This window comes from Bos mutus, chromosome 3, assembly GCF_027580195.1.
Source record: "Bos mutus isolate GX-2022 chromosome 3, NWIPB_WYAK_1.1, whole genome shotgun sequence".
Taxonomy (NCBI): Eukaryota; Metazoa; Chordata; class Mammalia; order Artiodactyla; family Bovidae; genus Bos; species Bos mutus.
Window position 1 is genome coordinate 2,877,857 of NC_091619.1, and position 67,488 is coordinate 2,945,344.

At 40.7% G+C, this 67,488-nt stretch overlaps 1 protein-coding gene and 1 pseudogene across 3 annotated transcripts; both read right to left on the reverse strand.

Moving 5' to 3' along the window:
- Positions 1 to 35,468: 35,468 nt before the first annotated feature.
- Positions 35,469 to 42,705, reverse strand: LOC102283430 (C-reactive protein-like; annotated as a pseudogene).
- A 13,434-nt stretch (positions 42,706 to 56,139) lies between these two features.
- On the reverse strand, positions 56,140 to 57,051 carry LOC102283150 (C-reactive protein). 3 transcript variants are annotated; one of them, XM_070362914.1, is made up of 3 exons: positions 56,988 to 57,051; positions 56,627 to 56,750; positions 56,140 to 56,227 (listed from the first exon to the last, which is right to left on the reverse strand). In XM_070362914.1, the coding sequence occupies exons 1-3, from the start codon at positions 57,049 to 57,051 to the stop codon at positions 56,140 to 56,142; spliced, it is 276 nt and encodes a 91-aa protein (XP_070219015.1). The 3 variants fall into 3 exon arrangements, with proteins under 3 accessions (XP_070219015.1, XP_070219008.1, XP_005906177.2); XM_070362907.1 differs by having other exon boundaries at positions 56,140 to 56,249; positions 56,616 to 56,750; XM_005906115.2 differs by having other exon boundaries at positions 56,140 to 56,750.
- Between the last annotated feature and the right edge of the window lie 10,437 nt (positions 57,052 to 67,488).

The window sequence follows — 67,488 nt, forward strand, 5'->3', positions numbered from 1 at the left end:
GTGGTCACGATGACCTCCCCCAACATGAGTGTTATGGAAAAGGCGTAATCAGAGAACCCAAAACAAAACACCTAGAAATAAATATATATAATTGCCAAATTGAAAAGTATTAACAAAAAATTACAATATAAACTCTCTCTGAAAATAGAATCTAAACACAAGGAGACAGAAAATAAATTCATAAAAACATCAACCCAGAAGTTCCACAATCAAACCATTGCAAATTCTTGAAAGAGAAAACACAGAATGGGTAACTATTAAAGAACTAATGTAAGAAATTCCCAGAGTTAGGTAAACAACTTTCCAGAGTAAGATGGCACACTAAATGTGTAATACAATAAATGAAGAGAAAAATACCCACATCCAGTCCCACATTCTTCAGAACCCCATGTGTCAAGCTGCTGCTGCTGCTAAGTCACTTCAGTCATGTCTGACTCTGTGTGACCCCACAGACGGCAGCCCACCAGGCTCCCCGTCCCTGGGATTCTCCAGGCAAGAACACTGGAGTGGGCTGCCATTTCCTTCTCCAATGCATGAAAGTGAAAAGTGAAAGTGAAGTCGCTCAGTCAGGTCCAACTCTTCACGACCCTATGGACTGCAGCCTACCAGGCTCCTCCATCCATGGGATTTTCCAGGCAAGAGTACTGGAGTGGGGTGCCATTGCCTTCTCCACTGTGTGTCAAGAGACTAGCCTAAAATTTCCTGAAGGGAAAAAACAGTTCACTCAATAATGAGAAACAAATTGACATCCGACTTGGCAAATCAACATGTGTTTTAAAAGATAAACCTTCCAAAGTAACAAAGCAAAAAGTATTTTCAATTTAGAATCTGACAGTCAATCTATCAATTCAATATGAGAAAACAGTAATAACTTTTTTTTTCCAGACATGTAAAGACCCAAATCATTTATCTCCCTCATATCATACCCTTTCTTGGGAAACTACCTTTAAACATACTCCAACAATTTAAAAGGTAAACCAAAAAAATATACATATGCAATAAAAAAACTGGGACTCCAACCTAGGAGGGTAACAAGAGAGTAAGACTCCAAGTGACATCTTTTCAACGAACCCAGAGTAATCAGCTCAGATTAGAGAAAAAAAAAAAAAAAGATAGTTGGCTCCAAAAGAGAGGTATCAATAGACCAGGGTGGTAAGGATAAAAAGATATCTTTGGTTCAACAGTATCATTATGCTACAAAGACAGTCACAATATAAGAAAAAAATCAAATAGAAATTCAAAAAAATAAATCTAGAAGGGAAATATACTCATACCATATAATTTGGCTCTGAAGTGAACAACAGTCACAAAATCATAATCATATACGTACTCTTGAGTTTCAGCTTTAAGAATCTATAGACAAGGCTCATAATCTTTATTATGTTAATATACTTTAATTATTATTAAAATTTAGTGACCTAAAAGTATAGATGATGAAAGTGAAAAGAGGGAAGAAGTAAAAGGAATGTAAGGATATTAATTTTTTTCATCCTGTAAAATATAAAGTAAGGAGTAAAGAAATAATGATGTATAATATCTCTGCTGACTAGAATTTCTAAGTAAATATTACAAAGTAAATATTACTGTTGGCTAACAGTCTACCTAAAATGGTGATGTACCTTCATTTGGGGGAAGTGGTGAATATGTGCAGTCTTGACTCTAAGGGAATCTATAAATAATGTTTAAAATTGATAAAATAAGAAATAATAATGCAAGACTTTTATAGACAAACAGAGGCTACCTCCATAAAAACTTAAATAGTCTGAAAAGTTCAAAATGATTGCCTTTGTGGAGTGGAGCTGGATATAGAATGGTGAGGCAAAAGACCATTGCTTTTCTTTAAAACTCTTCTACACTCTTTTATCTTTTAATTACAAGCATATATTAGTTGGATAAAATGTAAATATATCCAGTAATTTTAAAGGAAGTGTTACTTCACATATTTGTGAGGTTTGAGGCATCAGGGTTTCATATAGATGTGAAAAATGTGAACAGGACTAGTAAATATGTTATGAGATCATTTAAACTGAATTAATAATCTTTCAAACAATCATTTTCTTCAAGGATCGCAATAAGAAGAATGGATCATTTGATAACTGTATTGAATTTCCTAGCAACTCCCAAATAAAATTGTTCTTTCAATTCCCAAAATGTTAGCGGGTTAAGATAGTGGGAAAAAAAAAAGAAACACCGAATAAGGTATGAAACCAGGATTTAGGCCCCACATCTGAATCTGACCATACGACTTTTAGAAAAGCCATTCTCCTTCCTGAGTTTGGTAAGCTCCTCTGCAAAGTGAGAAGGTCACTCTAGATTAGTGGATCTCAAAGGAGGTGATATACCATGGGTAAGTGGATAAAAGAGTAAAGGGTTTCCTGCAAAATTCAAAATGCATTCCAGTTTTCATTGCTCTCATTCTTAGCATTTCCTCATAGGCACATCATATCCTTCTACTCATCTGTAACTTACAATGTCTTCTTTGTATCGCGTGTGCGGCCACATTTACAGCGGGGATTCCTACGACAGTAATCTCCTGTAGGCAGCTGCTTATCTCCTCTGCACTACAGATGTCAGAGAAAGCAACCCCTTGTCAGTATCCCCTCACGTCTTGTCGTGATGCCTCTAGAAACTGCTTCCTTTTTCTCACCATCCTTTGAGTGCCCCTGTGTTTTTCACGGTGGATGGAGCTGAAATGGAATGAGGCATCTTCCACACTAATATTTTGTGTGGAAGAAAAGCATTTTGCCTTTCTTGTTCCTTTTCGTCATTTTCTTTTCTTTCACTCTTCAGTTGCTTCCTACAGCTTGACCTTAGTTCCGCTCTCTCTGGGTCTACTGACAGAAGGTCATCCTGCCCTCGACACCAAGTGTGTATAATTCTATACTCCCTCCTGCAAAAACTAGGAGAATGGCTGTTCCCAGTGTTTTTCTATCTCCTATAAAGCCCCTCTTTTGCAGAGTCATCCTGAGTTCCCTTCCTCAGTCCTGGAAACTCCCCCAGATGTTGATCTCTCCCATTCTCTCAAGAGAGGCCACAGAACACACTCTTTACCTCTCAGGAAAAGCCATATTTAACTTTCTGGCAGAGAAACTGCAGGCTTATTGTTGATGAACACCCTAGACCTGAATCTTAATCCCAAACATTCTTCCAGTGCTGTATTTTCTCTTTTTTCAAGCAAAAGGCCTCTATACCATCCTGGGCACAATTTTGAACTTACAATTTTGAGCTAACAATACAAAAAATGCCACTATAAGCTAATGCTCCTGGGGTGCCTTTAGCCCACTTAACATCTCAAGAGAAAGAATACTACTGAAGCCTTACCTCTGATACACAGGATCAGAATCAAAAGATGTTCTAAATAGCAAGCATGAATAAACTCACCTCTATGAAAGAAAAAGAGAAAAAGGTAAAGGAGAAAATAAGTTCTAAGAAAAATACTGAACACAAAAGGCGGAATAAAAGCAAAAAACACATACTTCTAAAGATTTGCACCCAGAATACATTAAACTATTTGATAATAGCCTATTTACCCTCTGATAGAAACAAGAGAAAATTAGGTCCCTAGCTTGATGGACGGAGAAGGCAATGGCACCCCACTCCAGTACTCTTGCCTGGAAAATCCCATGGATGGAGGAGCCTGGTAGGCTGCAGTCCATGGGGTCGAGAAGAGTCCAACATGACTAAGCGACTTCACTTTCACTTTTCACTTTCATGCATTGGAGAAGGAAATGGCAGCCCACTCCAGTGTTCTTGCCTGGAGAATCCCAGGGATGAGGCAGCCTGGTGGGCTGCTGTCTATGGGGTCACACAGAGTCGGACATGACTGAAGCGACTTAGCAGCAGCAGCAGCAGCTTGATGGAAGGCAATCTTTAAACCTTCCCAAGTTTTCTTCACTTTATTCAAGTTTAGACCTCTACTTCCTTTTTTCTCCTAATTATAAACTTTTGTGATTATACCCTATCCTATACTCTACACTTATTTCCCTTTATCTCAGGGAAAGAATCTAGATCAGTGCTATCCAATAAGAGTAGCCACATATGACTATTCAAATTAATTAAAATTAAATAAAATGTAAAATGCAATTCCTCAGTCACACTAAGCCACATTTCAGGGGCTCAGTAACCATATATGTTGAGTGGCTGCCATACTGGACAGTGCAGATTAAAACTTTTCTATCATTGCAGGGCTTCCCTGGTAGCTCAGTTGGTAAAGAATCTGTCTGCAGTACTGGAGACCCAGATTTGATCCCTGGGTGGGGAAGATCCTCTGGAGAAGGAAATGGCAACTTACTCCAGTATTCTTGCCTGGAAAGTCCCACAGACAGAGAAGACTGGCAAGCTACAGTCCATGGGTTTGCAGGGTTGGATACCCCTTAGTGATTAAACCACCACCATAATTGCGGAAAGTTCTACTGGACAGTGCTGGTTTAGAGGAGTTTTCATTTAAGTCAAGCCTGACTAAAGCCCCTTTGTAATAATGGTATAGAAAGGTAACATTGCCACAGAGGATTTGAAAACCTTGGAGCCAACATGCCTTGCCCTTTCAGATGAGGCAAGTACCAAAAATTTAAAAAATTTTTCGTGCTATAAAACAAGATGCAAGCAGTCCACGTATAAAAGGAGCACTAACTTGGATGCACACACTTATGGAGACTGTGAGATGGAACAGGAAAACAGTCATTGAAATATTGATAAATAAATCTGGCATAGACGAGCTGAATGGAAGAAGGTATTTGTGTTCCGGACCAGAGTTCTTGGCCTCCTTAATCAAAAGAAATTGATGAGACCAGACAGGGAATTCAGGCAAGGCTTCATTAGAACTCAAACTGCAGCAAAAATAAGTAATAGGTTCCCTTGCTCACTATCCAAGATGGGAGTATCCTGCTTTTGCTCCCAGCTCCTCAAAAGTGGCAGTTGGGTTTTTGGTCTTTTTGTATCTGATTGGTTATAATTTGCCCCAGTGACACGTGCACAGTGATCTTCAGTCCCTATATAGTTTTGTATTCAATACTTTGTTGCTCATACCGATGTTTGTCCAGGTTTGACACTGCAGAAAGGGTCTCAGGTCCCTGGTCTCATCCTGTCTCACTCTGACACAGGGTTGAAAGGCAGCATGGACTGAATACTGCAGGACTATAGTACACTGTACACTATAGGGAACTGTACACTAGACACCCATGTGCTCTCCGCTGCACATGCCTGTCTAGCTGAAGGACCGAGTGTGGGCTGTCATCCCCCCACATTCCACTCACCATGCTGTGCACCCAGCACAGCGTTAACCCCCCATTCCACAAAAATATAGGGACTAGCCACAGCCCAGACAAGCCCTGTGAATTATCTTTTTTAATTCCTCTCCTTTAGAGTCTGTTATATCTTCTGTAAAATGAATGTGATAGGCTGAATAGCCTGTCTATGTTCTATGAAACCTGTGAATATATTACTTTTGCAGATAAGCTAAGGATGTTGAAATGGAGAGATTATGCTGGTGTCCAGGAGGCTTGATATAACGACAGGGAGGAATGAGGTTGGAGAGAAGGGAAAAATGCTATTTCATTGCCTCTGAAAATGGAAGAAGGAGCCACAAGCCAAGGAATGTAGGTGCTCTCTAGCTGCTAGAGAAGGCAAAGAAACAGATTCACCCCTAGAACCTCTAAAAAGAACACAGCCCTGTGGGCCTACCCACTTTCAATTTCTGACCTCCAGAACTGTAAGATAATAAATATGTGGGCTTCCCTGGTGGCTCAGTGGTAAAAAGAATCCACCTGCCAATGCAGGAGACCAGTTTGACCCCTGATCCAGGAAGATCCTGCATGCTGCAGAGCAACTAAGCCCTTCCACCACAACTATTGATCCTGTGCTCTAGAGCCCGGGAGCTGCAGCTACTGAAGCCCGCATGCTCTAGAGACCATGCTCCAAAACAAGAGCATCAATGTAAGAAGTCTGAGCACTGCAACAGAGTATCCTCTGCTCACTATAACTAGAGAAAAGCCCTTGCAGCAGCAAAGACACAGCACAGCCAAAAATAGGTAAATAAATAATTTAAAAAAATAAATAAATTTGTGTTAAACCACTAGATTTGTAATAATTTGTTACAGCAGCAATAGAAAACCAATACAATAAGGATGCTAGATTATGTCTAAAGTCCTTCCCAATGTAAAAAATAAATTCCATAATTTTGATTCCTTCTGGAAAAAAAAAACAACATATAGACTACCTTTCACTAAAGAATAAATGTGCATTTGTGATGTTAATGAAGAGCAGAGAAAAGAAGTCCAGTGTTCACAGTGACTCCAGGTATAAAGCAAAAATTCTTCAGTCTAAGACAGGACGCTGCTGAGGTGTCAGCTCCAGTAGGTACACTCAGGACTGCTGCTGTCAGACAGGGTCACAGCCCCAGGACTGCAGCTGGGGTTGAAGAACATTCCACTATGAACCCCATATATTGGCAGTGCCCAGCCCAAGACATCAAGACTGAAGTTCCACGATGATTGACGTTTCTTCTGATGACAGCACAAAGTCCCACATGTTCACATCTCCAGTGTCTCCTACCAAAGACTATTGTTATTGTTCAGTCACTAAGTCATGTCTGACTCTTTGTGACCCCATGGACTGCAGTACACCAGGCTTCCCTGTCCTTCACTATCCCCTGGAGTTTGCTCAAACTCATGTCCATTGTGTCGATGATGTCATTCAACCATCTCATCCTGTGTCCCCCTTTTCCTCCTGCCTTCAATCTTTCCCAGCATCAGGGTCTTTTCCAATGAGTCAGCTCTTCACATCAGGAGACCAAAGTACTGGAGCTTCAGCTTCAGCATCAGTCCTCCCAATGAATATTCAGCTTGATTTCCTTCAGGACTAGTTCTTATCAAAGATCACCCCTCCCCAAAAAAAGTGATCTGCTTCTGCTACAGAATGACTCTCGCCTCTATCCCCATAAATTGTCTCTTCTCCACACTCCTCCTCACCATGGACCTCCCATCCTCCCAGAACTCTGTAATTCTCAAAGGGACCCTCAATTTCCAGCTGTGCAGAAAAGCAAGAATGGCCTAGAGACTTGGAAGAGGGCTGCCACCCCACTCAGTGAGTGCTATAGACATCAGTCTTTTCCCTTATGAGGAAGTCTTTTTAGCCTGGGCCCAGGTGTCACAAAAAGGCTACACCCCTAGGCAGGCAGGATAGACCTGAACTGAATGATGAAGACCATTGGTTTCTTTTTTTTTTTTTAATTTTAATTGGAGGCTAATTACTTTACAATATTGTGGTGGGTTTTGCCATACATTCACATGAATCAGCCATGGGTGTACATGTGTTCCCCATCCTGAACCCCCCTACCACCTCCCTCCCCATCCCATCCCTCAGGGTCATCCCAGTGCTCCAGCCCTGAGCACCCTGTCTCATGCATCAAACCTGGACTGGCGATCTATTTCACATATGCTAATATATATGTTTCAATGAAACTCTTTCAAATCATCCCCCCCCCTCGCCTTTTCCCACGGAGTCCAAAAGTCTGTTCTTTACATCTGTGTCTCTTTTTGCTGTCTCGCATATAGGGTCATCATTACCATCTTTCTAAATTCCATATATATGCGTTAATATACTATACTGGTGTTTTTCTTTCTGACTTACTTCACTCTGTATAATAGGCTCCAGTTTCATCCACCTCATTAGAACTGATTCTAAAGTATTCTTTTTAATAGTTGAGTAATAGTCCATTATATATATGTACCACAGCTTTCTTATCCATTCGTCTGCTGATGGGCATCTAGGTTGCTTCCATGTCCTGGCTATTGTAAACAATACTGCGATGAACATTAGGGTACAATTGTCTCTTGCAATTCCAGTTTCCTCATGTATGCTGAGTGGGATTGCTGGGTTGTATGGCAGTTCTATTTCCAGTTTTTTAAGGAATCTCCACACTGATCTCCATAGTGGCTGTACTAGTTTGCATTCCCACCAACAGTGTAAGAGTGTTCCCTTTTCTCCACACCCTCTCCAGCATTTATTGTTTGTAGACTTTTTGATAGCAGCCTTCCTGACCAGCATGAGATGGTATCTCATTGTTCTTTTGATTTGCATTTCTCTGATAATGAGTGATGTTGAGCATCTTTTCATGTGTTTGTTAGCTATCTGTATGTCTTCTTTGAAAAAATGTCTGTTTAGTTGTTTGGGCCATTTTTTGATTGGGTCATTTATTTTTCTGGAATTGAGCTGCAGGAGTTGCTTGTACATTTTTTAGATTAATTCATTGTCAGTTGCTTCATTTGCTATTATTTTCTCCCATTCTGAAGGCTGTCTTTTCACCTTGCTTAGAGTTTCCTTCATTGTGCAAAAGCTTTTAAGTTTAATTAGGTCCCATTTGTTTATTTTTGCTTTTATTTCCATTACTCTGGGAGGTGGGTCATAGAGGATCTTGCTGTGATTTATGTCAGAGAGTGTTTTGCCTATGTTTTCCTCTAGGACTTTTATAGTTTCTGGTCTTACATTTAGATCTTTAATCCATTTTGAGTTTATTTTTGTGTATGGTGTTAGAAAGTGTTCTAGTTTCATTCTTTTACAAATGGTTGACCAGTTTTCCCAGCACCACTTGTTAAAGAGATTGTCTTTTCTCCTTTGTATATTCTTGCCTCCTTTGTCAAAGATAAGGGTGTCCATAGGTGCATGGATTTATCTCTGGGCTTTCTATTTTGTTCCATTGATCTATATTTCTGTCTTTGTGCCAGTACCATACTGTCTTGATGACTGTACCTTTGTAGTATAGTCTGAAGTCAGGCAGATTGATTCCTCCAGTTCTATTCTTTCTCAAGATTGCTTTGGCTATTCAAGGTTTTTTGTATTTCCGTACAATTTGTGAAATTATTTGTTCTAGTTGAAACAATGAAAAATACCATTGGTAGCTTGATAGGGATTGCATTGAATCTATTGATTGCTTTGAGTAGTACACTCATTTTCACTATACTGATTCTTCTGAGCCAAGAACATGGTATATTTCTCCATCTATTTCTGTCATCTTTGATTTCTTTCATTATTGTTTTATAGTTTTATTTATAGAGAGAAGACCATTTGTTTCTTTATCTGTGCTTATCCAGTTACATACGATTTCTCCCTCCCTCTCTCTCTCTCTCTCTCTCTGAAAAAAAGAGAGAGAGGGTGAGTCTCTCAGTCATGTCCAACTCTTTGTGATCCCACGACCTGTAGCCCATCATACTCCTCTGTCCATGGGATTCTCCAGGCTAGAATACTGGAGTGGGTTGTCATTTCCTTCTCTAGGGGTTCTTCCGACCCCAGGAATTGAACCCAGGTCTCTTGTATTACAGACAGATTCTTTACCATCTGAACCACCGAGAAAGCTCTATCTTTCCCTGGAAAATAGAAAAGCCTTTTGTGCCTATGTCTGTGGAAGTAAAAAAAGGAAGAAATAGGAAATTGAATGACCTGAAATTATCACAACATTGTTAATTGGCTACACCCCAATACAGAATAAAAATTTCAAAAGAGAAAAAAAAGAAGAAATTGAATTATAAAAATAAAAAGTAGAAATTGAATCATCTATTATATGTATTAAGGAAAATAATGTAAACTAGAAATTTAGTCCACCTCTTCACCTCACAATCCTGTGGATGCTCAGCTCCATTCACTCTCTCCTGTGCCCACATAAAGTTTATTGAAGTCATAGCCTGGTGGACCAGAGCTCAGGCATGGGCTGGGTTGCAGACAGACTGCTGGTCAGAGGCCCAGGGCATGGATGAGGACTAGGAAACAGTGAGAGCTTTGCCAGTTTCACTCTTCCTGTTGTTCTGGACAGTGAGGATGTTCGTGGCTGAGTTCTCAGAACTTAAATGCCTTAGATAACCTCAACTCCAGGTATTGGCTAATGTGTGAAACACTTTCCAAACCTACCTCTGAAGGCTTTGTTTTGGTGGCAAAGGGAACAGGATCATTCCCGAGTCAGGAAAATGACAAGTTTTCTATTAGAGATTTCAGGCATTTCTGGAGCTTCAAATCTCTATAGTCATGCTTGAAAATGCAGGAAAAATTCATTCTATCTGCCAGTTTAAATGAATCATTCAAAATACAAAAAAGATTTTTAACACATGTATTATTTAGAGAAATAGGCACTTAGACCAAATATTTATGCTGCCCACTGATTGAAGCCACAAATCTGTCAATTGCTCTGTAATCTAACCACCAGTTACCATTCCCCCTTAAGGCCTACTCAGATCTACCTGGGTCTCTCCAACATGAATGTCTTAGACATACACCAGCTACTATCACTTCCCACCTAGATTTCTAACAACACTCTTATTGTTCTCAAAGCTACTCATCCCCCTTGAAAGCAGCTTTCACAAAGGAGCTGGAATAATCATTCTAAAACAAAAACATCAATTCTCACAATTAAAACATACTATTAGCTCCCTGTATTTTAACTTTCCAGTCATACTAGAAAAATAAGACAAGAAAAAACAAGCTTGGGATGGGCGTTATGTGAGCCAACTCCCTTAACTCTAAGGACCTTAGCATCCATTGCAAGCTCCTCACCTACTGGAGCTGTGTTTAATCCTCTAACTTCATTTCTGTCCACACCTCACCCTGAACCCTAGCATCCAAGGCTGGTTGATCTTTCAATTCTTAAAACATGCTGGTTTCTCTCTTAACCCCAATGTCTGCACATGTTGTTCATCCTTTTCATTTTCCACGTTATTGATTCTGACTCACATCCTCTTTTGACCAGCTAACACTCGCTCTTTTTCCATTTTCAACTTAAATGAAACATCCTCCAAGAATGATTTCTGCACCTCCCAACTCTAAATAAGATGACTCTCCCAAATTTATCAACTGTGTTGTCATTGGCTGTTGACTTGTATGTATTGTTCACTATGACAACGTCCTTGAAAACTGTAGTAAGTCTCTGTCATGTATGCTATTGTCTCAGTGCCTAGTCCAGAGTCTGTAGATAACTGCTGAATAGTTATGTGTCATTCACTGCTGAATAAATAATACAGGGATACCCCTGAGGTATTAATTTGCCATTGCTGATGCTGAATGTGTTCTATTTTAAGTAAGTAGCATAAAGCTTCTTGTGTCCGATGAAGGTTCATAACAGTGAGCAACCAACGCTGTTGGAGATGATCTCCTATGGAACACGTGTTCACCAAAACCCTGGGCTCTTGCATTGCTTATACTGGGAGCTGAGGGAGGCAGACACGTGACACATGGAGGCATCCAAGGAGAATGAAGGGAACCTGAGGTTAGAAGGTTAGAGACTGGCAGGCCCAGTGTATACCAAGGACCCTGGCTCTGCTATCTGCCAGCTCTCTGCAGAGGGAACAGAGTCTCTGAGTGGATGTATAATAAATGTACATTTAGATCCCTGGGACTCCCACCCTAGACCAAATGCCTGTGATCCATTTGGCAGAAGTAGCAGAGTTGCAGACTTCAAGGAGAGCTTGAACAATGGGCATCTCTGCAGTACTCAGTGGACCTTCCTGACATTTGAGTGTTAATGTAAGACTCTCAGAACCTTTACCTGACCTTGGGTCATTGGAAAGGGAACACCAATAATGACTAAGTTAGAGTGTTCAATAACTCTATGGGACATAAGCCCAGGGACTTACTTAACTTGATTTAAAGCAAATAGAGGTGTGACATTCTTGCTCACCTGAGTTTATTGAATAAGATTTATATTCACAACAAAAATGAATGGCTTGATGATTTATACTACCTACATATGATGGATGAAATAAGTAATCATTCAAACTAACAGTGTCATACCCAAAGAGAAATAAGCCTCACAATGACAAAGCTCTATCAAAGGTGCTTACTACCTGGTTTTATTCTCTCTGAACACCATTATTTTAACCTAAAAAAATCTGGATCCATTCTGTCATGCTTTCTCAGTACAAGAATTCCTAAAAGATCTTCAAAAATCTTCAGAAAAATAGCAAATGGATCCACTGAGGCTGACTGAACTCACATTCTGTGATGAGAACAATATGTTTATTGGTTATAACTACTTGGCCTTTCAGGTTAGACCACGTGTAATGATTTTTCTCTTTTGTTTCACCTTCTTACTGGAGAATAAGAGAACACTTAATCCATGAAAGATAATCAACTATCATCTGTCCTGGTCACATCTAAATGCTCTTTCATGAGTCCCCTGATATTCCAAAACCCCCTACAATTTGATCTACTTTATTTTGATGACTTGATTATCAAGTCTCAGTACGTGCTTATGCACCTGCTCAAAAGAAAGCCTGGGAAGGCTCATTCTCTATTGATTTATCTGAAACATCTGGCCTTTCCCAGACCTCATCAATCTGGGAAAGAGAATTGAATCTCATTAACTGAAAGCCTTTTGCAACCCTTTCCCTAACCCCAGAGCTGCTGCTGCTGCTGCTGCTGCTGCTGCTGCTGCTAAGTCACTTCAGTCGTGTCCAACTCTGTGTGACCCCATAAACGGCAGCCCACCAGGCTCCCCCATCCCTGGGATTCTCCAGGCAAGAACACTGGAGTGGGGTGTCATTGCCTTCTCCAAACCCCAGAGCTACACTCAGCTATTTCTGAGGGTCCTAGCGGTGCTTGTAGGAGTTTAGTTCCTTCTTGGACTTCTATGATCATTCATTTTTCTGAAGCTCACCAAACCTCTCTCTCTTGAGTTTTGCTCTCACTGAAAACACTGTCCTCTTTGAGAAGACCAATATTTATTCCAAGGATGCCAGGGCTTCCAAAGCTGCCCTCACCAGGTGCCAAAGCTGGGTGCTCTCTCTTCTGTCCTCAAGACAGCAAAGTTTTGCTATCTTTCCCCATGAAGTAGGGGAAATTGATATCTCCCTAGCTCAACAGAGAACCAAATATGCTTTGATTGTCCCCCATAAGGTTGGACAAAACTATAGCTTATTTGGTTTCTACCTATCACCCCAAATCTCCAAATTGTTCAAGAATGGATCAATGGACCCAACGAGAAAAATAATCTGACATATACACCCATCTCCAGTTATTCTACCATCTCCAGTTGTTCCCCAAATGTCCCAAGCAAATACTGTCTCTTCTCCGTAGGACCAAAAGTCCTGAGGCAAATTAACTCCTCCTGGTTCTGTTTCTGTTTTATTAGACACTTTCTAATGCCATTTTACAGTCTCTGCTATATAAGAAAGCTATAACTTGCTCTAATTTTATAGTAGACCATTTGTTTTTATTTCCCTAGTCCCAACCATCTATCCTTGTCTATTTCTAAACTATAGACACAGAAGCAAGAGTCTTCTCTGACAACCAGAATCCCCTAAGATTTACCAAAACTTTACTTGATATTTGCAGAGTATGTGTGGTTTCTATCGTCTAGCCTTTCTGTGGAAAATTCTAAAGCTGTCGAATGAGTCTTTCTCTTGTAGGCCCTTTATACAAAATTGGACAAAGTGAAGTGATCTAAAAATTACATATCAGTGGGACTTCCTTGGCTGTCCAGTGGTTAAGCCGCCATGCTTCCACGGCAAGGGGCAAGGGTTTGATCCATGGTTGAAAACAGTTCCTGCGAGCCACACTGCCAAAAAAAAAAACAAATAAATAAATTACATCTCAGAACCTCAAGAGTTTCTCTGTAAACTGATCACAAAATATTGACTCATTTATTTTAAGAAGGCATGTCCTGCTCATTATAACTTTTTCTCAAATATTCCTCACAAGGAAAAAAATGTGTTTGTCCTCAAGTTCTATTCAAAATCTCACCACCCTTGAATACCTTCTTGACCCACATACCATCTACAACTTTTCCCTCCCTCGTTTCAAAAGAAAAATAAATCACTCTGTTAGTTCTTATCTCCTATAGTTCATTATTTACTAATATATTACACTTCTCTTTAGAATATAACTGTTCACGTGTGTTTTCCTCATCTGTAAGCCACAAAGACAGAGGCTACATCATCTTCATCCATTCATTTATTCAGTCATTAATTTATTCAGTCATTCACTTATTCATTTATATCTGGTTTCACTATGTGCCAGTCACTGTATCAGGCCTCTATCTCACTAAGAGACATTAAATGACTAGCTTTTGCCTGAGTAAAGAGGAAGAAATGGTCAATTAAGAAATACATAAGGACTTTCTTGGCCGTATGGTGAATAAGAATCTGCCTGCCAATGCAGAAGATGCAGGTTTGATCCCTGGTCAGGAAAGATGCCACACGTCTTAGAGCAACCAAGCCCGTGGGCCACAGCTACTGAGCTGACATGCTGCAACTACTGGAGCCCATCTGCCTAGAGCCTGTGCTCTGCAACAAGAGAAGCCACTGCAGTGAGAAGCCTGCGCACCACAACAAAGAGGAGCCCCTGCTTGCTGCAAGCAGAGAAAGTCCTCGCACAGCAAGGAAGAATAAATAAATAAATAATAATAAATTAATTATTACTTCTTTTTAAAAGAAATAACTTCCCAAAACCTCCAAAAAATGATTTTCCATTCTTGGGTTGCTTCTTCCTAGTGCTTCTGCTGTGACACTTTCAGTTGTTCTACCAGTGGATGACATTTCTCATCTCTTCAAATCACTTAAAGACTACAAAAAATTTTTTTAAAGTTATATGTAAGGACACTGGATTTGGTAACTCTAACTCTGGTTCCCTGAAATTCACATTCCTGAGAGTCTACTTATCATCACCGCCTAATGTTCTCAAATTTCCCTCTCTTCACCTTTTGACTGACCCCTCACAATGGACATAAATCCTTCCCTCAATCTTCCATAACAGAACTAAGCCCATATTGTTATATTTAGAAAAACATTACTAAATCCTCAAAGGTAATGCAAAATTACTCAAAGTTCTTAGATCTAGTACCTGGATATGAACATTCTCAGAGCCTACAGGTTTGGTTTATGCTCCTCAGATGGTCTTAGTCTACTTTTCTCCTGTGATACTGTAATTTATAATAAGAAATATATATTTGGTTTTGTCTCATTTCCTTGGCATTTCTTGAAGAGAGGAATAAAGATGCCTTTGTTATGTTAATGAGGTGACTTTTGCACCCCACCTAAGGATAGGGGCAGGTTGCCACTGGAGCCAAGGGGATGATTGGAGGGTTGGAACTTCCAGTCCCACACCATGACCTTAGGGGAAGGGAAAGGGGCTTGGGGTTGAGTTCAATCACCAATGGCCAATGATTTAATCAATTATGCCTATATAATGAAGCCTCCAAAGGGAAAAAAAAAAAGCAGAAGGACTGGGTTCAGAGAGCCTCTGGGTTGGTGAGCATTTAGAGGTTAGGGAGAGGAGCCCCTGGAGCTCCAGGCTCCTTCCACATACCTTTCCCTATGCATCTCTAACAATGACATCTGAGTTATGTCTTTTCATAATAAACCAGTGAACTAGTAATGAAAATGTTTCTTTAAGTTCTGTCAACCACTGTAGAAAATTAATTGAATTCAAGGTACAGGTCATGGGAACCTCTGATTTATAGCCAATTGGTCAGAAGCACAGGTAACAGCCTGAGTTTGTGATTGCCTTCTAAAGGGAGGGAGAGGAAGTCTTATAGAACTGTCTCCCCTAACCTGGAGGATCAGTTGCTTCCTCCAGGTAGGTGAAATTCAGACCTGAGCAGAACTTTTTTGAATTGTGGGACACCCAGCTGGAGTCCTGAGCTTTGCTTGTTGGTATGGGGAAACACACACACACACACACACACACACACACACACAGAAATTTGGTCCAGAAACCCAAAAAGATCTCTCAACTCAAAGGATGCCCCCAGGCAAGAGCCAAGGAATACCCTGACACATTTCTATCTTCTTCCACTCAAGTCTAGGCCCAATGGGCGATGGCCTAACATAAGAATGAGTTCCCTCTCCTTCCTGCTAAGCTCCATCTTCATCTTCCTTTGAATTACCATCATGCCATAATAATCAACACTGGAAATCTCTAGACATTCTGTGGGAGAATCAAGATCCTACTTTTGTCTGGGCCTTATCTATGAACCAAACTCCCAATATAAAAATAACCCAAGCTTGGGACAAGAAATAAGCACACATTAAGCTATGAAATTAGAAGATGCTTACTCCTTGGAAGGAAAGTTATGACCAACCTAGACAACATATTAAAAAGCAGAGACATTACTTTGTCCACAAAGGTCCATCTAGTCAAGGCTATGGTTTTTCCAGTGGTCATGTATGCATGTGAGAGCTGGACTATAAAGAAGCTGAGTGCAGAAGAATTGATGCTTTTGAACTGTGGTGTTGGAGAAGACTCTTGAGAGTCCCTTGGACTGCAAGATCCAACCAGTCCACCCTAAAGGAGATCAGTCCTGGGTGTTCATTGGAAGGACTGATGTTGAAGCTGAAACTCTAATACTTTGGCCACCTGATGCAAACAGCTGACTCATTTGAAAAGACCCTGATGCTGGGAACGATTGAGGGCAGGAGGAGAAGGGGATGACAGAGGATGAGATGGTTGGATGGCATCACCGACTCAATGGACATGGGTTTGAGTAGACTCTGGCAGTTGGTGATGGACAGGGAGACCTGGTGTGCTGCGGTTCATGGGGTCACAAAGAGTCGGACACAACTGAGCGACTGAACTGAACTGGGGCTTCCCAGGTGGCTCAGTGGAAAATAATCTGCCTGTCAATACAGAAGACAGGAGTTTGATCCCTGGGTTGGGAAGATCTCCTGGAGAAGGGAACGGCAACCCACTCTAATATTCTCACCTGGAGAATCCCATGGACAGAGGAGATTGATGGGCGACAGTCCATGGGGTCAAAAAAGAGTTGGGCATGACTTAGCGACTAGACAACAAAGGATGAGGGAGGATATTTTTCTAACACTGTCACCTCCTGAAGGCTGCTTCTCCTTCCCAGTGTGTTATTCTATTTTTCTTCTCTTGTCCATTAATCTTACTTCTTATGTATACCTTGCCCCTTGACTGTGGACTTGCCTCAGACTAGTTTTCTCAGCTTCAACTTCAGAACACCCAACCCAGAGAACTTGGCTTGTACATGCAACACATGCATATGTGCCCAAACCTTTAAATAGGCAAGAATAAACACATATCCCTCAGGAGCCCCTGGAGTGCATCATAAGACAAGCCTGCTGCAAACATGAAATATACTAGTTTTGTGCTTTATCCTAAAATGAGTACATATTTTGTACTCTAATTTCTGTTATATTGATCTTTTTTCATATTCATTTTAGATTTAAAATTACTCAAAATCACATTAAACAACCCAACCGTGTTCCACCTGTCTTACTGCCCTGCAGGTAAGAAGTTGATGTACTAAGCATGTCACTTTTAATATCTGGACTGAATTGAATTGAACTGGCAGTTAATAAATCAAATTCAGCAACCAGGCAATTGCTCTTGCCTGTCTGGTTATCATAATATTTCAAGAGTCTAGGATCACTCATGTAGATACAAATAGAATCAGCTTTTGGTGGTGGGGGTTATATGAGGAGAGAGGCTCTTTGTTTTAATGTTTGATAATCATGTCTGAGTGATCACACAGATGACATATCAGGAAACTGTCAATAACCCACCAACATGTACAGCTTGTAATTGGTAAAAATTATGATCAACATATTTTCTCACTGAGAAATTAAGTAGCTTTTGTCATTTGTTCAGTTAAAATACCTGCTGGTCCACCAGACAGTGTATTTTACTATTTCGAGAAAACACTTCCCAAAGGAATGATGTTGTTCCTTATTTTACCACCAAAGTTATCATTTCCATCACATACACATGAATAAGGAGTTTCAAATGATTCAGTCTTCACAATCATCTTTTTTTAATCAATCTCAAAAATCATCTTCATTTCAGTATGTTTCTTATATGCCATAAAAACTTTAATAGTTTTGCCTTACACTTATTTATTAAGAGTATTCAGGCTCTTACAAATTGTTGGATAAGTCAAATTTGTAGCCCTTCTATCAATGATTAAGATAAAAATTTAATCAATTCACACTGTCTAGCTACTTATCCATTCTGGAGGGCATCTTTTTTCTGTACAGTTGAGTAATAAATCAATCTTCAATTTATAAACTCTAACCTACATCTTCTCCAAAGAATTTAGTATAGTATAAATATACATGGCTAGCAGGGAAAAAAAGTACTTTCAAAACTACTTCCTTGTTCATAATAAATTTCCCTTAGAACATAACTTTTATTAAAAACTGAAAATGTAGCTACATTTTTAAAATTTAAGTTAATTATTTGGAGGGATAATTTTTCCCTTCCAAAAATTTCTCAAGTACAACAAATGACTGTGTAAAAAATATAATCAAACCTAAATTAAATAAGTTACTTTTAGTGAAATAACTTGAAAGCAAAACTATACAAACTATTCCAAATTTTTACAGGAAAAAATTATATTTGGGGAGATAAATACATGTGAATATATTCCTGAGTTTTAGAATGGAATCTCCAAAAGTTAAGAGTGTGTAGATTTTTAAAGCAGCTACATGCCAATAAAATTTTTGAAAAAGAATGTGTAGATTTTATCATATAAGAAAAAAACATTTTATTTTCACTCACTGCTGCTGCTAAGTCACTTCAGTCCTGTCCGACCCTGTGTGACCCATAGACGGCAGCCCACCAGGCTCCCCCTTCCCTGGGATTCTCAAGGCAAGAACACTGGAGTGGGTTGCCATTTCCTTCTCCAATGCATGAAAGTGAAAAGTGAAAGTGAAGTCGCTCAGTCGTGTCCAACTCTTCGCAACCCCATGGACTGCAGCCTACCAGGCTCCTCCGTCCATGGGATTTTCCAGGCAAGAGTACTGGAGTGGGGTGCCATTGCCTTCTCCGATTTTCATTCACATTTAAACATAATAAAATCTGAATTTGAAAGGTTTACAAGGAGTAAAGCGTCTGCCTACAATGCGGGCGACCTGGGTTCGATTCCTGGGTCGGGAAGATCCCCTGGAGGAGGGAATGGCAACCCACTCCAGTACTCTTGCCTGGAAAATCCCATGGACACAGGAGCCTGGTAGGCTATAGTCCACCGGGTCGCAAAGAGTCGGACACGACTGAGCGACTTCATTTTCACTTTCACTTTCACTTTCACTTTACAAGAACATCCTAAAGCTTTTAATTTGGATGCTGCTGTTTAATGCCAGTTCATTCATTCTGACAAGGGGTAGTTTTGCTATCTTTTCTGTTTAGTTCATGTTGAATGTTTATTTCACTTTTTAAAAAGTAAGATAAAGCTTAAATTCATATTACAAAGTAAAAGATGCCATTATGAAAAGGCTACATACTATATGATTTCAAGTATATGATATTCTGGAAAAGGCAAAACTATGAACACAATGGTTGCCAGAGATTGGAATTTGGCATGAATGGGATGAATAGACAGAGAACAGAGGATTTTTAAGGCAGTGAAACTGCTCTCTATGATACTATAATGATGGATACATACATTTATCCAAAGCCAAAGAATGCACACCAAGAGTGAACTTTAATGTAAACTACAGATTTTGAGTGATAATGAGTATCAAAGTAGGTTCATCATTTATAACAAAAGTATCACTCCAGTTCAGGATGTTAATAGTGGAGGCAGTTGCTCAGGTGTGCAGGCAGGGGATAAACAGAAACTCTCTGTACTTTCTGCTCCATTTTGCTATGAATCTAAAATTGCTCTAAAAAATAGTTTATTAATCGTTAGAAAGCAGGTTATATTTATTCTAGAAAATGCCATGATTTTTTTCAACTATCTACAATCTCTTCCCCTCCAAGAAAACCAATTTGAACATTTTAGTGTGAATCCCTTTTGTATTTTTCTAAGCCTATACACACCTGTGTGTGAATGTATGTGCTTTCTTTATTTAGAAAATGGGGAAATATGGCTATTGATACTCATTCTTTCAAATTAAATGCATGTGTGTGTATGTTTATATCAAAATATTGAAAAATACACCAAAGTAAGCTTTATGCACAATTCCCTTGGTGGGTCCTATGCATTTCTCCGGTTGATATCTCTTTGGAAAGATGAAGTACATACTACATTTCTCAGGCTCCTTTGCAGCTCTGATTCTAAATGTGAATAAGGTTCTACCAGAAGGAATCCCTTTTCCTCCCTTCTTTCAGATGGATTTTGCTGGCTAACAAAATCATGGAGACATGAGATTTCCTTGGGGACAGGATTCCAGTGCCCACTCTTCAGTGATCTGGGCATGGAGAAACAGCTGCCACTATATCTTGATTCTAACTCTCTGACTCTTGGATGGTAACTGACAATATTGGAGAAGTTTGTCTAGTTTTTGTTTGTTGGGAGGTTTTCCAATTTTATTGAGTTATATTTGACATACTGTTGTATTAGTCTATGGTGCTCAACATAATGATTTGATATAGATATATATACTGAGAAATGATTTCACAATGTTTCATTAATAGCCATCACTTCACATAGTTATAATTTTATTTTCTACTCTCTTGTCAACTTTCAAATATATAGTGCAGTATTCTTAAGTATATTTACCATGCTGTACATTACACTGGCTTGAAACTCAACATTAAAAAAAATAAGATCATGGCATCTGGTCCCATCACTTCATGGCAAATAGAAGGGGGAAATGTAGAAGCAATGACAGGTTTTATTTTCCTGGGCTCCAAAATCACTGCTGACAATGACTGCAGCCATGAAATTAAAAGACGTGTACTCCTTGGAAGGAAAGCTATGACAAAGCTAGACAGCATATTAAAGAGCAGAGACATCACTTTGCCAACAAATGTCCATATAGTCAAATCTATGGTTTTTCCAGTAGTCATGTACGAATGTAAGAGTTGGACCATAAAGAAAGTTGAGTGCTGAAGAATTGATGTTTTCACACTGTGGTGCTGAAGAAGACTCTTGAGAGTCCCTTGGACTGCAAGATCAAATAAGTCAATACTAAAAGAAATCAACCCTGAATATTCATTGGAAGGACTGTTGTTGAAGCTGAAGCTCCAATACTTTGGCCACCTGACGCTACAAACTGACTCATTGGAAAAGACCATGATGCTGGGAAAGACTGAAGGCAAAAGAAGAAGTGCACAGCGGAGGATGAGATGGTTAGAGAGCGTCACTGACTCAATGGGCATGAATTCGAGCAAATGCTGAGAGATTGTGGAGAACAGATGAGCCTGGTGTGCTGCAATCCATGGGGTTGCAAAAAGTTGGACACGACTTAGCAACTCAACAACAACAACATAACATCCCCAGGACTCAATTATCCTATAACTAGAAGCTTATGCCCTTTGACTACCTTAATCTTTCTCTCAAATTCTCTCAATCACTAGTCTGTTCTGTTTCTGAGTTTGAGGGGTTTTGTTTTTCTTTTTTTAGTCTCCACATACAAGTGAGATTATACCTTTCTCCTGTCTGATTTATTTCACTTAGTATAAAGGTCCATCCATGTTGTTTCAGAGGCTTCCCAGGTGGCTTAGCAGGTAAGGAATCCACCTTCAATGCAGGAGACATGGGTTCAGTCCCTAGGTTGGGAAGATCCCCTGGAGGAGGGCATGGCAACCCACTCCAGTATTCTTGCCAGAAGAATCCCGTGGACAGAGGGGGTTGGTGAGGTACGGTCCATGGGGTCACAAAGAGTTGGACAGAACTGAAGCGACTAAGCACACACGCATGTTGTTGCAAATGGCAGGATTCCCTCTTTTGTGGCTGCATAATATGTTGCTATTTATTTATTTTTATTTATGACTTATTTCCTTTGGATATATAAGCAGAAGTGGAATTGCTGGATCATATGGTAATTCTAGTTTTAGTTTTCTGGGGAACTTCCATATTGTTTTCCAAATGTCTTCACCAATTTACATTCCCACCAACAGCATACAAGCAATCTTAAGCATGTCCTTGCCCACATTTGTTATCTCTTACCTCTTTGGTAATAGACATTCTAACAAATGTCAGGTGGGATTGTGTTCTTGAACTTGGAGTTCCAGCAATGGCCTCAAAGGAGACTCTGGGGTGTCACTTTTTGATTGGTCTAGGAGTCATTCCATTCCCAAGAACCTACTTTTTCAGTTATTCCAATGATTTTGCAAATACTTAATTACCTGTTTTAAATCCTTCCCCACTTAAAATATTTAGAATGATTTCTCTTTACAACATGGAACACTGACTGACATAATCCCAACACCCTAAAATTTTTATAATAAAGTAATAACAGAGAATCCCCACCTTTGCCTATTTATTGCAACATGAACATGTTTCCCAATATACCTATCTTTGATCTCTTTATCTGCTTATATGCCTATCATCTGTATACCCATATACATGAAAATATTTTTGTGTTGTGAAATGGAATTATGCTGCACATGCTGGTCTGACATTTTTCCTCCTAAACCCTTTTCCCGAATGTGAATGTATCTCATTCACATTCACATGTGAATATATCTTGTTATTTTTTCATAACTACACAATGTTCTGTAGGATATTTGTAGCATAATTATTCAACCAATCCAAAAATTCCCCCATTGATGAACACATGTGTTTTTCCAAATGTTTGCTGGGAGAATGCTGTAATGAATATTTTTTTACATATTTCCTTGGGAGTTTTGATTTTATTGAGGTAGGATAGATTTCTGTAAGCAGAATTAACTCAAAGAATATGAGTATTTCAAAATTTTAACAGATAATGTCAAGTTAAATTCCAATAAACTTCTACAAATGTACACTCCATGCACAAATACGTGAAACTGCTTATATCTACATAACCTAGTTATAACTGGATACTAATGACTTTTTTGCCGATCTAATAGCGTTTAAAAATAATATACTTTTAATGTTTATAAAGTAACATTTTAAAAGTATCATCTCTAAATTTCCTTTCTTGGATTGCAAGTAAGATAGTGTCATTTCACATTTTTACTGGCCATTTGCAGTTTATGTGCTGTGATTGTCCTTTCACATGTACCTTTTGCCCAGTGAATTAATGTTCTCATCTATTTGTAAGCACTTTTAGTATATTAAAGATATTATCAAAAAAAAAAAGATATTGTCCCTTTATGTTCTCTCTCTCTCTCTCTCTCTCTCACACACACACACACACACACAGAGGAAAGAGACTATTCTCCCAGTTTGTTGTTTGATATTTGTTGTTGACTTTTGCTAAAGCAAGTTTTTTTATGTAACATGGGTTTATTTTATTGCTCAAAAAAGTCTCCATGACTTTGATATTTTGCAAATATTTTTACTGTTTGTCTTTTGTTGTTTATAATTAAAAGTTTAACCCACCAAATTTTTAATTGTCTGTATTATATAAAATCAAGATTTAACTTTATTTTAGTTCAGATGGATAGATAACAGTCCCAGCAACAATTACTATCTAAGCCATCCTTTCCTCAATTGAAATTAATTGCTTAACTCTGCATATACCTGGATCCATCTCCAAGTTTTTATTTGTGTTTCACTGGACTATTGTCCAGTTCCTATTCAAATGCCATATTGATTTAATCACACTTTTTATAGATAGTAAGCTCTGGCATCTATTAAAAAAGAAATTTCCATTTACTGGGTATTTTTTCCTTTTTGAAATATTTCTTGCCATTCATAGCATGTTTATTCTTCAAGATCAATTTCAGGTTTATTTTCTTTTATTAAAATAAGCTGGAACATTACTCAAGTTAAGTTAAATTTATATATTAATTTAGAAATGATTGACATTCTTGGAATGATTGCGATTTTATGATATAAAGTCTCACCATCCAGGAACACGACATGTCTTTTCCTTCAATTGATTCATGTCTTGTCCTTCAATAGTAACACTCCTCTTCCTTCATATAGATCTTGTGATTTCTATTGAGGTTCTTCCTAAAGAGATTGACAGTTCTACAGAATATGACAAACTAGCATGGACTCATGGCTCTTTCCCTTGAACCAAATCTTGGAGAAACCACCAAAGTGAGAGGGAGGTAACTGGATCCCAGTATAAAAATATAATGGGAGAAATGGTTGGGAAGATGACATGACTGAGCCCAAGCATGAAACTGAAGAAGGTCTGAGCCAAAGGAAGCCATGCCCCATGACTTGGGGAGTGATGGGAAGCAGTTGTCTAAAAGGGCCTTTTATTCTCTTGCCCACATTGCCTTGGGAGTGAAAGCAAGTAACTCAGATTGGAACTTGAACTCAACCAAAACCCATGGACTTCCAACTGAGATTGCACATGTGGTTTCAGGACTTAACTAAGCTCAGGTTCTTAATGTCTCATTGCAGAAAAAAATCAGTCAGAGCCAAAGTGATATTTAAGAAGTGGGTTTCTTTAGAGAGAAGCACACTCCACATGCAGAGCATGGGCCATCTCAGAAGGCAAGAGCATCCTTGAAATATGGCATGGTTAGTTTTTATGGGCTGGGTAATTTCATAGGCAATGAGAGGGAGGATGATTCCAACTATCTGGGGAGAGGGGCATAGATTTCCAGGAATTGGGCTACCACCCACTTTTCCACCTTTGATGACTGACCTCAGAACTTGTTGCTTGTGAGTGTGTCATTTAGCTCGCTGTTGTGTTACAATGAGCATATAGTGAGGCTCAAGGTCTAGTGGAAGTTGACTCGTCTGCCATCCTAGACCCATTTAGTCTAATCAGTTTATGTCACGCCCTTAGACTATGTCATTCTTTCAAAGGTTGTGCCCTGGCCCCTTCCCTCCTGTTTCAGGAGGATTGTTGCCCATTTCTTCACAATGACTTGCTAAAAAGCAGCATCACTAACCCAATACTAATTCCAATGCTAAGTGGCAGACTCACAGTAGGGTGACTCTAACTGAGTGAAGTGTTGGTAACAAGAAGTGCACAGAGTCTGGTCAGTCACTAAGCATTCCTTTCCACATCCTTCCCTCTATCTCACCCTGTGGAAGCATCAGTCACGATAGAGGAAGAGAGCCTCTGGACAGCATAAGTACTTACAGCAGAGATATTAAACAGATAGGGGATGCTGAAGGACAGGGTCCCCTTGTGGGTGGAATGAAGTAAACAGAAAATGGTTGAGATCACATTACAATACTAGAAGCTCTCTACTCTGTTCATACCCCATTTCCACTCTCAACCTCACCAATAGGAGAACAAGGCAGGGCAGAGGATCTTATCCCTTCATTAAAGTACATGTTACCTATCAAGGTAGTTGATAGCTCCCAAAGAATATGAGCTTGCACAGAAAAATGTTAGCAAAATAGGCCTGAGACTGTTATACTTAGAAAGGCCTGTTTGCAAGGCTGAACCTTCTCTTTCACCCTAAGAAGATGTAAAGGTATTAAAAAAAATACACACGTAGCAAACATAATACTTAATCATAAATTATTTAAAACATTCCCCTTGAGATTAGGAACAAGAAAATGGATGGTGACAATTATCATTTCTATTCAAGTGTAAGTGTACACTGTCGAATGAAACCAAAAATAATATATGAGTCTATACTGATATAAATAAAGGAATGAATTAATGAAGAGAACGGAGAGTTTTTCCTTTAAAGCAGAATGTCATTAATAAGCTAGAAGGAATGATGGAATTAGAAAATCACCATTTGATAAACTATCACAGTAATAATTAATTCAGCTAAGAAACACTGATAGCTGTAAAACTAATGAGTGAAAGCTTGATGAGGAAAGGTGTATGTACATACTCTTGATGCATTTCCTCAAAACATATCTATTAATTGCAAAGAGAAAAAGAGTAACTTTAGGGACTTCCCTGGTGGCCCAGTGGGTAAGACTCCATGCTCCCAATGCAGGGTGCCTGGGTTCAGTCCCTGGTCAGGGAACTAAATCCCATATGTGCAGTCAAATAAATAAAAAATTTTTAAAGAGTAATTTAAAATGGAGAAAGCCAAATAAAGCCAGTTTAATAAAATGATGAAGTAATGAGACAAATAAATATGTGTTCCTCAACCAAAATTGAAAAACGCACATGTAGCCAGTGTTCATTCAGTTCAGTTCAGTTCAGTCGCTCAGTCATGTCCAACTCTTTGCAACCCCATGAACCACAGCACATCAGGCCTCTGTGTCCATCACCAACTCCCAGAGGTTACCCAAACTCATGTCCATTGAGTCGGTGGTGCCATCCAACGATCTCATCCTCTGTCATCCCCTTCTCCTCCTGCCTTCAATATGATTGAACATCAGGGTCTTTTCAAGTGAGTCAGCTCTTTGCATCAGGTGGCCAAAATATTGGAGTTTCAGCTTTAACATCAGTCCTACCAATGAACACCCAGGACTGATTTCCTTTAGGATGGACTGGTTGGATCTCCTTGCAGTCCAAGGGACTCTCAAGAGTCTTCTCCAACACCACAGTTCAAAAGCATCAATTCTTCTGCACTCAGCTTTCTTTATAGTCCAGCTCTCACATCCATACACAACTACTGGAAAAACCATAGCCTTGACTAGATGGACCTTTGTGGACAAAGTAATGTCTCTGCTTTTGAATATGCTATCTAGGTTGGTCATAACTTTCCTTCCAAGGAGTAAGCGTCTTTTAATTTCATGGCTGCACTCACCATCTGCAGTGATTTTGGAGCCCAGAAAAATAAAGTCAGGCACTGTTTCCACTGTTTCCCCATCTACTTGCCATGAAGTGATGGGACCAGATGCCATGATCTTCGTTTTCTGAATGTTGAGCTTTAAGCCAACTCTTTCACTCTCCTTTTTCATTTTCATCAAGAGACTCTTTAGTTCTTCTTCACTTTCTGCCATAAGGGTGGTGTCATCTGCATATCTGAGGTTATTGATATTTCTCCCAGCAATCTTGATTTCAGCTTGTGCTTCTTCCAGCCCAGCATTTCTCATGATGTACTCTGCCTATAAGTTAAATAAGCAGGGTGACAATATACAGCCTTGACATACTCCTTTTCCTATTTGGAACCAGTCTGTTGTTCCATGTCCAGTTCTAACTGTTGCTTCCTGACCTGCATACAGGTTTCTCAAGAGTCAGGTCAGGTGTAGCTAGGACATGGAAGCGACCTAGACATCCATCATCAGATGAATGGATAAGGACATATATACATACATACAATAGACTATTACTCAGCCATAAAAAAGAATGTATTTGAGTCAGTTCTAATGAGGTGGATGAACCTAGAGCCTATTATATAGAGTGAAGTAATTCAGAAAGAGAAAGACAAATATAGTATATTAATGCCTGTCTATGGAATCTAAAAAGATGGTACTGATGAACCTATTTACAGGGGAACAACAGTGAAGCAGACATGGAGAACAGACTTATGGACCCGGGAAGTGGGGTGAGGGGAGAAGGAGAGGGTGAGATGAATGGAGAAAGTAACACGGAAGCATACACACTGCAATGTGTGAAACAGATAACCAATGGAAATTTGCTGTATGACTCGGGAAACTCAAACTGGGGCTCAGTAACAACCTAGATGGATAAGAAGGGGTGGGAGGTGGGAGGGAGTTTAAAGAGGGAGAGGACACATGTATACCTATGGCTGACTCATGTTGATGTACAGCAGAGGTCAATACAACATTGTGAAACAATTTTCCTTCAATTATAAATAAGTTTGGAGGAAAAATATGTTCCTTTTGTTGGAATGCAGTGAGAAGTATAACAGCCTCGGTTCTGAGATATTTCTGCCAAAAATTTATAACCTGAATCTAATCATTAGAAAAGATCACGTAAATACAAACTGAGGAATGTTCTGGCCTATAACCTTTGAGTGTTAAGATTATGAAAAAAATAGGAAACGCTCCAAATATTGAAAGAGTCAAAACAACATTCAACAGTGTTCCTGGATTGTACCCAACTATCTATTGTTAACAGCAGAAAAAGACTGTCATTATCCAATTATACAAAAGGTTAAGTTGCAACTTAGTGCAGATGCCCACTGACAGTGCACCCTGAGGGGAATTTAGGATGGAAAAAAACTAGATGAAGAACTCTGTGCTTTGGATAAACAGGCCCTTATATATTTAGATGAACATCTCAGAAAACATTTCAATGACTACAGATGCTTGCCTCTTTCCAAAAATAGAAAAGTCCTAAAAATATGAACTTGAGGTATCTATACTTTGTGATTAGCAGTAATCTTTTACCAAGATGTATCCTTGACTACCTGTATTTCCTAGCTAAAACAAAAAAAAAGCATATAGGCTGGCTCCTCTACCTCTTCAGTGCAGTTTCTCAGAGCTACTGAGAGGCTGCCTCCCAGGCTGTAGTCCCCAGTAAGGCCCCTGAATAAAACTTAACTCATAACTTTTATGTTGTGTATTTTTCCTTCAGTAAAAACTATACAGGACATGACTGGGAGAATTGGTGAAACTTGAATGGGATCTATAAATTAGATAATAGTAACGCATTAGTATTTCCTAATTTTCATGGTTGTATTGTGGTTATGCGAGAGGTCTTTGTTTGCCTGAATTACACTTTAAGGGCTCCCTGGTAGCTCAGATCATAAAGAATCTTCCTGCAGTGCAGGCGACCTGGATTTAACCCCTGGGTCTGAAAGATCCCTTGGAGAAGGGAATGGCTAACCCCTCTGGTATTCTTGCCTGGAAAATCCCATGGACAGAGGAGCCTGGCTACATAGGGTCTCAAAGCGTCAGACACAACTAAGTGACTAATATTTTCACTTTTCACTTTCACATTCTAAAGAAAGTGTCCCCAGGTCCCAGGCCACAGACCAGGTCAGTGGCCTATTAGCAACCAGGTCACACAGCAAGAGGTGAGAAGCGGGTAAGTGATCAAAATTTGTATTTACAGCCACTCCCCATCACTAGCATTGCCACCTAATCTCCCACCTCTTTGGAGCAGTTTCTCAGAGCTTTCTGAGATGCTGTCTCTCAGGCTGCAGTCCTGATTTTGCCCCAAATAAAATGTAACATGCAAGTCTCACGTTGTATATTTTTTTTAAGTCAGTTGAAATTTTTGGAGATTTGAGATGGTCTGCAATTGACAGATTTCTCCTAAAGTTATCTGATCACTCTACTTTCTATTCCATTCATTCTTGGTAATTTTTAAATTTCCATCTTCTTTCTGCTTTATTCTCAGAAGCGTACTGCTGAATCAAATGCAGACTCCATGGCCATTCCCTCCCTTCTCTAAGAAGAAAGTTATTACACATTTATAACAGACCATTCTGTGAGCAAAAATAGTTTTACAATCTCTCACTCTTTTAAGTATTTCTTCATTCTCAGAAGCATCCAAATCATTTCTTCACTGCTGCTGCCTCCTCCAGAGTTAGTTAATTCATCAAATATTTATTGAGAAAATACTATGACCCATACCATTCTAGAACCTGGGAATTCCTTCTTTGGAAAGAATGATGCTAAAGCTGAAACTCCAGTGATTTGGCCACCTCATGCGAATGGTTGACTCATTGGAAAAGACTCTGATGCTGAGAGGGATTGGAGGCAAGAGGAGAAGGGGACGACAGAGGATGAGATGGCTGGATGGCATCACTGACTCGATGGACCTGAGTCTGAATGAACTCCAGGAGTTGGTGATGGACAGGGAGGCCTGGCATGCTGCAATTCATGGGGTCACAAGGAGTCAGACATGACTGAGTGACTGAACTGAACTGAAGAGAAAACATACTCTAATCACCCCTGCCTCCGAACAGGTCATAAATTCTTTCTGTATCTATCAGAGTGTAACCGCAGGCTTATTGATTATTAACTGTTTAAACACCTAACACTTGATAACACTTTAATAATAGGGTTATTTGTGATTGTATTTACCCTTCCTTTGTTTTATGTAAGTCTCAAGGAAATTGGGGTGGTGGGTTTGGATACATACACATGGGGTATAAAAGATTTTCACAAATGCTGGTCGGGGTCCTTGGCTAAGAGGAGACTCTGCCTTGGGCCCGCCGGCGTAATAAACCGCACTCCACTATCTGCATTGTCCTTCTGAGTGAGTTTGTTTCCCAGAACGCCTGGCTATAACAGCACCTGGGCAGAGTGCAGCAGGGTAAGGGAACCCGGGAGGACTGCTCTGCCACGTGGCTCACAGTCCTGGGTTTATGGTGACGGGATTAGTTTCCAGGTTGTCTCTGGCCAATCATTCTGACTCAGGGTCCTTCCTGGTGGTATGCACATGGCTCAACCAACCAGAAGGAATCCAAAGGACAAATGGACTGGGGGTCTCCTGTCTCCTTTTGATCTTTCCCGGATTCTTCTGATTGATGGTGGCTTGTTAGTTCCATGTTCCTTACCAGGACCTCCTGTTGTAAAATAACTATGCACATGGCTACTGTGGTGCCTGACCAGGGTGGATGGTTTCAGTCAGAGATTTCCTCTAAGACGTTTGTGGAAGAAATGGAAAGGGAACATGGCAGGAGGGCTGGGAACCTGGAGCAAGTAAGAGGTGTGTGAGGCTGTGACTGAAGGAAAGAGAAGTCTGAAATCACAGAGCTTTGAGCACCAGGAAAAGTGTTGTAAATTATTCTAAGTGCATTGGGAAGCCTTTGCAGGTTTTTCCTCTGGAGAGGACTTGGTCTTATTTACATTTGAAAAGATCATTCTCTCATCACCAGCCTGTGTGGCAATGCTTCCTCTTTGAGCCTGACCTCCCAGCAAGAGGTCGGAGGACTCTGAATTTGTGAGGTGTAGTTAGTGCTTGCAAAGCCTTGCTCTCACAGGAGGTCAGCTGTGACCCCCTTGTCCTCCAGTCCAGCTCCGCCCAGCCACCACCTTCTGAAGATTTAGAGTTTCCAGGCCTGAATTGACTTGGGCTATTCAATGATACAAAAACCTTTCTTTCCACCTTCTTTTCCTCAGAAGTTTGATCTGATGCTGCTTCCTCTAACATCCCACTTCCTTTCTCTCTGTTCTTTTGAAGCAAGCTGACTGCTGAGCTGTGAAAGGTGAAGCCAACTGCTCACACTAACCCTGTTTCTTTTACTCCCTGTAGAACCAACACAGCAGATCACAGTACCTCCCTTTCCTTTCCTACTTACTTTTGTTTTGCCTATAAAATAAAGTCTGTCCTTTAAGTTGATTTCATTCTCCCTGAGTTTCTGATCTAAAAAATCCAACATTTCTGACCACACGTGAAATTCTGAAGCCCCCTCACCCTTCACTGTCACCCACATTCTGTTGCAGGAAGGGGGACTCTTTCCGGGGCCCAAGAGTGGGCGCTTGTCTAACACTCAGAAATGAATTGTCCAAGAAGACACTCATGCTCACAATGCAAGAGATTTTATTGGGAAGGGGCACCTGGGCAGAGTGCAGGAGGGTAAGGGAACCTAAGAGGACTACTCTGCCACATGGCTTGCAGTCTCGGGTTTATGGTGATGGAATTCATTTCTGGGTTTTCTCTGGACGGTCATTCTGACTCAGGGTTCTTCCTAGTGGCTCATGCATCACTCTGCCAGGACAGATTACAGCAAGAAGGATGCTGGGAGGCAGAAGGGCACGTGGAGTCTCCTTTTGACCTTTCCTGAACTCTCCCAGTTAGTGATGGCTTGTTAGTTCTGTGTTCCTTACTGGGACCTCCTGTGGTAAAATAACTCACACAAATGGTTACTATGGTGACTGGCCAGGGTGGGCAGTTTCAGTGTGTTTTCCCAAACAATTCCACTGCAGAGCAAACCTATTCCCTATAGCCACAAGCATCTGAAGCAAAGATCTTTCAAAGGTTCCCCTTTTTCCTTACGTTTGTGATAATTTCCATTTTTTTTCCTCCACCACAAGCTGACAAACTGTTCACAGAGTCAGAGTCTTCTTTCTTCTGTATTTATTCAATGATGAATCCCTTTAACCTACTGGATCTCTAATCCAGACCCTGGGCTTTGAAATCCAATTAGAAACTGAGCAGGACCCTATGAAGCTCCTGGCCTTTAAAACAGTTGCTAATCAGGGAAGGGGAAGGCAGAGACAGCAAGGAGCAGCCAAGAAACAGTCGTGCTGTCTTGGGTCAGGGTCCTAGTTCTGCCTTGAAGGATACATATAACAGTATTTTTGAGCTCTCTGTTGGCTTCCCTGATTGCTCAGTTGGTAAAGAATCCACCTGCAATGCAGGAGACTCCAGTTTTGTTGCAGGAGGGGGGACCCCTACCTGGGCCCGAAACTGGGCTCTTGTCTAACAATCGGAAATGAATTGTCTGAGGAGACACATGTGCTGACAAAGAGATTTTATTGGGAAAGGACACCCGGGTGGAGAGCAGTAGGGTAAGGGAACCCAGGAGAACTGCTCTGCCACGTGGCTCGCAGTCTCCGGTTTTATGGTGATGGGATTAGTTTCCGGGTGGTCTTTGGCCAATCATTCTAATTCAGAGTCTTCCCTGGTGGGGCACACATCACTCAGCCAAGATGGATGCTAGCGAGAGGGATTCTGGGAAGTGGACGGACAACCGGTGTCTCCTTTCGACCTTTCCCAAACTCTTCCTTGATGGTGGCTTATTAGTTCCGTATTCCTTATCAGGATCCCCTGTCATAAAATAACTCATGCAAATGGTTACTATAGTACCTGGCCAGGGTGGGCGGTTTCAGTCAGTGTGCTTCCCCTAACAGTTTGATTCCTGGGTCAGGAAGATCTGCTGGAGAAGGGATAGGCTACCCACTCCAGTATTCTTGGGCTTCCCTTGTGGCTCAGCTGGTAAAGAATCCACCTGCAATGCAGGAGCCCTGGGTTGGATCTCTGGGTTGGGAAGATCCTCTGGAGAAGGGAAAGGCTACCCACTCCAGTATTCTGGCCTGGAGAATTCCATAGACAGTACAGTCCATGGGGTCGCAAAAAGTTGGACATGACCGAGTGACTTTCACTTTACTTCACTTGAGCTCTCTATAAAACTAAAACCACCAACAAATGGAATATGTTAGCATTATTCATTCTAGAAAACGTCAGAGTTTGCTAACTTCGAGAAGTTCATCCTGAGACCACCTGAAGCCAGATTTTAAAAGTGCAAGTCCTATATACCCTAATCCTTATCAGCAACTCTGCACTTGAACTATTGCTATAAAACTCCTCACCAAGTCTGCATGAGTTAGGACACACAGTTTTAAGGAGCACAAGCCCACCATGTCCCTCTTTGCCTGGAAAAGCAATAAAGCTATTCTTTTCTACTTCACCCAAAACTCTGGGTGTTAATTAACTCTGAGAGTTAATTCAGCGTTGGACTACAGAGGCCAGATTCGACTGTTCGCAGACCCTCTCTGCTGTCTTGTAAGAGGTTGTCCATTATTCTGCTCAAGCCTGAAGTCTGCTCAGCCCCACTTCCTACTGTTTGTATATTGTTCATTCACTGTCATGTCCGACTGTCTGAGACCCCGTGGATTGCAGCACTCCAGGTTTCCCTGTCCTTCACTATCTTCCTGAGTTTGCTCAAACTCATGCCATTGAGTCAGTGATACCATCCAGCCACCTCATCCTCTGTAACCCCCTTCTCCTCCTGCCCTCAATCTTTCCTTTTTCAGGGTCTTTTCCAATGAGTCGGCTCTTTGCATCAGGTGGCCAAAGTACTGGAGCTTCAGCTTCAGCATCAATCCTTCCAATGAATATTCAGGGTTGATTTCCTTTAGGACTGACTGGTTTGATCTCCTATAGATCTGATTATAGGTGTGGAACCACAAAATATAGAGCTATCAAAAGAGAAGCTTCTGTCTGTCTCCATGCTCCTGTTAGAGCTCTGAAAGAACAATCTCATCTCTTTCCCTGTGTGCTCTAAAGGAATTGAGCAATAAACATAGGACTCAGGAGGGATCACAACATCAGCCCTGTGGCTGGTGTTAGGGAAGGGAAACAGTTCCCTCGACCCTTTTAAGTTCTTCCGGCTGGTCTAAAAATTAAATTGGCATGAGACAAATTAACAGGAGAAAACCAAATTTAATTGTGTATGAATAAAGGTCCCATAAGAAAAATGAGGCACAAGGATTAGTTAGGGAATTGTGGCTTATAAGCCACTGAAAGAAGGAGAATGGGGTAGGAATTTGAGCCTTCAAAGGGGAAAAAGATATTTCACATAGAGATAGAAAAACAAATGTTTCCTATGCCATACAGAGACAGTGGGACACAATGAGGGGTTTGGTCTCCAAGCCCTGCCAAGTTCCCCCTACTGAAACAGAAGGGAAGCGGGCAGCACACAATTAAAAGAATAACATAACTTGAGGATGTGACATAAACTAATTAGAACCAAATAGGTCCAAGATAGTGGATGAGTCAACTTCCAGTAGACCTGAGCCTCAGCATACACTACTTGTAACACGTCAACAAGCTAAGGGACACACTCACCAGCATCACCATCAAAGATCAAAAAGTAGGCAGGGGCTCAATTCCTAGAAACCTCTGCCCCTTACCTGAAATAGTTGACATAATCCTCTCACTCATAAGCCTATGAGATAACCAAGCCCATGAAAACTAATCACACCATATTTCAGGCCCTTTTGCCTTCTGAGATGGCCCACACTCTGTGGAGTTTGTTTCTCTCTAAATAAATCCATTCCTTACCTATCACTTTGTTTCTCACTGAATTCTTTCTGTTCTGAGGCACAAAAGAACCTCAGCCTCAGTAAGTCCAGACACCAGGTGAGTGACTCTAATGAAAAGACCATGGGTTCAAGTGCCAATCTAAGATGATGATTTTGGCCATTTTGGCAAGTTACTAAATTTTTCAGGTTTTTCCTAAGTATAAATTAAATTTTTGTTTTATTTTCTCCTGTTAATTTGTCTAATGTCAATTTAATTCTTAGGCCAACAAAACAGCCTAGAGGCATGGAGGAAAAATTCTTCCTCCTTAACACAAATATGAAGGATAGGTTTGAAGAAATAAAAGCTCAAAATGTAAGGATGAGGGACACACATAAAAGTAATCTGGGTGATAATAAACAAGAAGAAAAAATAATGGAAATTTCACATAATAAAAACTGGTGATCCTGAAGAAAAAATAGAACAAATTAAACAGAAACAACAACAAAAACGCCTTTTTCAGTTTTTGAATATTCAAATTGAAAGGATTAAAGAATTAAAGATAAATCTAATATTTAATGACCACATCCTGCTGGTGGAAGCAGAATGCTGGAAAAATTCTATTCCTGTATTCTTTAGATAATTTAATAAAACACAGTAGATGGGGTTGGTGTGCCTGTGAAAAGGAAATGAAAATATTGGCAGGACTACAGTTAAAAACACTCAGTCTTTTAGGAGAAAAGTCAGCCCACTTGCTCTTAAACTATGATTAAAATTCAGTGGCTCTCTACCTCCCCTGAAAGCTGGAATTACTTGAAGAGCTTTAATAAACACTGATGTTTGGGTCCCACACCCGCCTCCCAATTCAGGTTTAATTAGCTTAGGGCATGGCTTGGTAATCCTAATGTGGAACCATGTTTAAGACCCTCTTCTCAGCACTATCCCATGTGCTGATAGAAAAAGAGTGGTGAAAGGAGAAGGAAATACACTCCCCCGGGGCACAAGGGGTCAGTGAAACATCAGAGCCAGAAACACGGGAAATGTAAGGTGTAATCCCCAGAAGGCATCTTCAGGATTAGCGAAAGGGCCTCAGGGCCATAGGTGGCATTTGGCCATAGGTGGCATTTGTCACCATGTTTTTTGTGGTTTTTTGTGGTTTTTTTTTTTTCACTTGAGCACCTGCCAGTTAAGGATGTTAGGACTGAAGGTCCCACCAGCACAGACACTGCTAATCTCTTCTGGCAACAGCACAAAGTCTTACATGTTCATACCTCCAATGTCTCCCACCAAACACTGGTTTTTATCAAAGCCCCCAGTGAACACAGACTGCTCCTTTCCCGGGATGATGCTGGCCTTTGCCCCCAGAGAGGTTCCCTCTTCCAGACTCCTCCTCACCATGGGCTTCCCATCCACCCGGAGCCTTGTGATCTCAGAGGCAAACTCCCAGATCATACAGAAGTGCTTTGGTGCAGGAGAACCCTCAGGAGACTTGAAAAAGATGTCAGCTCCACCCATAATACACTGTACCTGCCAGTCCCTCATTATGTTGCAGAGGAGAATCTCATTATGCTGTTTCCTTGTGGTGTAAGAGAAGAGGCTATAGTTGAAGGTTAGGTCAGTAAAGATGTGCAGGCACACGTGATGGCCTGGAGTGGTTTAGTTAAGTGTGCCATCAGTGTCACATAGGAATTATCCGACTCTTTGGGGAACACAAAGTCCTTTGTGTGCATATCTGTAGGGTGAAAAAACGAGAAGGGAAACGTCAACAGTGGAGCTTTGTTAAAAATCAAAATTCAATTGAGTAAATCTAAAGATATAATTGTCATTATTCAGTGATTCATGAACTGGGCAACATCCCATCTAGCTGATAGAAAGGAATTTCAAAGAGCTGTAAAAAATCAAAAACTGTTATAGACAGAAAAGAATAGGAAGAGAACTTTTTAGCAAAGAGTGGGTTATTTCAGTGGGCTATTTAGCAAAGACCTATGACAAGGTCAACTTCTTATGGGAGAAAAATGGCGTCTTATTGGGTAGATTACCTTATTAGAGAGGCCAGGTAATTCCAGACTGACAAGGTAAATGTCACATTCCTGGGAGAGGCTGAAATTACAATTAGAATAGTTATTGCATTTTGACTTGCTAACATGGGGCTTAACACAAGTGACTCCATTTTCAAACAGTTGCCTCTCTCTCTCTCTCTCTTTTTTTTTTTTTTAACAGTTCCTCCCTTTTGATCAGCCTGAGATGTCTCCAGCTGGTATGCAGGACCAGAAGTCAAACGGAGCCTTCTGTGACTACGAGATGTGTACCTAAGGTTCAAGTCCCTGGATTTTACCTGCCATTTGGGTAGGGAGAAGGATCATGAGTCCCTTCCAAAGAGATTCAAGGGCAATCTTTTTTCTCAGTGATTCCAAATCAGAATGGGAGAAAATGGAAACATGTCTTTGGAGATTTATAGCCAAATTCATTAGGAAAATAGAAGAATTCAGGACCCAGTCCAACTTGTAGATATATAACAAAATCTCAAAGATAATCAACAGGATTACAACTTAATATCTACAAATGTGCACACATAACTTTTTTCTCTATAATCGTTCCCATTTTTATTTTATAATCATTTTATAATCACCCCCATTTTTAAAAATCAAAGATAACCACAGTACAACTAATTTATTTGCACTAAATTTGGCCTTTGTTGTTGCTGTTGTTGTTGTTCAGTCACTAAGTCATGTCCAACTTTCTGAGACCCCATGGATTGCAGCACACCAGGCTTCCCTATCCATCACTATCTCCTGGAGTTTGCTCAAACACATGTCCACTGAGTCAGTGATGCCATCCAACCATCACATCCTCTCTCCCCTGATTCTCCTCCTGTCCTCAGTCTTTCCTGATTATTTACATAAAGGCAGCAAGGATAGTGATTGACCATGCAAGCTCTTTTGAAGACTGCTCTGTTGAAACCTTGTAAGTAAAATACCAGGCCATTTTCCCAAGGGACTTTATTGACTCCAGAGAGTAAACCTTAATTCCTTAAAACTCATGGTCATCTGAATAGCAAAAGCAATCTTGAGAGAGAACAACAGAGCTGGAGGAATCAACCTTCCTGCCTTCAGAGTATACTACAAAGCTACAGCCATCAAGACAGCATGGTAGTGGCACAAAAATAGAAGTATAGATCAATGGAACAAGATAGAAAGTCCAGAGATAAATTCATGCCCCTATGGGCACCCTATCTTTGACAAAGGAGGCAAAAATATACAATGGAGAAAAGACAGTCTCTTCAATAAGTGGTGCTGGGAAAACTGGTCAGCTATGTATAAAATAATGAAATTAGAACACTACCTACCTCTATACATAAAAAATAATCTCAAAATGGATTAAAGACTTAAATGTAATGCCAGAAACTATAAAACTATTAGAGGAAAACAGACAGAACACTCTTTGACATGAATCACAGCAAGATCTTCTATTACCCACCTCCTAGAGTAATAGGACAGGGGAGCCTGGTGGGCTGCCGTCTATGGGGTCGCACAGAGTTGGACATAACTGAAGTGACTTAGCAGCAGTAGCAGCAGAGTAATGGAAATAAAAACAAAAATAAACAAATGGGACCTAACTTAACCCCAAAACTTGCACGATGAAGGAAACTATAAGAAAAGTGAAAAGACAATTTTTAGAGTGGGAAAAAATAATAGCAAAGGAAACAACTGACAAAGCACTAACCTTCAAAATATACTAGCAGCTCATGGAGCTCAATACCAGAAAAACAAACAACCCTGTCAAAAAGTGGGAAGATGACCTAAACAGACATTTTACCAAAGAAGACATACAAATGGCTAGGATACACATGAAAAGATATTCAACATCACTCATTATTAGTGATATGCAAATCAAAACTACAATGAGGTATCATCTCACACTGGTCAGAATGTCCATCATCAAAAAGTCTACAAACAATAAACGCTGGAGAGGATGTGGAGTAAAAGGAACCCTGTTGTTCCGTTAGTGGGAATGTAAATTGATACACCACTATACAGAACACCATGGAGATTCCTTTAAAAACTAGGAATAAAACTACTATATGACCCCAAACTCCCACTACTGGGAGATAGCCTGCAGACACCACAGTTGAAAAAGACACATGTACCCCAATGTTCATTGCAATACTGTTTACAATAGCTAAGACATGGAAGCAACCTATATGTCCATCAACAGATGAATGGATAAAGAAGTTACAGTGCATTTACACAATGGATTATTCAGTTCAGTTCAGTTCAGTCGCTCAGTCGTGTCTGACTCTTTGCGACCCCATGAATTGCAGCACGCCAGGCCTCCCTGTCCATCACCAACTCCCGGAGTTCACCCAACACACATCCATCAGGTCGGTGATGCCATCCAGCCATCTTATCCTCTGTCGTCCCCTTTTCCTCCTGCCCCCAATCCCTCCCAGCATCAGACTCTTTTCCAGTGAGTCAACTCTTTGCATAAGGTGGCCAAAGTACTGGAGTTTCAGCTTTAGCATCATTCCTTCCAAAGAACACCCAGGACCGATCTCCTTTAGAATGGACTGGTTGGATCTCCTTGCAGTCTATGGGACTCTCAAGAGTCTTCTCCAACACCACAATTCAAAAGCATCAATTCTTTGGCACTCAGCTTTCTTCACAGTCCAACTCTCACATCCATACATGACTACTGGAAAAACCATAGCCTTGACTAGACAGACTTTGTTGGTAAAGTAATGCCTCTGCTTTTGAATATGCTATCTAGATTGGTCATAACTTTCCTTCCAAGGAGTAAGCGTCTTTTAATTTCATGGCTGCAATCACCATGTGCAGTGATTTTGGAACCCCAAAAAATAAAGTCTGACACTGTTTCCACTGTTTCCCCATCTATTTGCCATGAAGTGATGGGACCAGATGCCATGATCTTTGTTTTCTGAATGTTGAGCTTTAAGCCAACTGTTTCACTCTCCTCTTTCACTTTCATCAAGAGGCTTTTTAGTTCCTCTTCACTTTCTGCCATGAGGGTGGTGTCATCTGCATATCTGAGGTGATTGATATTTCTCCTGGCAATCTTGATTCCAGCTTGTGCTTCTTCCAGTAATAATGGATTATTACTCAGCTATAAAAAGGATGCATTTGAGTCAGTTCTAATGAGGGAGATGAGTCTAGAGCCTATTATACAGAGTGAAGTAAGTCAGAAAGAGAAAGACAAATATATTAACACATGTATATGGACTCTAGAAAGATAATACTGATGATCCTACTTGCAGGGCAGCAAAGGAAAACAAAGACATAAAGAACAGAATTTTGGACACAGTGGGGAAGCAGAGGGTGGGGTGATTTGAGAGAGTAGCATTGAAACATATACATTACTATATGTAAAATAGATATCCAGTGGGAATTTGCTATATGACGCAGGGAACCCAAAGCTGGTGCTTTGTGACAACCTAGAGGAGTGGAATGGGGAGGGAGTTGGGAGGGAGGTTTAAGAAGGAGGGGACGTATGTGTAGTTACAACTGATTCATGTTGATGTATGGCAGAAACTATTGCATCATTGTGAATTAATTATCTGCTAATTAAAAATAAAAATTTAAAAGAAACAGTCATATCTGAGTCTATACACATCTCCCTCAAATATGACATTTCAGCTAACACCTTGGTAATATAACCTGTATTTGTAGTTGTGTTACAAATCTGTTACAAGGAGAACAGATTCTTACTAAATTTATGTAAATGACTAACCCTAATGCCATGAAAAGAATATTCAAGAGTTTTGGAGAGGGATCGGGTAGAGAGAAAAAGTAAATGTTTCATCTTTGTTTACAAAGGTATACTTTGCCAAATTGCTTTAAGTCATAGACAGCTTAAGAAAAAAGATTTTCTGAAATTTGGAGACAAAAATATTAAAGAATCAGCAATATTTCAAACAAAAAAATTATAATCTTCCTCCTTAATCCATTCAGTCCTATGTAATTAATATTTGTTTGCTCAAATCCAGCTTTTCCATTAGTTCTGTAAATTTTTACTCAATTCAGTTTTATGATCTTAAAGCTAACAGAAACCTGTACTTGTCAAAGTCCTTTCCACTAATCTTCTTGAAGATGAAGCACATTTGAAGAAATACTTTTACAAAAGCATCTGAGTAAAACAATAACTGTCTGTAAGTGACAAAAAACTTTAAAATGCCCATCATTAAAAATCTGTTGAAAGCTCATTTTAATGGCATTGACAAGGAAATTTGCATATTTCTGTGATATAAAATGTTTTAAGATAACTGGCATTATGACTGATAATCATACCAGGATATGTCCGATTTCTAGGAATTTATCACAATTTTACAAAATTTATAACTTATACAAATACAACATAAAGAAGGCTTAGTACTACTTCTTATTTGACAATGCTTCCAATATGATTTAATACATCAAATAAACCAAATTGTTTAACATTTCCTTTTATACAAAGAGAGAACAAGTGTTTTAAAATTTTGCAGGGAACCTGTAATATCCCAAAGTTAGTTTGAGGTCAAAATGACTTCATTTAGAATTTGACCTGGGGAAAGTTTGTCAAAGAAATCAAAAGATTTTAAAGTCCTTGGTCAAGCAGGATCATAGATCACTGTGAAAAAATACTGTTATCCATTTAACAATAATAGCAGTTAAAGACTTCAAAGGCAAATGCAGGAAGTTAAGTAATGCTAAAGAAAAATGTAGCTCTTTTACTAAAGAAGACTCAGCTTTCTTAACTAATCAAAAGACCCGATAAAGATAGCACAGGAAATTATTCTGATAAGACACAAAATCTTTCTTTTCTAGGCAAATTACTTAAAAGGTCAGAAAAGAAAACTTTTACAATCTCTTATCAAGAGCGGAACAACAGTTCAATAAAACCTTATTGTTTTCACAGAGGGGGAAAGCACATTCTAACTTTATAACTGCTTCCTTTTTATATTAAAATTTATTCACTAGAATTCATTTCCACCTTAGCCAGTCTCAACCATGCATAAAAACCCTTACCAGATTCCTTTTCCACAAACCTTATACAACTTTCTTCTTTATTTATTTTTATTTTTCTTAAGACTTATTTGCTTATTTATTTGGCTGCACCAGGGCTTAGTTGTAGTATTCAGACCTTCAATCTTCACTGTGGCTGTGGGATCTAGTTCCCCGACCAGCGATTAAACCTGGGCCACCTGTATTGGGAGGGCAGAGGCACTCTGACAGCTTTTAACTGCCTGAGCACAGCTTTCAACTGCCTGAGCCATGTTGACCAATTATATGGGGTTTTTTCTTTTTTGCTTTTATGATTCTCATTAGCAATAGCCTTTACTTACTAGACCCCGTACACCTTAAGTCAAACTCAGTACAATCTGAAACCCAGTCTAGTTTTTCAGTGGGACCTAGTCCTGCTCCAGCTGTTCACCTGATGTGGAATTTGTGGGGTGGATAAAGAACTGAACCAGCAGGTCCCCAACTATGAATTGCAGACTGAGGTTCCACACAATGGAGAACTTCATACTGAGCCATCAATCATTCCCAAATGGAATCTGAGGACAGAAACAAGGGCTGAGATTTCAAATCAAATAGGGAACTGACTAGCAAGCCAATTAGACCAGGAGCTTGATACAAAGGAGAGCAGAGCTCAGAACATAGAGCAACTAGCCCAGGGCCCCACTGAAGATGACCAAACCAAAAAAACTCCAAACAGACCACACCCATGTCTCTTGTTTCAAAAACTCTTGAAAGAAATCTTTGAAGTCTTGTCACTGCCTCCAAATCTGCTAAACTGAGTAAATGGAAAGATCTAATTGGCTTTAATTCAATGATTCATGAAGCAGGCAACCTCCCATCTAACAGAAAGGAATTTCAAAGAGCTTATCCAAATAAAAGCCTTTTATAGGCAGAAAGCGGTAAGAAGCAGAAGTTTCTAGCAAAGGGTGGATTATTTCAGGCAAGGTCACCTTTCTATGGGGGAAGGAAAGGGTTTTATTGGGTAGATTACCTTATTAATCCTGATCATGTAATTTCAGATTGACTGGTGAAAGGTCACATTTTGGGGAGAGGCTGAAGCTGCAGTTAAGTTAGGTATTAGGTCTTGGTTTGCTGACTTGGGGGTTAACACAACTGACTCCATCTTGGGCCTGTTGTCTCTTTTCTATCTTTGTTAGGCCACAAAGATGCATTCTTTTACTATGTACAGGAGATTGTACTTAAAAACTGCAGCCTGCCTTCTTTGCCACATCACAATCCCTCCCCAGTGCTGGCTATTTTCCCTAACGTGGCTTTGCACAGACAGCCCTGATACAAGAGCCCAGCTACCACCTGAAGCAGCACCTACCTACCTGAGAAAAACCACTAAAGAGGATAATGATGACCAGAAAACATGGTGACAACTTCTCCATGTTCCTTCCTGCAGTCACTGTGCCCAGAATCTGGGTTATCCTCCTGGGAAGAGCAGCATCAGTTGGGCTATCTGGGGCTTGGGTGTCTGAGATCCCTCTGACTCAGGTCTGCCCCCTTTGACTTTATATGTGCAATAGTCAGATTGTCTCAGCTGATGGGTAAATGATTTTCCAAAACTGCTCCTTAGAACCATAAATCAAAGCTCTAAGGGCAAATAAACCAATACAAATCACAAAACGGGAGACCAACATGGGTTATTTATTAGCAACTCCATGTAGCCTACTGGAGCTCCAATAGCTCTGCATTGCAGTGTTTTGTGAATTAAAACAGTCACATCTTATGAGTCCATTCTGGAGAAATGTTGCTAAAAATTTGGGGATGGAGGAGATATTTTACTCACAAAGGCAACCATAACACCACTTAGGATCATGAAAAATTAGAAAACTAAGGCATGTTTAAGGAAACTGTATACATCTACAATCACTAAATAGAATGGATAATTGTTTAAAGTACTGGTTGTGAACTTTATCCTACAACATGCAAAAAATGCTTATAATAGTATAATATGAGAAAAATAACATAAATTTGTTTATATACAATTTTTTAAATGAAGTAACTAGTTCAGAAAAAAATCTAATAGGAATAACCCCCCCACCACAAAAAAAAAAAAAGTGTGTCCTTATCATGGTAATGAAATTATGAAGAATACTTTTCTTTCATTAACATTTTCATAATATAGTTATATTGCTTATAAAATAAAGTGTGTGTGTGTGTGCACGCACACATGTATGTGTGTAATTAAGAAGCAAAGAAAGAGAGAACAGAATAAAGATAAGTAGCCCATGAAGCTTCAAAAGCTAGTTTCATTTTATGAATAAGACACCCAGCTTGTGGCTATTTGACTTTAATCCAAAAACATTATAATTTCACATAAAAAGAATCTTAAGTGTATTCATCATGAGTTTTCCCATTGTAGTCAATAAGAATGGCAAACCACTTCAGTATTCTTGCCTTGAGAAACCCATGAACAGTATGAAAAGCCAAAAAGATATGAAACTGCAAGATGAACTCCCCAGGTCAGTAGGTGCCCAATATGCTACTGGAGAAAAGTGAAGAAATAACTCTAGAACGAATGAAGACATGGAGCCAAAGTGAAAACAAAGCCCAGTTGTGGATTTGACTGGTGATGGAAGTAAAGTCCAATGCTGTAAAGAGCACTGTTGCATAGGAACCTGGAATGTTAGGTCCATGATCAAGGTAAATTAGAAGTGGACAAACATGAGATGGCAAGAGTGAACATTGACATCTTAGAAATCAGTGAACTAAAATGGACTAGAATGGGCGGATTTGATTCAGATGACCATTATATCCACTACTGTGGGCAAGAATTCCTTAGAAAAAAATGGAATAGCCATCATAGTCAACAAAAGAGTCCAAAATGCAGTACTTGGGTGCAATCTCAAAAATGACAGGATGATCTCTGTTCATTTCCAAGGCAAACCATTCAATATCATAGTAATCCAAGTCTATGTCCCACCAGTAGTGCTGAAGAAACTGAAGTTGAATGGTGCTATGAAGACCTACAAGACCTTCTAGAACTAACACCCCAAAAAGATGTCTTTTTCATAAGGGACTGGAATGCAAAAGTAGGAAGTCAAGAGATACCTGCAGTAACAACAAATTTGGCCTTGGAGTACAGAATGAAGCAGGGCAAAAGCTAACAGAGTTTTGCCAAGAGAACGTGCTAGTCATAGCAAACACCCTCCTCCAACAAAACCAGAGAATACTCTAGACATGGACATCACCAAATGGTCAATACCAAAATCAAATTGATTATATTCTTTGCAGCCAAAGATGGAGAAGCTCTATACAGTTAGAAAAACAAGACCAGGAGCTGACTGTGGCTCAGATCATGAACTCCTTATCACCAAATTCAGAGTTAAATCGAAGAAAGTAGGGAAAACCACTAGCCATTCACATATGCCCTAAATCAAATCCTTTATGAATATACAGTGGAAGTGACAAATAGATTCAAGGGATTAGATTTGATAGACAGAGTGCCTGAAGAACTATGGATGGAGGTTCATGACATTGTACAGGAGGCAGTGATCAAAACCATCCCTAAGAAAATGAAATGGAAATAGGCAAAATGGTTGTCTGAGGAGGCCTTACAAATAGCTGAGAAAAGAAGACAAGTGAAAGGCCAAGGAACAAAGGAAAGATATACCCATTTGAATGCACAGTTCCAAAGAATGGCAAGGAGAGATAAGAAAGCCTTCCTCAGTGGTCAATGCAAAGAAATAGAGGAAAACAATAGAACGGGAAAGACTAGAGATCTCTTCAACAAAATCAGAGATACCAAGGGAACATTTCATGCAAAGATGGGCACAATAAAGGAAACAATATGGACCTAACAGAAGCAGGAGATATTAAGAAGAGGTGGCAAGGATACATAGAAGAACTACACAAAAAAGATCGACATGACCCACATAACCACGATGGCGTGATCACTCACCTAAAACCAGACATCCTGGAATGTGAAGTCAGGTGGGCCTTAGGAAGCATCACTATGAACAAAGCTAGTGGAGGTGATGGAATTCCAGTTGAGCTATTTCAAATCCTGAAAAATGATGCTGTGAAAGTGCTGCACTCAGTGTGCCAGCTAATTTAGAAAACTCAGCAGTGGCCACATTTTCATTCCAATCCCAAAGAAGAGCAATGCCAAAGAATGTTCAAACTACCACACAATTGCACTCATCTCACACACTAGCAAAGTAATGCTCAAAATTCTCCAAGCCAGGCTTCAAGAGTATGTGAACTGTAAAATTCCATATGTTCAACCTGGATTTAGAAAAAGCAGAAGAACCAGAGATCAAATTGCCAACATCCATTGAATCATCAAAAAAGCAAGAGAGTTCCAGGAAAACATCTACTTCTGCTTTATTGACTATGTCAAAGCCCTTGACTGTGTGGATCACAACAAACTATGGAAAATTCTTCAAGAGATGAGAATACCAGATCACCTTACCTGTCTCCTGATAAATCTGTATGCAGGTCAAGAAGCAACAGTTAGAACTGGACATGGAACAACAGACTGGTTCCAAATTGGGAAAGGAGTACACCAAGGCTGTACATTGTAATCCTGCTTATTTCACTTATATGCAGAGTACATCGTGCAAAATGCCAAGCTTGATGAAGCACAAGGTGAAATTAAGATTGCTGGGAGAAAGATCAATAACCTCAGATATGCAGATGACACCACCCTTATGGCAGAAAGTGAAAAGGAACCAAAGAGCCTCTTGATGAAAGTGAAAGAGAAGAGTGAAAAAGCTAGCTGAAAACTCAACATTCAGAAAACTAAGATCATGGCTTCTTGTCCCATCACTTCATGGCAAATAGATGAGGAAACAATGGAAACAGTGACAAACTATTTACTGGACTCCAAAATCACTGCAGATGGTGACTGCAGCCATAAAATTAAAAGACTCTTGCTCCTTCGAAGAAAAGCTGTGATGAACCTAACTGCTGCTGCTACTGCTGCTAAGTCACTTCAGTCGTGTCCGACTCTGTGTGACCCCATAGACGGCAGCCCACCAGGCTCCCCCGTCCCTAGGATTCTCCAGGCAAGAACACTGGAGTGGGTTGCCATTTCCTTCTCCAATGCATGAAAGTGAAAAGTGAAAGTGAAGTCGATCAGTCGTGTCCGACTCTTAGCGACCCCATGGACTGCAGCCTACCAGGCTCCTCCGTCCATGGGATTTTCCAGGCAAGAGTACTGGAGTAGGGTGCCATTGCCTTCTCCAATGAACCTAGACAGCATATTAAAAAGCAGAGACATTACTTTGCTGACAAAGGTCCATCTAGCCAAAGCTATGATTTTTCCAGAGTCATGGATGGATGTGAGAGTTGGACTATAAAGAAATCTGAGCCCCCAAGAATTGATGCTTTTGAATTGTGGTGCTGGAGAAGACTCTTAAGAATCCCTTGAACTGCAAGGAGATCTAGCCAATCCATCCTAAAGGAAATAAGTCCTGAATATTCATTGGAAGGACTGATGCTGAAGCTGAAGCTCCAATACTTTGGCCACCTGATGCAAAGAACTGACTCACTAGAAAAGACCCTGATGCTGGGAAAGATCGAAGGCAGGAGGAGAAGGGGACAACAGAGGATGAGATGGTTGGGTGGTATCACCAACTCGATGGACATGAGTTTGAGCAAGCTCTAGGAGTTGGTGAGTCACAGGGAAGCCTGGCATGCTGCAGTCAGGGCGTTGCAAAGAGTTGGAGTGACTGAGCGACTAAACTGAACCGAAGTCAATGAGAAATCGATATTAGACATTATTTCTTTCCTATTTGACTGGAAGAAGTGACATGTGGGTAGCATATTCTAAACTCCCAACAGAAAAGATCTATTACAAATGACAGTACATTTCTGGAAAGGTTTCTCTTCTAATGATGTATTAGTTAAAAATTCCTTTTAATTACCCTTTCTCAAACTCTTTGCATCTTATTTTTAAAATGTAAAACTTACTTAAAGTAATTGCTTCAAAAGCTTCTTATTCCAAACATTTGTCAAATTAAATAAATATGCATACTTTGAACAAAAATTATAGGTAAAACATTAGGACAAAGAAGGAAAGTGTTTTCCAAGTACTTGAACTGCCTTCTCATTAGCATTGGTTTTCCCAGGTTAAGTCAAAAGAAGGCAGCTGCAAGTATGATGGCAGGACTCTGGAAATGTTATTGATTTCAAGGAGCTGACCAGATCATCAGATCTGTGTCCATAACGGGTATTCTGAACAAGGCTTAAAATTGAAAAAGAGAGAGAGAGATAGAGGGACATAAAAATAGAGAGAGTGAGAGCTATAGAAATAGAAAGAGAATTGAAAGAAAAAGGAAGACAGAATTTGAGAGACCTTCCTGTGAACCATTTCACAAGCCACCCCTAGTTCCAAGAATCTGCCCAAGCAACACTGTGACCACTCACACCATGGGACAGAAGAGAGGTGTGTGCAATAGACCAGATTGCCCTGTGACATTTTCCCTGCTCAGATATGTTTGCTTGGGTGTCCTATCTTATCTTTTACAGCTCATGATATCCCCATGAAAATTTTTAAGGATCTCAGCTTTTCTAGATATCTTGGCTCTTTGGTTTCTCCCTGATTTAAAGCCTCAGTACATCAGAAAAATACTTCATTTAGAGACTCCCAAGTATCAACTGGGGATAAAGAAAAACACTGTAAGACAAACAATGTTTGTTATCTTGCTACCACAGTGCAGCTTTATTGAATAAATAAGAGCATGGTAAATATAGACCTATCAGTTTGTTTAATCCTCAAGGACCTATAACTCTAGATTCCAGTGTTTAAAGAGAAAGTTTGGTGTGCCCACAATTCAATCTGAAACCACTATAACATGGGGAAAAGAGAAAGCAAGGGACATGTCAGTCAGAAACAACCATAGATCCAGTCAGAGACAAGAGTAGCCTTTTCAAAGCTATCACTCAGCCTAGAACAGTGGCTCCCCAGACCCCGCTGTTGGAGACTCGGCTGCACATTGTAATCAACTAAGGAGCTTCAAAAATACTAATGTCTGTATACCTAGACAAAACTATAACTCAAAAATGTACATGTACCCCTGTGGGCCTAGCAGCGCTATTCATAATAGTCAAGACATGGATACAACCTAAATGTCCACCCATAGATGAATGGATGAAGAAGATGTGGTACATATATACAACAGAATATTACTCAGCCATAAAAAGAACAAAACAATGTCATTTGCAGCAATATGGATGCAACTAGAGACCATCATGATCACTAAGTGAAGTCAGAAAAAGAAAGACAAATACCGTATGATAGCACTTATATGTGGAATCTGAAATACGCCACAAATAAACCTATCTACAAAGAAGAAAACAGACACAGAGCACAGACTTGTGGCTGCCAAGGAGAAGAGAGTGGGGGAGAGAAGGACTGGGAGTTGGGGATTAGCAGATGTAAACTATTATATATAGGATAGATAAACATCAAGGCCTTATAGGATAACATGCGAGCATGTTAAGTCGTTTCAGTTGTGTCCAACTCTGTGTAACCCTATAGACTGTAGCCCCCAGGTTCCTCTGTCCATGGGATTCTCCAGGCAAGAATACTGGAGTGGGTTGCCTTGCCCTCCTCCAGGGGATCTTCCTGACCCAGGGATCGAACTCACATCTCCTACAGCCCCTGCATTGGCAGGTGAATTCTTTACTACTAGCACCAACTGGGAAGCCCTACTGTATAGCACAGGGAACTACATTCAATACCCTGTGATAAACCATAAAGGAAAAGAATATACAAAAAAAGAATGTCTATATGTATATAAGAGAGTCACTTTGATTGATTGACAATCAAGCAGAGATTGATTGACATGACACTGTAAATCAACTATACTGAAGTTAAAAAGAAGAAAAAGTTTTAAAAAATACTGATGCCTGGATCTCATCACCAAAGAATCTACTGCAATAATATGGGATGTGACCTGGGAAACTGGATTTTTAAAATCTCCCTCAAGTGATTATAATATTAGCAACTAAATTTGAAAATTGCTGGCCTAAAGAATTTCTCATATGATTACATGCCTTTAATGAGTACTTCCTAGACCATGAAATGATGTCTAAGGGCACAACTAACAGTGGAAAAGATGGGGGCTTCCAAGTCAAAGAAGAGCTTTGACAATATGTCAAGGGCTTCTGTTGTTATTCAGTCCCTAAGTTGTAGCCAACTCTTTGCAACTTTATTGGCTGTAGCACATCAGGCTCTTCTGTCCTCCACTGTCTCCCAGAGTTTGCTCAAATTCATGTCCATCAAGTCAGTGATGCTATCTAGCCATCTCATCCTTTGCTGCCTTTTTCCTTTGGCCTTCAATCTTTCCCAGCATTAGGGTCTTTTCAAATAAGTCAGCTCTTCACATCAGGTAGGCAAAATACTGGAGTTTCAGCTTCAGCATCAGTCCTTCCAATGAATATTCAGGGTTGAATTCCTTTGGTATTGTTTGGTTTGATCTCCTTACTATCCAAGGGACTCTCAAGAGCCTTCTCCAACACCACAATCCAAAAGCATAAATTCTCCAGCAGTCAGTCTCCTTTATGGTCCGACTCTCACATCCATACATGACTAGAGGAGAAATCATGGTTTTGACTATATGGACCTTTGTTGGCAAAAGGGTGTCTGTGCTTTAATCTGTCTAATGTAATGATGCTAAAGTTGAATAGGAATTTCATGTACAAGGCATTCTTGCAAACATATAATAATAAAATGAAAAGTTGGGAGATTGCCAGTGCCCCCAGAATGGTAGTTTACATGCTGTATGTATGGCATCCTGGAATGGCTTCTCCATGAGAAAATGTGTATGCATCCGCATACTCCCTCTCCTCCTCTAGGGGTGTGAGTACAACATATAAATTTTTACTGCATGTGGCAGTAGAAAGCAGTGGTTTGAAGCATGGGTCTTGGAGTCAGACTGCCTAAGTTCAATTCCAACTCTGGACAAGTTAATTAACCTTTCTGGACCTCAGTTTCCTCATCTGTAAAATGTGGACTATAAAATGATACTTGCCTCATAGGGTAGTCATTAAGCAAATAAATATGCCTAAAAAAACAGTGGAAACAGTGTCAGACTTTGTTTTGGGGGGCTCCAAAATCACTGCAGATGGTGATTGCAGCCATGAAATTAAAAAACGCTTACTCCTTGGAAGGAAAGCTATGACCAACCTAGATAGCATATTCAAAAGCAGAGACATTACTTTGCCAACAAAGGTCCATCTAGTCAAGGCTATTGTTTTTCCGGTAGTCATGTATGGATATGAGAGTTGGACTGTGAAGAAAGCTGAGTGCTGAAGAATTGATGCTTTTGAACTGTGGTGTTGGAGAAGACTCTTGAGAGTCCCTTGGACTGCAAGGAGATCCAAGCTGTCCATTCTAAAGGAGATCGGTCCTAGGTGTTTTTTGGAAGGAATGATGCTAAAGCTGAAACTCCAGTACTTTGGCCACCTCATGCCAAGAGTTGACTCATTGGAAAAGACTCTGATGCTGGGAGGGATTGGGGGCAGGTGGAGAAGGGAATGACAGAGGATGAGATGGCTGGACGGCATCACTGACTCGATGGACGTGAGTTTGAGTGAACTCCAGGAGTTGGTGATGGACAGGGAGGCCTGGAGTGCTGCAATTCATGGGGTTGCAAAGAGTCAGACACGACTAAGCTACTGAACTGAACTGAAAGGCCTTAGAACAGTGAATGGAATATGGTATGAGCTCACTATGTATAAGGTATTTTTAAGACCATCTGTGATCTGTCCTGTGTGACTAAGCAATTACCATTCTAGGAGTGGTGATGGAAACTTAGAGATTCCTTATCTATGTGTATAAGAAGACATGGGTTGGATGTACTAAACTGAATGAGTCCTTAGATCCTGCACCAGAGGCAGACAAAGGGGATAGATAACTTGAGTCAATGTGTGCTAGATCCTTCTTTAAAGACCACCAACCTGCCTTCAAGGTTATTGGGAGCCACACATATCTCAGATAAGACTTCTGAGCTGCCAGGAAGACACTAAAGTGTTGGTTCTAAAAACATTTGGCAAAAGAGCTTGTGAATGGCAGACTCCTGGGCTCTAACTCCAGAGTCTAATCTGGTAGGTCTGGGGTCAATGAGTCTACAGTAAACACCCTGGGTGACAATGATGCTTGTAATCACCAGGCCAGGTTAAGAATCAGTTTAAGAATCATTGGACCAAGCTATCTAGGAAATTTGAGATAGGAATCTGCATTTTCTGAAGAAGAAAGGTAGCAAGCCCACTCAACCCACTTTCTGTTACAGGAGAAAGGAAAAGATAAATAGATAATATGGAGGCAGAGAATAACAAGGGAGGCATCTAGGCAAGTTCTGCCAACCCACCTGAGACTAGAGGTTGGCTGTCTTCAGATGAAATTATTTAGAAATCAACACAGCATTTTCCTTCTTTCCCTGGGAGTCTAAGGATCAGAAATTGATATTTTCAAAACCTGATTTGGGTAACTTTTTTTCTTTTTTGGCTGTGGGGCTCACAGAATCTTAGCTCCCTGACCACGGATTGAACCCAGGCCAACTGCCAGGGGATTCCTGGGTATTTTTGTTGGTGATGTTGCTGTTGTAATGATCTGGAGTCACTTACTTCTTTTTTTTCCCCTGTCAATCTTTACTTCCCTGGAGATCAAACTAAGTGATAGTGAGAAACATTAGGGAAAAAAATCACTGACTTACCATCCTACCTACTTTCTCAACTGGGACTCCAAATCTATTTCCATCAGGCCCAGTCCCATTTCCAAAGCAGCCTGCAGTCTCTCTTCCAAGCTCTGGATGGACCACAAGAAAGGGTCCTCATCCATTCATCTGGCTGGAGGCCACTCAAGATCACTGCGACCAGTGATCCAGTATTTCTCCCTGACAAAGGGAGACTTTATATACCTGATCTGTGCATCACCATGTTGCATCTTGTGCTAAGATGTTCACACTTGAGTCACTTCAAGCCAAGACTTGAAGACCTGGTTCATATTCTTACCAGCATGGCTATTTTCAGTCAGCAAAGGAAAGTGTCCTGTTGGGTAGCAGCCTCCAGCGTCTGCCTTTGGCTTTACATAGGCAATTGGTCTACCCCCAATGTTTGGTCTATAACTGAACTACAATATCTCTTCATGCTACTAAGCTTCATGTCATTGATAGAAGTGTACAAATCTATCCTCTTACCCCCTTTGAAGGAAAGAAATGTTTATCATTTACTACTCATGTAGTAATCACTTTCCTCGTGCCTCAGACAGTAAAGAATCCACCTGCAATGCAGGATACCCAGGTTTCATCCCTGGGCCTGGAACATCCTCAGGAGGAGGGGATGACTACCCACTCCAGTATTCTTGTCTGGAGAATTCCATGGACAGGGGAGCCTGGCAGGCTACAGTCCGTGGGGTTGCAAAGAGTCAGACATGACTGATCGACTAACACTTTCACTTCTTTTTTTTTTCGTAAGTATGTGCCCTCCATATAGCTTACATCATTTTCTCTCAAGGAAACCCTATATAGTAATTTTATTGTAGGTTTTATATCTCGTTTGGCCCCCTGTCTTCTTAACTTGAGCCTTAACACCTGATTTTACTTTTGAACAAACTGGATGCATGATCCCTGCTATTAAGGAGAACCAGTGTAAATGACATGGGTACATTAACATCAGCCTTACTGAATAATTGATCTTACTCTCCATTTGCTGTGACAAAGAATTGCTTAGAACTAACTTACCCAAACCAAAATCATCCTCTCTGGTAGATGTCATATAACATTTAATTGGATTATGTCGAACAACTCTATATAGTCCAATAATACCCCAGTTACCTTGGGATATCTTCTCTAACAGGATTACAATGAAGAATCTTTAGGTAAGCTAAATTGTTTAAACATTCCAGAAATGCTTTATTGAGATTTTTAAATGTTCACTGAATGCAAATACCAGCTTTAAAAATTTCCCTGGCTAAAATGATCAGGACCAGAGGGTGTCCACAAAACTATGTGTGGCAAGGTACCAGTAATTGAATTCTGAGAAAAATATTAGCTCAGCCCACATCCCTAGGGAGTTGGGATAGCCTTGTATAATTAAGACATAACTCCTGACTGGATTCTTTAACTAGGGGGAAAAAAAATCAACCCTTCCTTCTTCCTAGCTGAATGTCAGGGTATATGTATCTGCCCTAATTAAAAAACAAAAAATATTTGCACTCGCCTATTTACCCAGGAAAATGTATCCTTCTTTTTTTTTCACACATTTTTAAAATTTATTTATTTGTCCATGTTGTGAAACATGTGGGATCTTAGTTCCCCAACCAGGGATCAAAGCTGAGACCCCTACATTGGAAGTGCAGAGTCTTAACCACTGGACTGCCAGGCAAGTCCTTATCCTTAACTTCTATGTTTTCAAATGGTTACCAAAAGTAAATTAGGAGAATCAATATTCATAATTCAACACTCATAAATTTATCGTTCTAATATTCCGAGCTTAATTTTTGGTTAAGATTCAGACCTTTCAACTGCAATCAACCCAGACCAATTCCACCAAATTGTATTTCAACGGTATATAATCAACCTTTGTTTGCGGACATCATACAAAGTTCAATTCAGTCGCTCAGTCGTGTCCGACTCTTTGTGCCCCATGGACTCAGCACGCCAGGCTTTTCTGTCCATCACCAATTCCCAGAGCTTGCTCAAACTCATGTCCATTGAGTTGGTGATGCCATCCAGCCATCTCATCCTCTGTCATCCCCTTCTCCTCAATAATAATAATAGCAGATAACTATTTTGAGAGTTTACTATGTGCCAGGCACTACCCTAGGTACTCTATATGCATGATCTCACTTGATCCTTTCAACAACTCTTTGAGCTAATTACTATTATTTCTCCTCACTTTATAGACAAGAAAACTGAGACAAAAATTCACATAGTAAGTTGTAAAGCCAGGATATAAACCTAGGCAGGATGCTTCCAGAAACTCTATGCTTAACTAGTCTACTGATGCCTTCCCCAAAGTAACTATTTGATATATAGTCACAGGGCTAGTTCATACTTTAGTGTGACTTCTGTGGGGTAATTTCAACAGCTCACTTAGTTCTAAAAGGCCAAGGTGAAGAACATCTTTGGAAGAAACCAACAGCCATCAACCTTGAGGGGTCTTTCTCTACAAGGGACTTAAGCAGCTTGGAAAGTGCATTCCAGCCATTGAAACTGACAGCAGATTCTTGGATCTCAATGAGCTTTAGTTTTTATTCCTCATATTGGAGGAATAACACAGTGAGTTTTTTTTAACTGAAGTATAGTTGTAGTACTCTATTATATGCTACACATATAATAGTGTAGGTGTACAATATAATGACTTAAAATGTTAAAGGTTATACTCCATTTATAGCTACTATAAAATATCAGCTATATTCCTCATGTTGTACAATATATTCTTGTGGCTTATTTTATACAAAATAGTTTATACCTCTTACTCTCTAGAGTGAGAGTTTTACATCCCCACGACTGGCCTCACACAAATTACCAGCTATCACAAAAGAGGGGTTGCATTCAACAGAAAAAAAATCCCTATTGGAGGTTAGAGAGCCATCAGCTATGTCACTGCAAGACGGGTAATGGTTCGCCTGAACTCACTGGGACTTGGTTTCAGAGGATTGTTAGAAACATTAGTCACCACTTGAAATGCAACCATCAGATAACAGCTCGGGTTCACTAATATAAACAGGGGCTTTACTGGTTCATGAATGTGGGAAGGTCAGGTGTAGATCTGGTTCCAGGCAAAGCAGATCCAGAAATTCAAACAGTGCAGTCAAGGCTCCACTGCTCTGTCAGTCCCTCAGTTCTGCTGGCCCCAGCTTGGCTTCTTTCCTCACAGTCTTTCTCCATGTGGTAAACAAGATGGCTGCTGACGGTCTCAGGCTAATACCCTCTCAGATGGAAATTTCAGCAGAAAGATGTCTCACTCCCAGAGTTCATAAATCAGTCCTGGGAAAGACTATAATTTGTCCAGCTAGGAGCATGTAACCATCTCCCCATCCTAAATCTCCAAACAAGTTCGGGCTACTCTGATAGTTCAGCCTGAGTCACACCCACTCTGTGGCCTGGCTGTGTTGGGGAAACAGGTGGGGATGCACGGTCCCATGTGGTTCAGATGGTGTTTGAGAAGAGTTTCCCAAAAGAACCACAAAATGAAGAAATCACTGTGAGCAAACAAAAACATGGCTATGTAAACTCTTGGCAGTAACAATTAAAGTAACTAACCAGATGCCTCCACTTTGCCCATGAAAAAATATAGGTTTTCTGTACTGGGCCTTTCTGATTGCCCTTCCAGGGTACTTTGAAAAAGTAAGGGAACTGCAGCACTAGGTTTCCCATTTTAGAAGACCTGGGCCAGTGTCATAACTCCAACACTAAAGAGCCCTGTGAATATGAGGAAGACTCTCCTACTTTCTGGGGGGTTCTTAGTAGGAAATTAGATATGAGACCAGCACTCCCTACTCAGCTCAAAGATTCACCTTTTGACTTAAAAAAAATCACTTCTCCTTGCTGGGTCCTAGTCTTCTCATCTAAGTGAGGGTAAGGGATTAACTCTAAAATAATCTAAGATAATCAACTTTAAAAGAAAAAAGAAAAAAAAAACAGGACATCCCAAAGCATCTGCAATCCTGATCCTGTTGGACAAAACTTTCCAATCTCCCAAGCCAGATACTTAAAAATTCCATCTGGTGTTGAGGAAGGTAGAACAGGGAAGCAAAAGCCTATGTTCACAGAGCAGGCTTGCAGAGGTGTGTACAGGGGTGGGGAGGTCCAGAGCCATAAGGTGGAATTGCCAGGAAGCACTTCTAGGACCACAGCCTAACCTCACTACCACAGCTGAGGCTTAATGAACACCTCACCCTTTGCTTCATAGTTCAGCGCCTGCCAGTTAAGGACATTAGGACTGAGGGTTGAACCAAGATAGACAGCATTAATCTCTTCCGGCGACAGCACAAAGTCCCACATGTTCACATCTCCAATGTCTCCCACGAAACACTGGTTTCTATCAAAGCCCCCAGCGAACGCATCCTGCTCCTGCCCCAGGATGATGCTGGCCTCTGTCCCCAGAATGGCTCCCTTCTCCAGACTCTTCCTCATCCGGGGTTTCCCATTCACCCAGAGCTCTGCAATTCCGGAGGTGGACTCCCAGCTGGCACAGATGTGCGTTGGAGCTTGAGTGTTTTCGGGACTCTGGAATAACACCTGCTTCCCATGCACTCCAAAAATATAGCCTTTACCCTTAGACCAAAATATGAGGATCTCGTTAGGTTGCTGCTTGGTGGCATAAGAGAAAATACTGTAGCTGTGGGTTCGGGCCAGCTCTGTGTAGAAATAGAGACACACGGTGAAGGCTTTGAGTGGTGTCCTTAACTGTGTTTTCAGGGATACGTAGGAATTCTCCGTCTCTTTGGGAAACACAAAGGCCTTCTTATGCAAGTCTGTGAGACAGAAAGCAGAGGAAAGATGAAAAGTTTCTCAGATCACAAAGATCTATTCCTGCATAAATAGAGTTTGGGATTGAGAAATAGACTGATTTTTCCTCAGTGTCATACACACACACAGACTTACACACACTCACCCGTGCTGGATGTTCCTCTGACTTCACCTTGTATAATCTTAGGCCCCACACCCATCACTCAGATCAAATCCTTGGCACAGCTTGGAGTAGCCCCTACCTGTCTGGCCTGAAACACTAGAGAAGCTGATCAAGACCAGGAAACACCACAACAGCCTCTCCATGGTCAGTCTCTGCCACCAATGCTTCTAAAATCTGGATTCACCCTTCTGGAGATGTCTGTGGCTGAAAGCTCAGCGACCAGAAGTCCTAGATTCTTTGCCTCAAGATCTGCTCCATCCTGCCTGGATTTATATCCAAGGCAGTGGGGGAGTCTGTGCCACACGTAAATGATTTTCCAATACTACCTTTCTCAGCAAGCGTCAGGGCTCTGGAAAGAAGGGAAGCAAAATAATTCTGGAACAGAGAAATCAATGTTGGTTATTTATTACAAGCTCCTGTGACTATGGGATCACCAATTCTTTATGCCAGGAAAAATGAAGAAGCTCCCTGAGAGTTCCACTTGGGTATTTATCTTGAGAAAATAATTTAAAAATCTTAATAGAACATGGCCATCTGAGAACATATCATAGTATATCTCTAGCACCCACTTCAGCCCAAGTCTTGGTGTTTCATGGAGGATAGCTTCTGGAGATGAACATCATTGCCGACCCTTTTCAGATGCCTCTGGTTCACAAATTGGGAAATGCCAAAAACAAACATGTCATCCACAGAGCCAAGGACAATTTTTTCTTAGCCAATTGAGTTTCATTGCAAAGAAATCTCTGGTCCAGTGAAACATGTAACTGATCACAAACTTACCATATGTCAGAGTTTCTTCATGTCAAGGTTCAGGGAAGAGTCAAGGTGATGTGCCCAGTCCTTCAGTTCTGTCTGACTCTTTGTGACTCTGTAGACTGCATCCCACAGTCCTATGGATGCATAGTCCATAGAAAATCTCTATGGACTCCTCTGTCCATGGGATTTTCCAGGCAAGAATACTGGAGTGGATTGCTATTTCCTTCTCCAGGGGATCTTCCTGACCCAGAGATCAAACCCACATCCCTTGTATCTCTTGCATTGGCTGGGAAGCCAATCTTACTATAGATTCCTATTTAATCCAGTCTTCAAATGGCTATTTAGCTCCTCCTGTCTCCTCAAACCCCCAGAATCTCATCCATTCTTATACACAGCAATCACAGCTCTTTATTGAGAAATTAGAAGCAAACAGGAAAAAGCCACTGTATCTCTTGTAGCAGAGGCTTCTGGCAGCTGCACAATGCCCATTCTCCACTTCTCATCCCGTAAGAACAGCACTATTGGTTGAGCACACGGTCACCCAGTCAAATACTAAACTTCACAGCCTCCTCTGCAGTTAGGAGTGAGAATGTGATTACATTCTGGCCAATGAGATATGAACAGAAGGAATAAGGACATTTTCCAGGTTGCGCCCTTTAAAGACTTCTCTTGTGCTCTTCCTTTCCACTTCCCCTCCTGCCATCTGTCTAGTATTCAGACATGATAATAGGAGCTAGAGTATCACTTTTAGACCACCATGGGTGAGATGCACATTTGAGGTTGCAGATAGATGGAACCTGGATAATTGACTATGGAACCACCGCATCAGCTCTAGACTAACTACCCCAACATTTCCTTGAAGGAGACATACTGTCTTTTGTTAAATCAAAACTATTAATGTGGTCTTCCTGCTATAAAATCCAAACTGACATCTTTACACATCCTCCCATCTCCAACTTTCTGAATCTTTACTTACATATTCTGCCTCCCTCTTATGACAAAGGATGAACTGTCCGTCTATATCTAAGGGCAACCTTTGTACTTCTGCAAAGGATCCCAGACCCTGTTAATCACTCAGAGTTTTACTTCCATCAGTATTCTATCTTTTGCATCATTAATTTCTTTGCATCTTTCCCCAAAACCAGACAAACATGCTGTAATATATTTAGTCTTTTACAGAAAGGAAAAAAGAAAGGAGGAAGGATCCCACATGTCAGACATCCCAAGATTCCACACCCCTTCAGCTACTGTTCATTGTTTCTGCTCCCATTTATTGGAAAACTCCTGGAAAGGGTTTTGTGTACTGACAATCTCTGTTTTCCCATCTCCTGTTTTCTCCTCAATCCATGCAAACAAGACTTTGGCCTCCACCACTCCAGCAAAACGAACGTAAGCAAAAATCTCTTCCTTGTCAGATTTAATCATTGATTTCTGGTTTGACTTCTCATCAACAACTGAGAACAACAGCTATGTGCCAGAATGCTTGAATACTGGCACACAGTTTTTTTAAAAAGTGAAATAGTTTTAAAGTTCTCTGCCTAATAGAAGTGGCCCTCACTTTCCCCTCTCTACGTCCTTGATTCCCAAGTGGAGACAAGAGATGGCGGTGCCTCCAAGGACATTGCTTGAGTCTCTCAATCTAGTCTTACTAGTTTCACCTCAGGTCTTCTGAAGTGAAGTCTATGACCCAATACACCCTCTTTTTACTTATTTTAGTTGGTTGTGTAATATTTACATTTCAATGAGTTTTCACAAATAGAAATCCCCCAGACAATGTGTGTCCAAACTGATTACTACTTGCCCTAAAATGAAATATCCAATCAGCATCCTTGCCTCAGGAACCACCCTCATACCAAAGGGAAGTATAGGTTTTTTATGGAAGGGGCAGCATTTAAGCTAAGACACAGGTAGGGAAGCAAGAGTTTTAAGACTAAGAAAATAATACGAGCAATGGTCACCACAAACTTCATTTTCTATTCTTCATTCACAAACTCCAAAAAAATCACTTGAACCTCTCCGTGCACGATACTCCATTTTAATGAATCAATATCTTTTCAGTCCCCAAATTTTATTGGTTTGCAAGACAAAACTCTGAGATATCCTTACTCTGTACCAATTGTACCAATTCACTCTCTTATTTACTCTCTATAGTGGTTCATTAGTGTATCTTCTCTACCTGATATTTCCCAGTTCAGTTCAGTTCAGGCGCTCAGTCATGTCGGACTCTTTGCAACCCCATGAATCGCAGCACGCCAGGCCTCCCTGTCCATCACCAACTCCTGGAGTTCACTCAGACTCACATCCATCAAGTCAGTGATGCCATTCGGACAACTCATCCTCTGTCATCCCCTTCTTCTCCTGCCCCCAATCCCTCCCAGCATAAGAGTCTTTTACAGTGAGTCAACTCTTCGCATCAGGTGGCCAAAGTATTGGAGTGTCAGCTTCAGCATCAGCCCTTCCAATGAACACCCAGGACTGATTTCCTTTAGAATGGACTGGTTGGATCTCCTTGCAGTCCAAGGGACTCTCAAGAGTCTTCTCCAACACCACAGTTCAAAAGTATCAATTCTTCGGCGCTCAGCTTTCTTCACAGTCCAACTCTCACATCCATACATGACCACTGGAAAAACCATAGCCTTGACTAGACAGACCTTTGTTGGCAAAGTAATGTCTCTGCCTTTTAATATGCTTTCTAGGTTGGTCATAACTTTCCTCCCAAGGAGTAAGCATCTTTTAATTTCATGGCTGCAATCACCATCTGCAGTGATTTTGGAGCCCCAGAAAAATAAAGTCTGACACTGTTTCCACTGTTTCCCCATCTATTTCCCATGAAATGATGGGACCGGATGCCATGATCTTTGTTTTCTGAATGTTGAGCTTTAAGCCAATTTTTTCACTCTCCACTTTCACTTTCATCAAGAGGCTTTTGAGTTCCTCTTCACTTTTTGCCATAAGGGTGGTGTCATCTGCATATCTGAGGTTATTGATATTTCTCCTGGCAATCTTGATTCCAGCTTGTTCTTCTTCCAGCCCCGCGTTTCTCATGATGTACTCTACATAGAAGTTAAATAAGCAGGGTGACAATATACAGCCTTGACGTACTCCTTTTCCTATTTGGAACCAGTCTGTTGTTCCATGCCCAGTTCTAATTGTTGCTTCCTGACCAGCATATAGGTTTCTCAACAGGCAGGTCAGGGGGTCTGGTATTCCCATCTCTTGAAGAATTTTCCACAGTTTATCACGATGCACACAAAGGCTTTGGCATAGTCAATAAAGCAGAAATAGATGTTTTTCTGGAACTCTCTTGCCTTTTCCATGATCCAGCGGATGTTGGCAATTTGATGACTGGTTCCTCTGCCTTTTCTAAAACCAGCTTGAACTTCTGAAAGTTCATGGTTCACGTATTGCTGAAGCCTGGCTTGGAGAATTTTGAGCATTACTTTACTAGTGTGTGAGATGAGTGCAATTGTGCGGTAGTTTGAGCATTCTTTGGCATTGCCTTTCTTTGGGATTGGAATGAAAACTGACCTTTTCCAATCCTGTGGCCACTGCTGAGTTTTCCAAATTTGCTGACATATTGAGTGCAGCACTTTCACAGTATCATCTTTCAGGATTTGAAATAGCTCCACTGGAATTCCATCACCTCCACTAGCTTTGTTTGTAGTGATGCTTTCTAAGGCCCACTTGACTTCACATTCCAGGATGTCTGGATCTAGGTCAGTGATCACATCATCGTGATTATCTTGGTCATGAAGATCTTTTTTTGTACAGTTCTGTATATTCTTGCCACCTCTTCTTAATATCTTCTGCTTCTGTTAGGTCCATACCATTTCTGTCCTTTATCGAGCCCATCTTTGCATGAAATGTTCCCTTGGTATCTCTAATTTTCTTGAAGAGATCTCTAGTCTTTCCCATGTTGTTGTTTTCCTCTATTTCTTTGCATTGATCGCTGAGGAAGGCTTTCTTATCTCTCCTTGCTATTCTTTGGAATTCTGCATTCAGATGCTTAAATATTTCCTTTTCTCCTTTGCTTTTCACTTCTCTTCTTTACACAGCTATTTGTAAGGCCTCCCCAGACAGCCATTTTGCTTTTTTGCATTTCTTTTCCATGGGGATGGTCTTGACCCCTGTCTCCTATACAATGTCACAATCCTCCATCTGTAGTTCATCAGGCACTCTATCTATCAAATCTAGTCCCTTAAATCTATTTCTCACTTCCACTGTATAATCATAAGGGATTTGATTTAGGTCATACCTGAATGGTCTAGTGGTTTTCCTTACTTTCTTCAATTTAAGTCTGAATTTGGCAATAAGGAGTTCATGATCTGAGCCACAGTCAGCTCCTGGTCTTGTTTTTGCTGATTGTATAGAGTTTCTCCATCTTTGGCTGCAAAGGATATAATCAATCTGATTTCGGTGTTGGCCATCTGGTGATGTCCATGTGTAGAGTCTTCTCTTGTGTTGTTGGAAGAGGGTGTTTGCTATGACCAGTGTGTTCTCTTGGCAAAACTCTATTAGCCTTTGCCCTGCTTCATTCCGTATTCCAAGGCCAAATTTGCCTGTTACTCCAGGTGTTTCTTGACTTCCTACTTTTGCATTCCAGTCCCCTATAATGAAAAGGACATCTTTTTTGGGTGTTAGTTCTAAAAGGTCTTGTAGGTCTTCATAGCACTGTTCAACTTCAGCTTCTTCAGCGTTACTGGTTGGGGCATAGGCTTGGATTACCATGATATTGAATGGTTTGCCTTGGAAATGAACAGAGATCATTCTGTCGTTTCTGAGATTGCATATTCTGAGTACTGCATTTCAGACTCTTCTGTTGACCATGATGGCTACTCCATTTCTTCTAAAGGATTCCTGCCCACAGTAGCAGATATAATGATCATCTGAGTTAAATTCGCCCATTCCAGTCCATTTTAGTTCACTGATTCCTAGAATGTCGACGTTCACTCTTGCCATCTCCTGTTTGACCACTTCCAATTTGCCTTGATTCATGGACCTGACATTCCAGGTTCCTATGCAGTATTGCTCTTTACAGCATTGGACCTTGCTTCTATCGCCAGTCACATCCACAACCGGGTATTGTTTTTGCTTTGGCTCCATCCCTTCATTCTTTCTGGAGTTATTTCTCCACTGATCTCCAGTAGCATATTGGGTACCTCCCAACCCGGGGAGTTCCTCTTTCAGTATCCTATCATTTTGCCTTTTCATACTGTTCATGGGGTTCTCAAGGCAAGAATACTGAAGTGGTTTACCATTCCCTTCTCCAGTGGACCACATTCTGTCAGATCTCTCCACCATGACCCGCCCTTCTTGGGTTGCCCCACAGGCATGCCTTAGTTTCATTGAGTTAGACAAGGCTGTGGTCCGTGTGATCAGATTGACTAGTTTTCTGTGAGTATGGTTTCAGCGTGTCTGCCTTCTGATGCCCTCTCACAATACCTACCATCTTACTTGGGTTTCTCTTATCTTGGACGTGGGGTATCTCTTCACGACTGCTCCAGCAAAGTGCAGCCGCTGCTCCTTACCTTGGACGTGGGCTTGCTCCTCTCGGCCGCTGTGCTGACCTCAGGCATGGGGTAGCTCCTCTCGGCCACTCCTGTGCTGTTGCAGCCTGGCGCTTTCCACTTACTAATCACTATTAGCATTGCTGTTCTGTTTGCCAGAAAAATAATTACACTTGTATTTGTAAAGTATTATTGTCTCTCTCTGTTGCCACCATTCATAAATACTTGCTAATGAAACTGTATAGAAAATTTGGGCCTGAGGTCTTTCAAAATAAGTGAGAGGCTTTCAAGGTTCCTTGAACAAGAAAATAATAGACCTGTGTTTGAAATTTTCATTGGTGGCAGAATGAAGGATGTATTGGAATGAGAGAAATGGTAAACAGGAAGACCCCCTTAGTGGGTCTTAGTTCATTAGTACAACAAGACACATATTAGGAGATTTACCAGGAATCAGGCACTAAGCTAGCTAACTAGAAAGTTTTAAAAATCATTCTGGACCCAATCCCAATGTGGCAAAGCAGGGTGTGTGTGTGTGTGTGTGTGTGTGTGTGTGTGTGTGTGTCTTCACAACACCAAACAATGCTTCAATACCAGTTGCATGCCCTACAATTCAATTTTAATACTGTCTCCCCCAAGATAGTATCAGATTCCACAGGTTAAGGATTCATTCTTACAAGACTGCCTTCCCCCACCATCCCTTCAAATGCCAATCTGAAGCCCAGGTTATGCTACAGACCTATTGGCTATAGAGCAGAGATTCCAACAACCTCCTCCACCCTGGGTTCGATTAATCTGCCAAAGTGGCTCACAGAAACATTTTACCTACTAGGTTACCCCTTAGTTATGAAAGGATATTACTCAGGAACAGCCAGATGGAGGAGACGATAGGTCAAGGTCTCAGGAAAAGTGAAGAGCTCCTATGCCATCTCTGAACACACAACTCTCTTCACATCTCCACATGTTCACCAGCTTGGAAAGTCTGAACACCTTTTGGGTATTTTGGGGGGCTTCACTCAGAGAAGGGAATGGCACCCCACTCCAGTACTCTTGCCTGGAAAATCTCATGGACGGAGGAGCCTGGTAGGCTGCAGTCCATGGGGTCGCTGAGGGTCGGACATGACTGAGCAACTTCACTTTCACTTTTCACTTTCATACATTGGAGAAGGAAATGGAAACCCACTCCAGTGTTCTTACCTGGAGAATCCCAGGGACAGGGGAGCCTGGTGGGCTGCCATCTATGGGGTCGCACAGAGTTGGACACGACTGAAGCGACTTAGCAGCAGCAGCATTACATCATTCAGCATTCGTGATTGAACTCAACCTTCAGCTCCTCTTTCCTCCCTGGAGGTATGGGGGTGGGACTGAAACTTCCAACCCTCTAACCACATGGGTGTTTCTCCTGGTAACCAGCCTCTGTCTTTAGGTGTAGTCCACCTATTCACATAACAAAAGACCTTCATCACTCTCCTAGGGTTTTAGGAGGGTTGTGGCACAAATGGGGACAAAGACCAAATATAAACTTACTACACATCATAGTACCACAGTCATGCTAAAGACAATAGGCACCAAAGCTAGGGCAGAATCAATAAAACTACAGAGAACGGGAGATATTTGAGAAGAAAGTCAGCAGGAAAAATTGATAGAAATGAAACACTGATCAAATTCTAAAAAAGAGCAGTGTTCTTTAATGGCAAATGCTATGTGAATGAGGTCAAGGTGGTTTGATTGTTAGTACACAGGCTGGTTGATTTCACTTATCCAGTGGTCAAACACTACAATTTTAAACTCAGTTAGGAATCTAGGAAAGATAACCCCAAAGTCAAGAAAAAAATGTGCACATGGATCAGTACAGCAACAGCACCTTCGTTAGGAAAAAAGAGAGATGTGTATGCACATGTACTCAGTCATGTCTTTGTGACCTCATGGATGGTAGCCCTCCAGGCTCCTCTGTCCATGGGTTTTCCAGGCAAGAACACTGGAGTGGGTAGCCATTTCCTATTCTAGGGGGTCCTCCTGACCCAGGGATTGAACCCACATCTCTTGCATCTCCTGCACTGGCAGGGAGATTCTTTACCACTACTGTCACCAGGAAAGTCCAAAAAGAGAGAAAGTTCATTACCCTATTATTTGGGGCAATGGCATCACCTTCTTGAAAGGCAGTCTATTACAGAGCCTTTCACAGATTTGGAGCTCAATAGTGTTGTGGGATGAACAGATGAAGAAATAGTGAGGGAATGTAGGAAGGAACTGCAGGGAAAAGCCAAGTTGCTAAATTTAATCAATGGTGGACTGAGTTCAAGCACAAGTATTTTCTTCCCATCTCAATTCCTACAAATGATAGAGAACATTTTCTTAAAGAATAAATCCACTTAGTACCAGGAAAAAAAAGAGTCCCACAAGTAGAAAGAAACATTGGAGATCTCTGAAAGACAGAAAAGATATAAATACATAGATAGAGGAAATTATAACCCAAAATATATGCTCGGGAGAGCTGCTCTGAAAATTTGAAGTGTTTCTGAGTGCCCCAAAGTAAAGGACAATGGCAGCAAGTGGTAGAACAAGATAGTGGAGAGATTGATTAAGGAGTCACTGTCGCCATCCATTGCCTTCTTAGTCAACCGTTAACCTGGGCAGAGAGAATTCTTAGAACTGGGAGGCTGGAGATACCCACAAGGAAACTTGAAAATCTCACATCCAGAAGAGCAATTACTGGTATGCTTTGCCAGCACTTTTTGCTCCTTCCTCATAATCCCTGAAGATAAGCTACAGAAGAGAGTAACAGCATCTACAGACAAGCTGAAAGAATTAATGCCATGAAAAGGGGGGCATCCCACTCAACAAGTTTAGGAACACTCACCTTAGGAAACGGGATTCAAGAGTGATTGAGAAGTTATTTGTTGAGAAACATAATTAAGATACTCAGGACATAAAGGCTAGACCAAAAAAAAAAAAATCTTGAGAATCAAAACTTTGATACTCCAAACAAGAGTTTCAGAAAAAGAAAAAATGGGGATTAGAGGTAGAAAAAAATAAGCAAAGAAATGATAGAAAATTTCCCAGAATGAATGACAAACATGGTCAGATTGAAAGAGTCACAAACCAAGCAGGACGTGTAAAAAAGATCCATGCCTAACAATTTCAAGGAGCTTAATAATCAAGAAAAGAAGAAGCATTGGAAAAATCTGTAAATAGTGTGTGTGTTTGTGTGTGCATATGTGTGTGTGTGTATCCTAGCAAGGATTAAGAAGCAATGGATGTTGAACAAAAGAAAGAAAGGGGGAGAGAGAAAGGGAAGGAGGGAGAGAGGAAGGAGGAAAGGAAGAATGAAAACTGTGAAGAAAAAGAGAATTTTAGAAAAGAGAAAGCTACCTGATTTATTTTAACAAGTTAACATGACAGCCCAAATAAAAACAGTACAAGAAAAGAAAATGAGAAGTTAATCTTATCTATGAACATAGATGCAAAAATCTTACATAAAAATTATGCAAGTCAAATTAAACTACATAACAATGTTTTAAACATCATGACTGGGTAGAGTTGCTAAGCAAACAACAGCAAATGCAAATATTCCCACCTGCTGAAGCACCATTTATGGGAACACACAGTCACAGCTGTGCCCCCCATGAACCATCACATTCTAGAACAACAGTCAGAGACCCGGCAGGGCAAAACATCAGACTCTAAGGAGGGATCCCTACCCTTGGGTTACGAGGCTGCTTGATTAGAGAAGTACCAGCTTCTCTCCTGGTGTGATGAGTCAGTGACACAGTGGCAATATGGCATGCTGCTGCTAATTTGCTTCAGTCGTGTCCGACTCTGTGCGACCCCATAAACAGCAGCCCACCAGGCTCCCCCGTCCCTGGGATTCTCCAGGCAAGAACACTGGAGTGGGTTGCCATTTCCTTCTCCAACGCATGAAAGTGAAAAGTGAAAGTGAAGTCGCTCAGTCATGTCTGATCCTTAGCGACCCCATGGACTGCAGCCTACCAGGCTCCTCCGTCCATGGGATTTTCCAGGCAAGAGTACTGGAGTGGGGTGCCATTGCCTTCTCTGAATATGGCATGACAGCTTAGCATTCATGGCTGGAGTGGACACTGCTTTTCCCCTAATGTGGCTGGGGGTTGAGCCTTGTAGTCATAGCTAAAAATCTCTAACTCAAGCTTGGAAAGGGTGAGCCATATATATACACCCATGGTAAGACCATGCTGGCACGACTGAGGAGTACGTGTTCAAGCCTTACAATGTATAAGGATTGGTTGCCTGAGTGGTTTCCATGGAGATTTACACGGGGCCAGCACATTTTCTGGGTAGCCAGCT

Bases quoted from the DNA above. Each gene is read 5' to 3' on its own strand.
- LOC102283150 (XM_005906115.2), bottom strand. From the start codon at position 57,051: ATGGAGAGGCTGTTGTGGTGTTTCCTGGTCTTGATCAGCTTCTCTAGT. The intron at 56,751-56,987 runs GTAGGGGCTACT...TCTGTCTCACAG, and splicing joins TAGTGTTTCAGGCCAGACAG to ACTTGCATAAGAAGGCCTTT.